Source organism: Orbicella franksi, chromosome 1 (assembly GCF_964199315.1).
Source record: "Orbicella franksi chromosome 1, jaOrbFran1.1, whole genome shotgun sequence".
NCBI lineage: Eukaryota > Metazoa > Cnidaria > Anthozoa > Scleractinia > Merulinidae > Orbicella > Orbicella franksi.
This window is the reverse complement of record NC_138145.1, coordinates 43331158-43403246: the sequence shown is the minus strand read 5'-3', so window position 1 is coordinate 43403246 and position 72089 is coordinate 43331158. Positions and strand designations below refer to the sequence as shown.

The 72089-nt window shown below is 40.0% G+C and overlaps 2 protein-coding genes and 1 pseudogene across 2 annotated transcripts; all 3 read right to left on the bottom strand.

The window, feature by feature from the left end:
• Positions 1 to 4580: 4580 nt before the first annotated feature.
• On the bottom strand, positions 4581 to 8132 carry LOC145481176 (uncharacterized; annotated as a pseudogene).
• A 12878-nt stretch (positions 8133 to 21010) lies between these two features.
• On the bottom strand, positions 21011 to 67323 carry LOC145503364 (uncharacterized). The gene is given in 8 exon segments (XM_081482855.1): positions 21011 to 23543; positions 39785 to 40740; positions 49390 to 49393; positions 52405 to 53940; positions 62027 to 62125; positions 63408 to 64141; positions 64144 to 64248; positions 64330 to 67323. Coding segments are annotated over 8 exon segments (8925 nt in total). The 5' UTR covers positions 67292 to 67323; the 3' UTR covers positions 21011 to 21014.
• Positions 30645 to 39800, bottom strand: LOC145481594 (tetratricopeptide repeat protein 28-like). Its single transcript, XM_081460109.1, has 2 exons — positions 38214 to 39800; positions 30645 to 30964 (listed from the first exon to the last, which is right to left on the bottom strand). The coding sequence occupies exon 1, from the start codon at positions 39632 to 39634 to the stop codon at positions 38216 to 38218; it is 1419 nt and encodes a 472-aa protein (XP_081316235.1). The 5' UTR covers positions 39635 to 39800; the 3' UTR covers positions 30645 to 30964; positions 38214 to 38215.
• Positions 67324 to 72089: the final 4766 nt, after the last annotated feature.

Here is a 72089-nt window from a genome sequence, read left to right as displayed (position 1 = left end):
GTTTAAAAAACCCGAATTTTTAGCAAGTCGTCTTGATGAGAGCATATAGTGCGTGTAAGCAAACAATTTATACTTACGTTTTAAGGAGATTGCGACAACACTGACAAACTCGTTGAAGGTCCCCCATTGTGGCCACCATGTTGAAGGCTTGGGCGCTAAGCATGACTCAAGTTTAGATGCAAATAAATTTTCATTAAATAGCACTGCACTAACAGCGAGCTAAGGTAGCCGAATGCTATGTTAGATGATTCGCGAGTTAATTAATCGTTTGAAATTAATCCGAAAAACAGCAAGATATTTGTTTACCTGAAATATTAGGGAGTTTAAGCAAACTACGACGACGGCGGCGAAGAGAATGTCACCAAACATAAGGTTTAATGAGCAAAACAATGGCTGTGCACGTGCGTTATAAATCTTTGTACATTTCTTTACCGTCCTCTGCACAACAACAACAACATGAAATGACCAAGTTCTGTGTAGTCTGAGGAAGGCGAACGATAACCGCTAATTTTCGTAATTCCATTTGAAATTGAACGCTGTCGTTGCATGGTTAGCCTGTGCACGTTTTCAGAGCCATTGGGGTACTGAACTGATCAAGATAATCGCGAATTTCGTTGGTAAAATAAAAATTAATTTTTGACTCGACGCAGTCCTCGGCGTCGCCGTCGTCGTTGCTTAAGCCGCCTATTTAGTCATCATGGCGCTCTCCGACTCACGCAATTGACATAAAACCCATGATGGCAATTTCTAAACAGGCCATTTCATAGATATGGCGCTGTGTTGTCCATCGAATGGGTTGATCTCCCTGTACTTCTTAATATCTACACGTTACTTCGCTGCGACTTGATTAACGCGAGCTTTTTCAAACACTGTAACAACGTAGCCCTTATTATGCAAAATCCCGGTGCAAAATCGATACATCAAACAACGGTTTTTCCTCGCCTAGTCAGGGATTCTTTATAAGCTTTCAAACACAGATAGATTACCTTATAAATGATAAAAAAAAAGCACAGTTTTGTTCTTCTGTCTTTGTTGATTTTTACTTTCAACAGTGTTTTCTCGGATCCTGAGCTTTCATAAATCAGCCTCAAACTACATCATAATACAGGTGAACTGCATAAAAATAGCAAAGCATGTAAAGTTACATGTGCGCAGTGGCGTCACAACATGGCGGCTGACATTGTTTCAAAGAAAATAATGACTTACATCCTGTTGCGCAGAACACAACCACGACATGTTTGCTTCATAAAAAATAACAAAGCATGTAAAGTTACATGTGCGCAGTGACATCACAACATGGCGGCTGACATTGTTTCAAAGAAAATAATGACTAACATCCTGTTGCGCAGAACACAACCACGACATGTTTGCTTCACTGCGCGATGGTTTCCAAGATTTATAATCTAGCTTAATCTGACATATGCGCCAGCAAATCACATTAGTAAGGGGATACCCATATAAAAAGCACGGGCTGCTCGTCGGATATTTTGATAAGAACAAAAGTGTAGCAGCTCTCGTAAGCTTGTAATTCTCTTCATAGTTAGCAGCTGTTGTTGTTTTAGTGCTAGGAGCATTGTTTCTGTTGTTTGTTCTATTCTTCTCTCAAGGGGTATCAAGCCATTCATGTGAGACCTTACGAGAGCTGCTACCTCACCCGAAAACAACCCCTAAGAGGTACCAAGATCCTGTTTTGTGGGCGTGGCTTGCAATTTCTTCTCCTCTAAGAGATACCAATTCTTACATAACTCATTAAAGCCTGTCCTATTTCTTCGGTTCAATACTCGGAAAGGTGCCGAAACAGTTCCCACTGTGGACCTTTTGAGGCTTAACACCCTAAGAGATAACAAAACCACTTTTTTAACCCCTAAAAGGTACGACAAGCACCCCCCCGTCCTTTTTATATGGGAGTCCCCTTCCGGGTGTTAATCAAGGAGAAAGCAGTGACCACAGCGTATGATGATAAAAAACATCAGCTAACTTTATTTAAAGAGGCTCGACCAGTTACGTTGGCCCCTTTACAATTGACTTTAAAAGTAAAATATAAAACTACGAAAAAGATATTACAATATATAAAAGATATAAGAAAGCAAATGTATTACAAACGTATCAATGTAAGCCGCAATCATACAAATGTCGTCGACAGCAAATTAACGATCGTGACATGGTAGCAAAAAGTGCTTTAATATATGTGTTTACTTTTCCTAAGACTACCTAAGCTAAGTCATCGTTACGTCTTGCAAATGAAAACAACATGGGATATTCCTACAGGCAGAAGAGACAAAATTTGACTTTCTACAAGCGCGGCCGAGGAACTGAACTTTATTTACACTTCTTAGTTTTTGTTTTGTTTTGTTTGTTTTTTTTTTACTACGGTTTACTAAAACATTTGATTATAACTGAAATAAGTCTATAAGGGAGATAGGACTTTGCGCGCGCTCTGATTGGTAAAAAAAGCCATTTTTTTTATCAGAATATAAAGAGAGAAAGCCTGTTTTATTGTTTTTCGCCTCATTACCTCTAGTCAAGATTTTTGTTAGAGATGGAGAAAAACATTTTCTTTGTTTCTACTCGCGACGTGTAAAATCTATATCATAAAGCAAATAAAGAAGCCTAAGCCTTGTATTACTCTGTGATAAGACACCGGACATTTGAGAACACTCGAGAAATGTAGAAAACACTCCCCTGCGACTCGTGTATTCTACATTTCCCTCGTGTTCTCAAATGCCCGTCGTGTTTTATCACAGTGTAATACACGGCATGTAAAACTTAAACACTGGGCCGTTTTACAAGGAAGAAAGCTCTGTGTGGTAGGAGGGTTTATCAATAACAGAGAACCATTTACTTAGTACACGAAAAGTCTTGGGCAGCAGGGTGCCCCTTTGTGAAACAGAACTTGTTTTGAAGGCATGGAGAATATATCACTACCCACCCCTAACTGGGATAAATATAGAGACGTGAAGAGAATGTGCAAACCCTAGGTGGCCAATGTCTGCTGCGGTCAGAATGGACAACTCTTCTGATATAAACGCTAAGTACAGGCTGGTTCGAGGAGGATGGGGGTAGCCGTTCCACCGGCGACGACTTTTTACCATGTAAACCAGCCACACGTTAATTTAGTTTATCTTAACGACCCAAAGTTTTCAAAAAAGTTCATGGAAAAACTTAAATTTGCTGAATCCTCTTGCCAGTGATCTTCAGTTCAGTCCTAAGCTCAAAATGCCGATTCTCCCTTCATGTTGCCATACATTTCCGTTGATGTTAGCTCTGAGAAATTTAAGAGTTCATCAAGACAATATCTGCTAGTTGATGATTTTCGTTCTTCTCATTACCTGTCTGTTTAAAATTTGATGGTCATGTAAGAGGAAATCAGGACTTGATCACTTATTACTGACTACTTACTTAGTTACTGATCACTTGTTACTATTTGCCTATCGCATTAAGAAGTCTTGTCACGGAGTTATTCCACTCAAAAATTAAAATGTCGCTTTGACTCAAACTTGTTCGTACTCAGGACACAAGTCGAGGGGAATATGCCTCGTGACGATCATCTTGGATTTCAGTGTCAGACCCAAGTACAAGGCTGATGCAAAACGTCTCTGTAAGAACAGGAAAATAACCAGTTACTGTGAGTAAGCAAAAGACTCACTTGCCAACTGAAATGGCTTCCTTCTTGATGTAAACAGGGTAAAGTCCCCAGGGGACTCCTCTGTAAAAAGGACGGGGGAGCTTGTCGGAAATTTTGAAAAGATTCCCTAAGAGGTACCAAGATCCTATTTTGTGGGCGCGGCTTGAAATGTTTTCACCTCTAACAGGTACCAATTCTAAATCAACGCACACACTGACACTTCCGCCGTACGACGTATGAGGTTAAACACCCTAAAAGGTACCAAAACCGCTGTTTTAACCCTAAAAGGTACGACAAGCACCCCCGTCTCCTCCGGGGGGGGGGGTTAAAGTAGCCTCAGTTAAGCCTTCATTAGAAATTAAAAACGCCACTTCCTCAGTTGTATGAAGCCAATTCTGGTTCTAAAAGATAACACCAAAAAGGTCTGGGTTTTACTTGGGGAGATCCGAAAGACTAAAACGAGTGCTTATTGGCCATGGATTAACAAACTAACGTACTTTTAATTCACTGAGAAATACGCCAGTGGTTGCTATCGACCGTTATAAAATACCAGAGATATTACGCGCGCTCTAATTGATCAATAGAGTTGACAAACAATTATTGCATTTAACGGTTAAACAACAGTTTCTGAATCTCGCAGCGTTAAAGGATAGGACGCAAAATTGACTATTACAGACGATTTTAGTATAATCACTGATGAACTATTGATTATGAAAGAATTTCAATGTATTTCATATCTTTGCATTTTTAACCGCCTTTGAAAAGGTACCACATCGCCTTCCATCATTGGCCAACCTTTTTTATTAGAATACATAGGCCTGGCTGCTAAAATTCAACCATCAGACGTTTAACCCAGTCGAGAGTTTATCACATGGTAAAAACTCCTTCCATTTACAAATAACTTTTCTGACAGTGCATTGTACACCCTCCAAATTAAATTAGTTTATATTAAAAGACATCCTCAAATAGTTGAAGCAATGTTCAAACAGAATTGGCATGATTTGCCGGGATCTTGCCACTTCTAAAGAAATGCAAGTTAAAGTATACTGGCTTCAAAACCCAAGAATGATAAAATTATTGTTATCTTATCTGAAAACTTACCCTTATTTTCCAAACTTAAATGACACGTTATCTCCAATCAACATAAATGGTGCCCACTGCCTCACTTCAGACCAGCCGTTACTCCGCATCCATTTCATGGCCTCGTGAAGAGATTCACCGGCACTCTCTCCACCAACAAGATGCTCGTAGAAGCGACTCATGAACTGCTCTGTTGCTTCGTCCTCTAGGGCCCACAGTGCCACTAACACTGAGCGTGCACCAGATCCTATGAACGCTCGAGAAATTCCAATAACTCCCTCGGCTCTGATCTTCCCACGTCCACTGTGACAACAACTAAGTACAACAAGTTTGGCTCGAAGTTGAACTTCTGAAATGTCAGACATTGTCAAAAGGTACTCTTCTTCTGTAGGAAACTTCTCAGTAGATCGCCCGGGAGAGAGGACAATTTCTCCCCTTTCGGCATCACCATGTGCGGCAAAATGTATCAGACCTGCTGAATGTAGCATTTCAAGCACCGCCTGCTTGGTTGCTTTCTCTCCTAACAAAGGCTGAACACCCAGCAGTCGCCCAATCATCTCTGCCTCCTTTCTTGCAAAGGGCAATGGTTTGAAGGTTGTACGACGACTATTATAACACACTCTACCAACCTCAGGATCACCGACTATCAGAACACCACACTGACTGTGATAGTCAGTAGGACTGTCCTGGATGCATTTGAGAGTGGTCAAGGAAGGAACAATGCGAATCCTAAACGTGTCTGATAAGTACTTTCCACTGTCATCAAGTAAAGCTGGAAATGGAACATGGCACAAGCAGGGATCAGGAACAATGATGATCTCGGACCCCTCAAGTAAGTCGGCCACAGGAGCGATGATCATATTGTAGAACAAGATTAGATTCAGTTCGGAATCATCCTCACCCCTTCCTTGTCGCAAAGCTGCGAGCTCCTCCTCATGAGAGACATCTGGTTTTGGCTCAATATCATTTAAAGATCGATCTTCGCAATCATCTTCGGATAAAATACCAAAGCTGCGGAAGCGTTTAGCAAAAAACTCTTGCAAGCTGTCAGATGATCCGGCAGCGATATCACTTTCATTTACTGTTATTGTTCGAAAATGCATGACTCCGCTTGTCTTGATAATCCACAAAAACATTGCGTTCTCATAATTAGAGAAATACAGACAAGAGCAGTTGCTTTCATGTTTCACAATATTCTCTATGCCAATCCAAGATTGCTGATCAGCAGAGATTTGCCTTTCAACAGAGTACCGAGTTGCCATCAAGTCTGCCAAGGCCCTAGCGCGTGTCAGCTCTGTAACATAAAGGGCTTTGTCAGGATTCCCCGAAAAAACAAGGAAGACAGCGAGAATCCGATGAGGAAAGCTGCGAATATCTGAAAGCGATACTTTAAATTGATCGTTGTCTCTTAGAAAAGCACGCAAACTTTCGCTTTTTTCCATGCTCAAGACCACACACTCAAAAGCTTCCTGGATCTTTTCTTGGGCTATCTTCACGACTGTAAGTTTACAAAGGCATGCAAACTCTTCGTCTAGGTGTCCAATATCTTGATTAATTGAAAGTGCCTTCTCGAGATAACCTTCAGCAACGACAGGCTCACCAATCGAACTAAACAATGATCCTAAGTTGAAGTATTCTGCTGCTTCTCCTTTTCTGTCACCAATTTCTTTACTTATCACAAGTCCTTTCTTAAAATATTCCTTAGCTTTTTCATATTCACCCAGAGATTGAAACACAGATCCTAAGTATCCGTAACAGACTGCTTCTCCTGCTCTGTCGTCAATTTCAACTGTGATTGCAAGTGCTTTGTCAAGATTTTCTTTAGCTTTCTCATATTCACCACGAAACAGAAACTTAGTTCCGAAGTGCATGTAATCTCTTGCTTCTCCTTCTCTGTCACCAATTTCATGCCTGATCGCAAGTGCTTTGGCATGATATTCTTTAGCTCTGCCATATTCCTGAGCCTGTTCAAACACAATTCCTAAGTTTCCGTAACAGCATGCTTCTCCTTCTTTGTCACCAATTTCTTTCTTGGTTGCAAGTGCTCTCTCAAGATATTCTATAGCTTTGTCATATTCACCACGAGATTGAAAAATAGTTCCTAAGCTCGCGAAATCTGATGCTTGTCCTGCTCTGTCACCAATTTCAATTTCGATCGCAAGTGCTTTCTCAAGATACTCTTTAGCTTTGTCATATTCACCACGAGATTGAAAAATGTTTCCTAAATTCGCGAAATCTGTTGCTTCTCCTTCTCTGTCACCAATTTCATTTCTGATCGCAAGTGCTTTCTCAAGATACTCTTTAGCTTTGTCATATTCACCACGAGATAGAAACACAGTTCCTAAGTTTCCGTAACAGCTTGCTTCTCCTTCTCTGTCACCAATTTCAATTTGGATCGCTAGTGCTTTCTCAAGATACTCTTTAGCTTTGTCATATTCACCACGAGATCGAAACACAGTTCCTAAGTTTCCGTAACAGCTTGCTTCTCCTTCTCTGTCACCAATTTCAATTTTGATCGCTAGTGCTTTCTCAAGATACTCTTTAGCTTTGTCATATTCACCACGAGATCGAAACACAGTTCCTAAGTTTCCGTAACAGCTTGCTTCTCCTTCTCTGTCACCAATTTCAATTTGGATCGCTAGTGCTTTCTCAAGATACTCTTTAGCTTTGTCATATTCTCCAAGAGATTTAAAGTTAGCCCCTAAGTTCCCGTAATCTGCCGCTTCTCCTTCTTTGTCACCAATTTCAATTCTGATCGCTAGTGCTTTCTCAGTATATTCTTTAGCTTTGTGATACTCTCCAAGAGACATAAACACGGTTCCTAAGTTTCCGTAACAGCTTGCTTCTCCTGCTCTGTCACCAATTTCAATCCTCATTGCAAGTGCTTTCTCAAGAAACTCATTAGCTTTGTCATATTTACCAAGAGATAGAAACACAGTTCCTAAGTTTCCGTAACAGCTTGCTTCTCCTACTCTGTCACCAATTTCAATTGTGATAGCAAGTGTTTCCCCAAGATATTCTATAGCTTTATCGTATTCACCAAGAGATTCAAACACAACTCCTAAGTTTCCGTAAGCGGCTGCTTCTCCTCTCCTGTGACCAATTTCTCTCATGATATTGATCGCTTTCTCATAAAGTTTTCCTGCCTCTACATATTTAAAATGTTTTTCATAGATCATGGCTAGTTCTAATAATAGAATGCCTTCATCTTCGCCTGTTTTTCCACGCTCTAGGTAAATGTCAAGAAGTTGCTTGCCGTATTTTATGGCATTTGTGTAATCAAAGGTGAGACAATACGCCATGAAGATTGTTTTATAGATAGCAGTGCTAACTAATTTAACAACCTGCTCCTCCTTTTCTTTCGGCATCACATTATTTACGAAAATCAAACATTCTTTACAGACCTCTATAGCTTTTGCACCCCGACCGGTGTTGAGAAGGAAAGTTGCAATAGCCAAACCAACACAGATGACTTGAAAAACGTAGTCTAGATTGTTCATTTTGTCCTCTTCTATAAGCCCTGTAAAAAGAAAATGCCACTCAAGCTCTATAGTGTAAAATAACATTATACTTTTGGACTTCTCTTCTCCTACGTGTATAAATGAGTACCGGCGAACTTAATGCTGGAGGTGAGCCTGGTATTGGCTCCTAGCTGGCCGTTTTATGCAAGATGGGACACGTTGGTTTGACTCAGACTAGGTTTTCACCTCGTGCTCAGACTTTGTCAAACCTTTCCATTACAACGAAAAATAACCTGAAAAAGTCTTCTCGAAGTCATTAATAGTTCATCAAGTTTAAACAAACGAAATCATGACCGTGACGGTGTTTGGATATCTGAACTTTATTAGCATAGATTTTCACGATTTCATTTCTCCGTTTTCTCCTTAGTTTTAGTTTTGATTGAGAAGATATATCAAACACTCAAGACAGTGTTTGACCACATATCCAAATACCTCGAAGTTCATCAAAAATACTCTGCTGCGCGTCGTATTTTCAACTCTCTTCTCGGTGTTTGAAAATGTGGTCAAACACGGTCTTTCGTGTTTGATATATTACATAAATCCCCCGTTTCTTTACTGAATGTGTTATCGACCGTGAATAGGAGGGATCAGTACTGCAAGCACACTTTAATTATCTTGACTCCTGTGCAGGCCGAAACCGGCCTTGATGAGCATTGTCCTTTGTTCCATTTCTGACGTCAACACCTTTGACCATAATCGGCATTACCTCTACTCAAGGTCTGCAACAGGAAAAGATCTTTCCAATAATGCCCAGATCAGAGCGATTGGGTTAACTGAGCTTGAAATACGCGCGAAAAGGCTTCGAAATTTGAGTGAAAAAACTTGGAGGAAAATTTGTTCGATTAAGCTTCGCTATGTGATGTTATGAATTTCCCAAAGATATATTTTTCAACTAACAAGGCAAAAAATACAAGATTAGGTTCTTACCTCAGTCAGGAGCAAATCACTATGAGCGCGCAGCTACCCTATATTCTGGTCATGGCGTTTTCACAGACCGATCTATTTTTTGTTTGAATTTATCCCGAATTCAGACCCCCATAGGAACTTCAGTGACCAATCACAAGCACGGAATTTATTGTTAAATGACGTCATCATTACACCGGTAGAAGTGATGGGCTCCTCATGTAAGGTTGGCCATTTTTTTCCTTACCGATGCGCGCCCATATTGACCGAAACTGACCTATTTTGCGGGAAAAGAAGCCTAAAAATAGACCTGTCTGTAAAACTGCCGTGATATAGGTTTAGTATGGGAGTTGCACGCTCCTAGTGATGGACTCCAGCCTCAGTAGAGTTCCCTTGGAAAAGTGCATGGCACCTACGAAACATTTGGGTGTTTCACGTAATTCCAGGAAAACCGATGATCATATAACGAATCTGTTTGGCGGTATGCGAGATGGGTTTTAAAACGCATAAAAATTGTAACGCCGAGATACTGAATGTAAACATCTTCAGGTTTAAACATGATTTGCACTCTCCGGCAAGTGGAATGAAAGACTCTTTTAAAATCAATGTCGGGATATGGAATAAAAAACAGTGAATCGCGATTCTTCTTTAATTCTCCCTCAGAAGCTAAAAGTAGCTCAAGAAGCCCGAAATACGCATCGATAGCTACAAGTCACAAAATCAACCTGTTCAGATTTATTCCTTGTTATACTCAGTGCCTCATTCCTCCCAGCAGGGTAACGTGATACGCGTAATTTGCCTAGCTTGATGCGCCATGGACACCAGTGTTATCAATCAAACAAAATCAAACCAAGTTTTACCGAACAGTTTCGAGTTTAATTTGGACTGGTTGAAATAAATGAGAGATTAGTTTTTCTTACCACAGTGAAGTTCGCACTGAAAAAAGTCGAAACTGAAACTAAACTAAAGTTGGCGAGTCTCAAAATTCCGAGAAAAAGTATCATTATAAAATCTAGAGAAGTTTTAATGGATTTAAATCAAGCTGTATAACAACGAATGAGTTCGAGTTTGATCGGTAAGTGATGTTGCTTGTACAGAACATCCCGAAACCGACTTCCGTATAGGTCGTCCAGCAAAGCCATGCAGTGCATGTACACGGTAAAGAACATTTATTTGTAGTGTCATGGTGCGATTTGAAGTTCTACTTGGTGCCGGTAGGTGGGCAGTTTCTGTGTCAACTAAATATAAAGGTGCGTTCTTGATCATTGTAGTCTATTCATAAGCTTGAACGTAGGGAATCCGAAGAAGTGGTCGGGCGGGTCATGTAGCATTTCCTGAGGCAAATCATTAATAGACTGCTAGCAGATTTGTGCTAGCAGAGGTTTTAAATCCGGGAACTCTGCGTCTTAACTCGGCCAAACATTACATCATTTGAGGAGGTTTTTGTGATATCTCGAATAATATGTTAAATGTTATCGGTGGAAGCCCAAATAATGCATTGGTTTGAACAAAATAACGACTAACTTACCGTTGCGCAGTAGCCTGTGTTCAGCCGTTCGTTCTTCCAAACAAAAACTGTAGAGGTTCGTTTGTGTGTTACTGCTTATAACTGTGTTGCTAGCATAAATTATCCATCCTAAAAACCATTTCAGTTTCGCAGCATCTGACGTGCCAAGCGGAAACAAAAGAAACGAAATGTTTGTCTGCGCGTGATCTTTGCAGAAGATCATTTGAAAACCAGAGATATGATTAATAAGGACATAATTATAGAACATGAGCGAGAACTTGGTAAGAAAGGACAACCTTTTTTCATGTAAACTATCGGTAAAAAAAATGACTCGAGGAAGAGTGGGCGGGTAAAATTCCGACCTAAAAAAAGAAACTCTTTTTCATCATGTAAACACATATTTAAACATTGACTTATTGTAGTCAGTAGATGATATTGTAAGCTTGTGGAGCTTCGGTTATTGAGTGCTTTTACCTTCATCATTTGAAACTGAAAGATTTTACATGTGATTCAATGCAGTGGCCACCAACTGGCCATGAAAACTTCACCGTATTAACGGGGTGGCCGTATGATATTAACGGGGTAGGATCAAATTTCATAACTGGTTTATTTTAAGTGACTTCTTGACAGACATCACAACTCACTTTTAAGCGACAGCTCTTTAACAAGCGTTAAACATGCAAGTTTGATTTTTAAAAAAGTTGAGAGTTCAATCAAAACCTACAATAATAACAATGGAAAGATGACCGTAACTGGTTCGAGAGGCCGTATTATATTAACGGGGTAAAATTGTAGACGATTATACAGTTAGGATTTCAGAATGTGGCTGTTGGCCGTATTAACAGAGTGGCCGGATTAACGGGGTTTTCTTATGAAAAAATGTATGGGCGTTTCGCCGGGACAGAAAAGACTGGCCGTAAAAACGAGGTGACGTAATTAACGAGGTGACCGTAAGGCGGGGTTCTACTGTATAAGCGCGCACGCGCTCGTTTTGACACAGAGGCAAAAGGCAATCGCAAATGGCCTATTAGCCTATTCAGAAAACGTCGCACAAGACTCTGTTTAGCACGCGCGTGAGTCAGTTAATGACTCTTCACGTCGATACTGGTTTGTAAACAGTCAGCATCATTATTAAGCACGCCGTGTATTTCGACAGAAGCAAATTATATGTTTCTGATTTCGATAATAGATCATTCAGTAAGATTTTTTTTTTGAAAGAAAAGAAAGTTTAAAAAACCCGAATATTTAGCTAGTCGTCTTGATGAGAGCATATAGTGCGTGTAAGCAGACAATTTATACTTACGTTTTAAGCAGATTACGACAACACTAACAAACTCAATGAAGGTGCCCCATTGTGGCCACCATGTTGAAGGCTTGGGCGCCAAGCATGACTCAAGTTTATATGCAAATTAATTTCACTGCATAGCACTTCCCTAACAGCGAGCTAAGGAAGTAGAATTCTATGTTAGATGATTCACGAGTTAAGAAATCCTTTGAAATTAATCCGAAAGCAGCAAGATATTTGTTTACTTGAAATATTAGGGAGTTTAAGGAAACCACGACGACGAAGGCAAAGAGAATCTCACCAAACATAAAGTTTAATGAGCAAAACAATGGCTGTGTACGTGCGTTATAAATCTTTGCACATTTCTATGCTGTCCTCTGCACAACAACAACATGATATGACCAAGTTCTGTGTAGTCTGAGGAACGCGAACGACAACGGCTAATTTTTCGTGTTTCCACTTGAAATTGAACGCTGTAGTTGCATGGTTAGCCTGAGCACGGTTTCACTGAACAGATCTAGATAATAGCGAATTTCGCCGGTAAAATATAAATTGATTTTTGACTCGACATGTTCCTCGGCGTCGCCGTCGTCGTTGCTAAAGCCGCCCACTTAGTTATCACGGCGCTCTCCGGCCCACGCAATTGACGTAGAACCCTCGATGGTAATTTCTAAACAGACCATTTGATAGCTATGGCGTATTATTGTCCGTGGAATCGCTTGTTCACACTGTACGTCTTAATATCTACAAGTTATTTGGAAGCGACTTGATTAACGCAAGCTTTTTCAAACACTGTAACAACGTAACCTTTATCAGTATGCAAAATCACGGTCGACTTTTTTTCATATAAATTACCGGTAAAAAATGACTCGAGGAGGAGTAGGTGGGTACAATTCTTACTAAAAAACTCTTCTTCATGATGTAAACATATATTTAAACATTAAGTAATTGTAGTCAGGAGATGACACTTTCAGTTTTTGGTTTGTCACTAACTGTTTTTAAGATGTGACTTCAAGACGTTTCAGTTAGTGCTCAGACCTTCTTCAGTTGAAACTGAAAAGTTACACGTGATTCAATATATGAGCGCTCTTGGAAGGTTACGTCTAAAACATAAAAAAAAAAAAAAACGGCGCACGTGAGTTGCGCACTACATTTCTAAGTTTCTAAGCGCGTTCGTTTAACGAGCTGTTTTTCTGAAAAGAGAAGAGAACAGAAGAGAAGACGAGAAGAGATATTTCCTATCTTAAAAGGAACTATGCATTATTTTGTTTATCATATAGACATACTAATAACGACGTTTTGGACGGTTTTCCGAAGATTACCGACCAATTTCGAAGATTTCCGATCAAAGATTTTCCTTCCGAACAATTTCCGAAAATGTGGAAGATTACTAAAGATTGCCGAAGACTTTCGAGGAAGATTCGAAGATGTTTCGATCATAAACCAACAAATTTAAGTACAGTTAAAGGTTCAAACATGATACTAGCGAAGTCATGGATATTTTCAGTAGTGAGGATATGGAAAATACGCCATCCCAGTCCCGGATGTAGTTTCGTATGAATTTTACGAGTGGTGTATTTTTTAGTAAAACACTGGTATCTATATAAAAAAAAAACTTTCAGTTTCAACTGATGAAGTTGTAAGCACTAAACGAAGCGTGTTGATAAAGAACAACTTTAAGAATAGTCAGTGGCAAACTGGTAACTTACCATGTAACCGGGGGGGAGTGTACTCCCTATAATAGCCTATACAGGGGGGTTCCGCCCGAAAGGCGTACCTTTCTCAGGCCTCAGTTATATAAATGGGTAGGGATTACAAAAGTTGAGGTATGTGAAAGGGTAGGGAAATCGGAGTATCTTTTTTTATTATTTTATTTCTTTGTTTTTTAATTAATTGCTACTTATACTGCTTACAATACAAGATTAATGTAGTTACTTACACTACTTACAAAAACTTATTACTTACGGAGTATCTTGACTCCTGCCGGAACATGAAGTGAATATAACTACTTCATTTTTGGCTAACATCTCTTCTGGTAATGCTTGATGTTTTTCCGTAATATTTTTCATAAACTTCATTCCAAGGGTTTAGAAAACGGGTGCAGTGCTCTTAAGAAGGTGGGTAAAAGGTATCCAAATAGGGTAGCTTTTCTGTCAAAATAGTATACAAAAGGGTAAGAGGTCTGACCTCCGGCCAGAGGTTCCCCGTGAAAAACGCACTAGAGTACTATTAGCCTGCAGTGCAGGAGTATTTTGACGAGCGAACGCACGCATTTTGATAAGGCAAGCGCCACTTTGGATTCAAACTCGCAAGAGACGAAAAGTGTTCCTAAGGTGTAGGAGTACCGATAACACGTGAACACACGGAAAACGCCTGCATTGCAGGCTAGAGTACCATGCAAAAGCTTTCTTATGAAAATAAGTTTGATTTGCATAAACATGAACTTATATGCAGAACTCATTTTCGTATGAATGGTATCGTGCGAAGACTCGTTTTGACACAGAGGGGAAAGGCAATCCCAAATGGCCTATTGGCCTATTCAGAAAACGTCGCGCGAGACTCTGTTTAGCACGCGCGTGAGTCCCGCGATGCGTTTCTCCAATTTTGCATGTCGCCTTGAAAGGGTGCGCGTGTAACGTGCTGCCTTTTTGAATCACGTGTAAAGCATTTCAGTTTCACTCGATAAAACTTTAAGCACTAAACGAAACGTGTAGAAGTAACATCTTAAAAACAATAAGTGACAAATTAGTAACTTACAATGTAAACATGTCTTTGCTCGCGCTTTGAACACCCACCCGGCAATCACTATCAGTCCCTCACTACCGCTGGTAGATTTGATCGAGCAGACGCAAGTTTCAAAAAAAAAATTTAGTTAACGATTCTTAACGTTGATACTGGTTTGTAAATAGTCGGCATCATTACTAAGCACGCCGTGTATTTCGACAGAAGCAAATTATACGTTTCTGATTTCGATAATTGCTCATTCAGGAAGATTTATGTTTTAAAATAAAAGAATATTTAGCAAGTCGTCTTGATGAGAGCATATAGTGCGTGTAAGCAGACAATTTATACTTACGTTTTAAGCACATTGCGACAACACTGACAAACTCGATGAGGGACCCATTGTGGCCGCCATGTTCAAGGCGTGGGCGCCAAGCATGACTAAGTTTATATGCAAATTAATTTTCATTGCTTAGCACTGCACTAACAGCGAACTAAGGAAGTAGAATTCTATGTTAGATGATTCGCGAGTTAAGAAATCCTTTGAAATTAATCCGAAAAACGGCAAGATATTTGTTTACTTGAAATATTAGGGAGTTTAAGTTAACCACGATGACGACGGCAAAGAGAATGTCACCAAACATAAGGGTTAATGAGCAAAACAATGGCTGTGCACGTGCGTTATAAATCTTTGTAGTTTTCGTTGGTGTCCTCTGCACAACCACAACAACAACATGAAATGACCAAGTTCTATGTAATCTGAGGAACGCGAACGACAACGACTAATTTTTCGTATTTCCATTTGGAATTGAACGCTGTAGTTGTATGGTTAGCCTGAGCACGTTTTCTGAGCCATTGGCATACTGAAAAAGTCTGGGTAATCGCGAATTTCGCTGGTAAAATATAAATTGATTTTTGACTGGACGCGGTCCTCGGCGTCGCCGTCGCCGTTGCTTAAGCCGCCTATTTAGTTGTCATGGCGCTCTCCGGCCCAGGCAATTGATATAAAACCCATGATGGTAATTTTTACACAGACCATTTCATAGATATGGCGCTGTGTTGTCTATGGAATTGGTTGATCTCCCTGTACGTCTTAATATCTACAAGTTATTTCGAAGCGACTTGATTAACGCAAGCTTTTTCAAATACAGTAACAACTTAACCATTATTGTACAAAATCCCGCTGCAGAATCGATACATCAAAAAACGGTTTTTTCTCGCCTAGTCAGGGATTCTTTATGAGCTTTCAAACACAGATATATTACCTTCTAAATGATAAAAAAAAGCCACATTTTTCTTCTTCTATGTCTTTGTTGATTTTTACTTTCAACAGCGTTTTTCCGGATCCTGAGCTTTCATAAATCAGCCTCAAACAACATCATAATACAGGTGTAATACAATTATCATCACAAAAAGATTTTGTTAGGTCTGTGCGAACTGCATAAAAAGTAGCAAAGCACGTAAAGTTACATGTGCGCAGTGACGTCACAACATGGCGGCTGACATGTCTTTCTTGGAATCGGTAGAAAAGCTACCCACAAATCGGTCGTTCAAATTTCGAAAATTGGCTACGGTTTTTGGCTGTTATTTCTATAATTTTGAGTCTTCGTATAAAATATGATTTCTTTTTCTTTTCGTTCTCCTGTTTATAACCTTCTCAGTGGGAGTGCTGATTTAAACTCCAGTTGAGTTCTCTTAGCATCCGTGGTTTAGATATCGCAGCCCCAATTCTCGGTATTGCCATTCTTCATTATGGACGTGAATCGAATGAGCGCAGTCGAAATAGCGAGCAATTGCAACAAGCGAGAGACTGGTACGTATTCGAAATCTATAGCTGGTGGCAAGTAATGCGAATTTCAATTCGAGATTTTTGGCCGCTAATCACCTGATATTATAGTAGTCAGTGGCAGATCTAGGGGAGGGGCCGAGGGGCCGCCCCCCTTATTTTGGGTAAAAAAAGGAAAAAATCGCAACAGGAAGAAAAGCCAGCAGGGCAAGTCCAACCCCCATCCTCCCTCCCCTTAGCCCAAGGCCTGGATTCGCCACTGGTAGTATCATAATAAGAACTGTATTATTTAATATAATACAATGCATGCGTATTGTTAGGTTTATGTTACAGTGCATGTTACGGACATACCCATTTTTTCAATTGGGATTTACATTGCTGCTTACTAATATCTTCGACTAATCCCAGCTGAACTTACACAATTTTTTTAAGAAAATAACAACTAACATCCAAGACATGTTTGCTTTACTGCGTGATGGTTTACAAGATTTATAATCTAACTTAATCTGATATATGCGCCAGCAGATCACATTAGTAAGGGAATACCTGGACTGTTAGTCCCGGGGGGGATACCCATGTAAAAAGCACGGGCTGCTCGTCGGATATTTTGATAGGAACAAAAGTGTAGCAGCTCTCGTAAGCCTGTAATTCACATATGACTGATAAATTATGTGGCTTTTGTAAAATATCCTGTAGCACTCGGCAACGTAGAGATACTGCGAGGGTAATATGTGGCCATATGGTGATTTTTGTCTTTTAGAAAACTATAGTGTACCTGGGACTTCAGTCTAGGGTTTAACCCACGAATAAAAATAGTGATTTAACATTTTAGTAGCTATCTGGTCCCCATACAATCTAAAAGCATGACAATGCGTGTAAGTTGTGATATCAATAAAGGATTAATCGGATGACTTAACTTGGTGCATTCGGCTTGTTGAGTTTTGAAGCTGTTGTCTTGATTTGATGCTCTAGGAGTTTGGTCACGGGCAGCGCTAGCTGAAGACACTTCCTCGGTTCTCTCCGTCGTTCTTGGGTAAATGAACTCATGTATAAATCAATGGTGGTTGGCGGTTTCGTTTGGCTTTCAACAACTGTTTTATGGTTTAAGCGACAACCAATCCAAATGAACAGGCAGGGCCGCTTCTTTGTTGCCCTTCCCGTGAAAAGAAAACTCGCGCATCTTCTGTAACTCCTCGAAGCAAATTCGATTTGAAACTGGCTCAATTTCGCACAAATGCCTCAGCAGGAATACCATATCTTCTAACTCAGAGGCAAATCTCGTTTTGTGTCCGTTTTCAACGACCGATGACGGGTTCATTCGAAGTCGAAGTCCTAAGTATATATGACCGCGCAATATTCACGTGTTGTGAAAATTTATTATAAAATATCAATTGTGTGGCCAGATCATATCTGAAAATAATCAGGTTACTTTTGTACACAATTAATTTCTCTCATTGAAAGCAATTATCGCAAACCACAATAGAATCGCAAAATTCTTGCGATGACAGCAACATAACAGATAAATGACGTCACCCCATAGCAACGAGAACTGGCGAATATTTGAGCTTCCGGTTAGCTCTGGCTCGTGATGCGGCGGCGGGCGGGAGTGGACCTTTTGAGGCTTAACACACTAACAGGTACCAAAACCACTTTTTTTAACCCCTAAAAGGTACGACAAGCACTCCCCGTTCTTTTTATATCGGAGTTCCCTTCCGGGTGTTAGTCAATGAGAAAGGAGAAAGCAGTGACCACAGCGTATGATAATAAAAACATCAACCAACTTTATTTAAAGAGCCTCCACCAATTACGTTGGCCCCTTTACAATTGACTTTAAAAGTAAAATATAAAACTACGGAAAAGATATTACAATATATCAAAGATATAAGAAAACAAATGTATTACAAACGTATCAATGTAAGCCGCAATCATACAAATGTCGTCGACAGCAAATTAACGATCGTGACATGGTAGCAAAAAGTGCTTTGATATATGTGTTTACTTTTCCTAAGACTACCTAAGCTAAGTCATCGTTACATCTTGCAAATGAAAATAACATGGGATATTCCCACAGGCAGAAGAGACAAAAATTGACCTTTCACAAGCGCGGCCGAGGCACTGAACTTTATTTACACTTCTTATTTTTTTTTTGTTTCTTTTTTTTTTTTTACTACGGCTTACTAAAATATTTGATTGTAACTGAAATAAGTTCATAAGGGAGATGGGACCCTGCGCGCGCACTGATTGGTAAAAAAAAGCCATGTTTTATCAGAATATAAAACAGAAAAAGCCTGTTTTATTGCTTTTGCCACATTACCTCTAGTCAACATTTTTGTTAGAGATGGAGAAAAACATTTTCTTTGTTACTACTCGCGGCGTGTAAAATCTATATCATAAAGCAAATAAAAAAACCTAAGCCGAGAATTACACTGTGATAAAACACACCGGACATCTGAAAACTCTCGAGAAATGTAGAAAACACTCGCCTGCGAGTCGTGTTTTCTACATCTCCGTGTTCTCAAATGCCCGTCGTGTTTTATCACAGTGTAATACACGGCGTGTAAAACTTAAACACTGGGCTGTTTTGACAAGGAGGAAAGCTCTGTATAGTAGGAGGGTTTATCAATAACAGAGAACCATTTACTTAGTACACGAAAAATCTTGGGCAACAGGGTGCCCCTTGGTGGAACAGACCTTGTTTTGAAGGCATGGAGAATATATCACTACCCACCCCTAGCCGGGATAAAAAGAGACATAGAGAGAATGAGCAAACTCCAGGTGGCCAATGTCTGCTGCGGTAAGGAATGGACAGCTCTTCTGATATAAACGCTAAGTACAGGCTGGTTCGAGGAGGATGAGGGTAACCGTTCCACCAGCGACGAATTTTCCCATGTAAACCAGCCACATGTTGATTTACTTTATCTTAACGACCCAAGGTTTTCAGAAAAGTTCATGGAAAAACTTAAGTTTGCTGAATCTCTTGTCAGTAATCTTCAGTTCTGTCCTAAGCTCAAAATGGCGATTCTCCCGTCTTATTGCCATACATTTCCGTTGATGTTAGCTCAGAGAATTTAAGAGTTCATCAAGACAGTATCTCCTAGTTCATGATTTTCGTGCTTCTCATCACCTGTTTGTTTAAAAATTTGATGGTCTTGTAACGGGAAATCAGGACTTCATCACTTATTGCTGACTATTTACTTAGTCACTGATCACTTGTTACTACTTTCCTATCACATAAATCAGTTTTGTCACGGAGTTATTCCACTCAAAAATTAAAATGTCACTTTGCCTCAAACTTGTTCGTACTCAGGACACAAGTCGAGGGGAAAATGCCTCGTGACGATTATCTTGGATTTCAGTGTCAGACCCAAGTACAAGGCTGATGCAAAACGTCTCTGTAAGAACAGGAAAACAACCAGTTACTGTGAGTAAGCAAAAGACTCATTCGCCAACTGAAATGGCTTCCTTCTTGATGTAAACAGGGTAAAGTCCCGCGGGGACTCCTATGTAAAAAGGACGGGGATGTTTGTGGGAAATTTTGAAAAGATTCCCTAAGAGGTACCAAGATCCTATTTTGTGGGCGCGGCTTTGTTTTCACCTCTAAGAGGTACCAATTCTAAATCAACGCATAAACTGACACTGACATGACTTTTAACAGTGTTAATGACGATTGCTTTGAATATCTTCTACTCGTATTTTTTCGGCTCAAAATCCCTAATAAGTACTGCAAAAGCTCCCGCCGTACGACGTATGAGGCTAAACACCCTAAAAGTTACCAAAACGCTTTTTCAAACCCTAAAGGGTACGACACGCACCCCCGTCCCCCCGCCCCCTTCCCCCGGGGGGGGGGGGAAAGTAGCCTCAATTAAGCCTTCATAAGATATTAAAAACGCTACTTCCTCAGTTCTATGAAGCTTATTCTGTTTCTAAAAGATAACACCAAAAAGGTTTGGGTCTTATTTGGCGCGTCCGAAAGAATAAAACGAGTGCTTATTGGCCATGGATTAACAAACTAACGTGATTTTAAAGCACTGAGAAACAACAAAGTGGTTACTATCGACTGCTATAAAATACCAGAGATATTACGCGCGCTCTGATTGGTCAATAGGGTTGACAAACAATTATTCCATTGTACCGTTAAAAAACCAGTTTCTGAAGCTGGCAGCATTAAGGGATAGGACGCAAAATTGACTATTACAGACGATTTTAGTGTAATCACTGATGAACTTTGATTATGAAAGAATTTCAATGTATTTCATATCTTTGCATTTTTAACCGACTTTGAAAAGATACCACGTCGCCTTCCATCATTGACCAACCTTTTTTACTAAAACACATAGGCCTGGCTGCTGAAATTCAACCATCAGACGTTTAACCCAGTCGAGAGTTTATCACATGGTAAAAACTGCTTTCATTTACAAAAAACTTTTCTGACAGTGTATTGTACGCTCCCCAAATTAAATTAGTTTAAATTAAAAGACATCCTCAAATAGTTGAGGCAATCTTCAAACAGAATTGGCATGATTTGATTGCTGGTTTCAAAACCCAAGAATGATAAAATTATTGTTATCTTATCTGAAAACTTACCCTTATTTTCCAAACTTAAATGACACGTTATCTCCAATCAACATAAATGGTGCCCAGTACTTCACTTCAGACCAGCCGTTACCCCGCATCCATTTCATGGCCTCGTGAAGAGATTCACTGGCACTCTCTCCGTCAACAAGATGCTCATAGAAGCGACTCATGAACTGCTCTGTTGCTTCGTCCTCTAGGGCCCACAGTGCCACTAACACTGAGCGTGCACCAGATCCTAAGAACGCTCGAGAAATTCCGATAACTCCCTCGGCTCTGATCTTCCCACGTCCACTGTGACAACAACTAAGTACAACAGGTTTGGCTCGAAGTTGAACTTCTGAAATGTCAGACATTGTCAAAAGGTACTCTTCTTCTGTAGGAAACTTCTTAGTAGACCGCCCGGGAGAGAGGACAATTTCTCCTCTTTCGGCATCACCATGTGCGACAAAATGTATCAGACCTGCTGAATGTAGCATTTCAAGCACCGCCTGCTTGGTTGCTTTCTCTCCTAATAAAGGCTGAACACCCAGCAGTCGCCCAATCATCTCTGCCTCCTTTCTTGCAAAGGGCAATGGTTTGAAGGTTGTACAATGACTATTGTAACGTACTCTACCAATCTCAGGATCACCGACTATCAGAACACCACACTGACTGTGATAGTCAGTAGGACTGTCCTGGATGCATTTGAGAGTGGTCAAGGAAGGAACAATGCGAATCCTAAACGTGTCTGATAAGTACTTTCCACTGTCATCAAGTAAAGCTGGAAATGGAAAATGGCACAAGCAGGGATCAGGAACAATGATGATCTCGGACCCCGCAAGTAAGTCGGCCACAGGAGCGATGATCATATTGTAGAACAAGATTAGATTCAGTTCGGGATCATCCTCACCCCTTCCTTGTCGCAAAGTTGCGAGCTCCTCCTCATGAGAGATATCTGGTTTTGGCTCAATATCATTTAAAGATCGATCTTCGCATTCCTCTTCGGATAAAATACCAAAGCTGCGGAAGCTTTCAGCAAAAAACTCTTCCAAGCTGTCAGATGATCCGGCAGCGTTATCGCTTTCATTTACTGTTATTGTTCGAAAATGCATGACTCCGCTTCTTTTGATAATCCACAAAAACATTGCGTTATCATAATTAGAGATATACAGACAAGAACAGTTGCTTTCTTGTTTCACAATATTCTCTATGCCAACCCAAGTTTGCGGATCAGCTGATATTTGCCTTTCAACAGAGTACCGTTTTGCCATCAGCTCTGCCAAGGCCCTAGCGCGTGCCAGCTCCACAGCATAAAGGGCTTTGTCAGGTTTGTCCCCAACAATAAGGAAGGCAGCAAGATGCCGATAAGGAAAGCTGCGAATATCTGAGAGCGATATTTTAAATTGATCGTTATCTCTTAGAAAAGCACGCAAACTTTCGCTTTTTTCCATGCTTAAGACCAGATAGTCAAATGCTTCCTGAATCTTTTCTTGGGCTATCTTCACGACTGTAAGTTGACAAAGGCATGCAAACTCTTCGTTTAGGTGTCCAATATCTTGACTAATTGAAAGTGCGTTCTCGAGATAACCTTCAGCAACGACGGGCTCACCAATCGAACTAAACAATGATCCTAAGTTGAAGTATTCTGCTGCTTCTCCTTTTCTGTCACCAATTTCTTTACTTATCACAAGTCCTTTCTTAAAATATTCTTTAGCTTTTTCATATTCACCCAGAGATTGAAACAGAGATCCTAAGTTTACGTAACAGCCTGCTTCTCCTGCTCTGTCGTCAATTTCAACTGTGATTGCAAGTGCTTTGTCAAGATTTTCTTTAGCTTTCTCATATTCACCACGAAATAGAAACTTATTTCCGAAGTTTATGTAATCTCTTGCTTCTCCTTTTCTGTCACCAATTTTACTCCTGATCGCAAGTGCTTTGGCATGATATTCTTTAGCTCTGCCATATTCCTGAGCCTGTTGAAACACAGTTCCTAAGTTTCCGTAACAGCATGCTTCTCCTTCTTTGTCACCAATTTCTTTCGTGGTTCCAAGTGCTCTCTCAAAATATGCTATAGCTTTGTCATATTCACCACGAAATTGAAAAATAGTTCCTAAGTTCGCGAAATCTGATGCTTGTCCTGCTCTGTCACCAATTTCAATTCTGATCGCAAGTGCTTTCTCAATATATTCTCTAGCTTTGTGATACTCTCCAAGAGATATAAACATGGTTCCTAAGTTTCCGTAACAGCTTGCCTCTCCTGCTCTGTCACCAATTTCAATTTTGATCGCTAGTGCTTTCTCAAGATACTCTTTAGCTTTGTCATATTCACCACGAGATCGAAACACAGTTCCTAAGTTTCCGTAACAGCTTGCTTCTCCTTCTTTGTCATCAATTTCTTTCTTGGTTGCAAGTGCTCTCTCAAGATATTCCATAGCTTTGTCATATTCACCACGAGATTGAAAAATATTTCCTAAGTTCGCGAAATCTGATGCTTCTCCTTCTCTGTCGCCAATTTCAATTCTCATTGCAAGTGCTTTCTCAAGATATTCTATAGCTTTATCCTATTCACCAAGAGATTCAAACACAACTCCTAAGTTTCCGTAAGCGGCTGCTTCTCCTCTCCTGTGACCAATTTCTCTCATGATATTGATCGCTTTCTCATAAAGTTTTCCTGCCTCTACATATTTAAATTGTTTTTCATAGATCATGGCTAGTTCTAATAATAGAATGCCTTCATCTTCGCCTGTTTTTCCACGCTCTAGGTAAATGTCAAGAAGTTGCTTGCCGTATTTTATGGCATTTGTGTAATCAAAGATAAGACAATACGCCATGAAGATTGTTTTATAGATAGCAGTGCTAACTAATTTAACAACCTGCTCCTCCTTTTCTTTCGGCATCACATTATTTACGAAAATCAAACATTCTTTACAGACCTCTATAGCTTTTACACCCCGACCGGTGTTGAGAAGGAAAGTTGCAATAGCCAAACCAACACAGATGACTTGAAAAACGTCGTCTAGATTGTTCATTTTGTCCTCCTCTATAAGCCCTGTAAAAAGAAAATAACACTCAAGCTCTATAGTGTAAAATAACATTATACTTTTGTACTTCTCTTCTCCTACGTGTATAAATGAGTACCGGCGAACTTAATGCTGGAGGTGAGCCTGGTATTGGCTCCTAGCTGGCCGTTTTATGCAAGATGGGACACGTTGGTTTGACTCAGACTAGAAGGTTTTCACCTCGTGCTCAGACTTTATCAAACCTTTCCATTACAACGAAAAATAACCTGAAAAAGTCTTCTCGAAGTCATTAATAATTCATCAAGTTTAAACAAACGAAATCATGACCGTGACGGTGTTTGGATATCTGAACTTTATTAGCATAGATTTTCACGATTTCATTTCTCCGTTTTCTCCTTAGTTTTAGTTTTGATTGAGAAGATATATCAAACACTCAAGACAATGTTTGACCACATATCCAAATACCTCGAAGTTCATCAAAAATACTCTGCTGCGCGTCGTATTTTCAACTCTCTTCTCGGTGTTTGAAAATGTGGTCAAACACGGTCTTTCGTGTTTGATATATTACATAAATCCCCCGTTTCTTTACTGAATGTGTTATCGACCGTGAATAGGAGGGATCAGTACTGCAAGCACACTTTAATTATCTTGACTCCTGTGCAGGCCGAAACCGGCCTTGATGAGCATTGTCCTTTGTTCCACTTCTGACGTCAACACCTTTGACCATAATCGGCATTACCTCTACTCAAGGTCTGCAACAGGAAAAGATCTTTCCAATAATGCCCAGATCAGAGCGATTGGGTTAACTGAGCTTGAAATACGCGCGAAAAGGCTTCGAAATTTGAGTGAAAAAACTTGGAGGAAAATTTGTTCGATTAAGCTTCACTATGTAATGTTATGAATATCCCAAAGATATATTTTTCAACTAACAAGGCAAAAAATACAAGATTAGGTTCTTACCTCAGTCAGGAGTAAATCACTAAGAGCGTGCAGCTACCCTATATTCTGGTCACGGTGTTTTCACAGACCGATCTATTTTTTGTTTGAATTTATCCCGAATTCAGACCCCCATAGGAACTTCAGTGACCAATCACAAGCACGGAATTTATTGTTAACTGACGTCATCATTACACCGGTAGAAGTGATGGGCTCCTCATGTAAGGTTGGCCATTTTTTTCATTAGCGATGCGCGCCCATATTGACCGAAACTGACCTATTTTGCGGGAAAAGAAGCCTAAAAATAGACCTGTCTGTAAAACTGCCGTGATATAGGTTTAGTATGGGAGTTGCACGCTCCTAGTGATGGACTCCAGCCTCAGTAGAGTTCCCTTGGAAAAGTGCATGGCACCTACGAAACATTTGGGTGTTTCACGTAATTCCAGGAAAACCGATGATCATATAACGAATCTGTTTGGCGGTATGCGAGATGGGTTTTAAAACGCATAAAAATTGTAACGCCGAGATACTGAATGTAAACATCTTCAGGTTTAAACATGATTTGCACTCTCCGGCAAGTGGAATGAAAGACTCTTTTAAAATCAATGTCGGGATATGGAATAAAAAACAGTGAATCGCGATTCTTCTTTAACTCTCCCTCAGAAGCTAAAAGTAGCTCAAGAAGCCCGAAATACGCATCCATAGCTACAAGTCACAAAATCAACCTGTTCAGATTTATTCCTTGTTATACTCAGTGCCTCATTCCTCCCAGCAGGGTAACGTGATACGCGTAAATTGTCTAGCTTGATGCGCCATGGATACCAGTGTTATCAATCAAACAAAATCAAACCAAGTTTTACCGAACAGTTTCGAGTTTAATTTGGACTGGTTGAAATAAATGAGAGATTAGTTTTTCTTACCACAGTGAAGTTCGCACTGAAAAAAGTCGAAACTTAAACTAAACTAAAGTTGGCGAGTCTCTCAAAATTCCGAGAAAAAGTATCATTACAAAATCTAGAGAAGTTTTAATGGATTTAAATCAAGCTGTATAACAACGAATGAGTTCGAGTTTGATCGGTAAGTGATGTTGCTTGTACAGAACATCCCGAAACTGACTTCTGTATAGGTCGTCCAGCAAAGCCATGCAGTGCATGTACACGGTAAAGAACATTTGTTTGTAGTGTCATGGTACGATTTGAAGTTCTACTTGGTGCCGGTAGGTGGGCAGTTTCTGTGTCAACTAAATATAAAGGTGCGTTCTTGATCATTGTAGTCTATTCATAAGCTTGAACGTAGGGAATCCGAAGAACTGGTCGGGCGGGTCATGTAGCATTTCCTGAGGCAAATCATTAATAGACTGCTAGCAGATTTGTGCTAGCAGAGGTTTTAAATCCGGGAACTCTGCGGCTTAACTCGGCCAAGCATTACATCATTTGAGGAGGTTTTTGTGATATCTCAAATAATATGTTAAATGTTATCGGTGGAAGCCCAAATAATGCATTGGTTTGAACAAAATAACGACTAACTTACCGTTGCGCAGTAGCCTGTGTTCAGCCGTTCGTTCTTCCAAACAAAAACTGTAGAGGTGCGTTTGTGTGTTACTGCTTATAACTGTGTTGCTAGCATAAATTATCCATCCTAAAAACCATTTCAGTTTCGCAGCATCTGACGTGACAAGCGGAAACAAAAGAAACGAAATGTTTGTCTGCGCGTGATCTTTGCAGAAGATCATTTGAAAACCAGAAAGATGATTAATAAGGACATAATTATAGAACATGAGCGAGAACTTGGTAAGAAAGGACAACCCTTTTTCCTGTAAACTATCGGTAAAAAAATGAGTCGAGGAAGAGTGGGCGGGTAAAATTCCGACCTAAAAAAAAACTCTCTTTCATCATGTAAACACATATTTAAACATTGACTTATTGTAGTCAGTAGATGATATTGTAAGCTTGCGGTTTGTCATTGACTGTTTTTAAGATGTTACTTCAAGAGTTTCGGTTATTGAGTGCTTTTACCTTCATCATTTGAAACTTAAAGATTTTACATGTGATTCAATACAGTGGCCACCAACTGGCCATGAAAATTTCACCGTATTAACGGGGTGGCTGTATGATATTAACGGGATAGGATCAAATTTCATAACTGGTCTATTTGAAGTGACTTCTTGACAGTCATCACAACTCACTTCTAAGTAACTGCTCTTTAATAAGCATTTAAACTGCAAGTTTAATTTTAAAAAAAGTTGAAAGTTCAATCAAAACCGTAACTGGTTCGAGAGGCCGTATTATATTAACGGGGTAAAATTATAGACGACTAAACAGTTGGGATTTTACAATGAGGCTGTTGGCCGTATTAACAGAGTGGCCGGATTAACGGGGTTTTCTTATGAGAAAATGGATGGGCGTTTCGCCAGGACAAAAAAGACTGGCCGTAAAAACGAGGTGACGTAATTAACGAGGTGACCGTAAGGCGGGGTTCTACTGTATAAGCGCGCGCGCGTTCGTTTTGACACAGAGGCGAAAGGCAATCGCAAATGGCCTATTGGCCTATTCAGAAAACATCGCGCGAGACTCTGTTTAGCACGCGCGTGAGTACCGTGATGCGTTTCTTGAATTTTGCATGTCCCCTTCTGAGCGTGCGCGTTTAACGTGCTGTCTTTTTGAATCACGTGCAAAGCCTTTCAGTTTCAACCCATAAAACGTTAAGCACTAAACGAAACGTGTTGAGGTAACATCTTAAAAACAGTCAGTGACAAATTAGTGACTTACAATGTAAACATGTCTTTGCTCGTGCTTTGAATACCCACCCGGCGATCAACCACCAGTCCTTCACTACCGCTTGTAGATTTGACCGAACAGACGGAAGTTTGAAAAAAAAAAATCAGTTAACGATTCTTTACGTTGATACTGGTTTGTAAACAGTCGGCATCATTACTAAGCGCGCCATGCATTTCGACAGAAGCAAATTATATGCTTCTGATTTCGATAATAGGTCATTCAGGAAGATTTGTTTTAAAAGAAAAGAAAGGTTTAAAAAAAACCCGAATTTTTAGCAAGTCGTCTTGATGAGAGTATATAGTGCGTGTTTGCAAACAATTTATACTTACATTTTAAGCAGATTGCGACAACACTGATAAACTCGATGTGGTCCTCCCATTTTGGCCGCCATGTTGAAGGCTTGCGCGCCAAGCATGACTTAATTTTATATACAAATTAGTTTTCATTGCAGAGCACTGCACTAATAGCGAGCTAAGGTAGTAGAATTCTATGTTAGACGATTCACGAGTTAAGAAATCCTTTGAAATTAATCCGAAAAACGGTAAGATACTTGTTTACTTGAAATATTAGGGTGTTTAAGCAAACCACGACGACGACGGCAAAGAGAACGTCACCAAACATAAGGTTTGATGAGCAAAACAATGGCTGTGCACGTGCGTTATAAATCTTTGTACATTTCTTTGCCGTCCTCTGCATAACAACAACAACATGAAATGACCAAGTTCTGTGTAGTCTGAGGAACGCGAACGACAACGGCTAATTTTCGTAATTCCATTTGAAATTGAACGCTGTGGTTGCATGGTTAGCCTGAGCACGTTTTCAGAGCCATTGGCGTACTGAACAGATCAAGATAATAGCGAATTTCGCTGTAAAATATAGATTGATTTTTGACTCGATGTGGTCCTCGGCGTCGCCGTCGTCGTTGCTTAAGCCGCCTATTTAGTCATCATGGCGCTATCCGACTCACGCAATTGACATAAAACCCATGATGGGAATTTCTGAACAGACCATCCGATAGCTATAGCCCAGTATTTTCCATGGAATAGGTTGATCTCCCTGTACATCTTAATATCTCCAAGTTATTTCGCTGCGACTTGACTAACGCTAGCTTTTTCAAACGCTGTAACTGCTTAACCTTTATTATGCAAAAGCCCTGTGCAGAATCGCTACATCAAACAAAGGTTTCTTCTCGCCTTGTCAGGGACTGTTTATGAGCTTTCAAACACAGATATATTATCTCCTGAATGATAAAAAAAACTTATTTACTTTCAACAGCGTCTTTTTTTCTTTTTCTTTTTCAACAGCGTCTTTATTTCTTTTCTTCAACAGCGTCTTTTTCGGATCCTGCACTATCTCTTTTGTGTTCAATTGAACCAGCCTCAAACTATGTCATATTATAGGTGTAATACAATTATCATCGCAAAAGATTTGGTTAGGTCTGCTAGAACTGCATAAAAAGTAACGAAGCATGTGAAGTTACATGTGCGCAGTGACGTCGCAACATGGCCGCTGACATTTCTTTTCTTGATGTAACCAGCAGTTATAATGAAAAATTCAACAACAAGCACTAGAGAAGTCAGCAGATTGATGTTCGGGATCATCAAACGCAAATCCAGCTGGTGGCAATTAGGAAGAATTTCAATTCAGGAATTCTGGCCTCTAACTACTCAACCGGGTAGCGCCTCTTGATATTACAGTGTTATCATAATAAGAACTGTGTCGTGTAATATCATACAGTGTAGTGCATGCGTATTGGTAGGTGTATTGTTCAGTGTTACAGACACAACCATTATCTGGATTCAGATTGCTGCTCATCCGATGCTGAATTTATACGTTGTTTTGAAGAATCATGCACAATCGAGGCATATTTGCTTCACTCTGTAATTGTTTACAAGATTTACAGGCATGCGCAGAGTGCGCCAACTCCTGAAAAATCATACATTCCTTCCCGGCATGTATTTACTGATCTGCTAGATGCGCTATGGAATGCCGGGATGCATGACTAACACAGTGAACTGGGGACTGTTGTTCAATGAAAAACGAGAAAGTGGTGATCACAGCGTCTGATAATAAAAACATTAACCCATTTTATTTAAGGAGGCTCGACCAATTATCTTGGCCCTTTTATAATTAACTTTAAAAGTAAAATATAAAACGACGAAAGAAATATTACAATAAATAGATCAATGCCTAACGATTAACCCCATTTAGAACCTTGAACTAAACTAAGTGATTGTTACATATTTCAAATGAAGACAACATGGGAAATTCAGCTCGCAAGAGAGATACTAATTGACTATTTACAAGCGCGGCCGAGAAGCTGAACTTTGTTTGCACTTCTTAGTTTATTTACTACTGTTTACTAAAACCTTTAATTGTAATTGAAATAAGTGTCAACAAATAAACTTGAACTTAAACACTGAACTTTTCTATTAGGAGAAAAGTTCTGTATGGTCGGAGGGTTTATCAATAACAGAGAACCGTTTACTTAGTACATGAGAATTCTTGAGCAACAGCGTACCCCTTTGTGGAACACAACTGATTTTAAAGGCTTGAAGCATATATCACCACCCACCCCTAGCAGGGTTAAATAGTGACATAGAGAGAATGAGCAAACTCCAGGTGGCCAATGTCTGCTGCGGTCAGAATAGTAAACTCCCCTGATATAAACACTAAGTACAGGTTGGTTTGAGGAGGATGAGGGTAGCCGTTCCTCCGGGGACGACTTTTTACCATGTAAATCAGCCACATGCTTATTAAGTTTATATTAACCACCCAAGGTTTTCAAAAAGGTTCATGGAAAAACTTAAGTTTGCTGAATCCTCTTGCCAGTGATCTTCAGTTCAGTCCTAAGCTCAAAATTTCGTTTCTCACTTCGTATTACCATACATTTCCGTTGATGTTAGCTCTGAGAATTTAAGAGTTCATCAAGACAATATCTCCTAGTTGATGATTTTCGTTCTTCTCGTCACCTGTTTGTTTTAAACTTGATGGTCTTGTGAGGGGAAATCAGGACTTGATCACTTATCACTGACTACTTACTTAGTCACTGATCACCTGTTACTACTTGCCTATCGCATTAATAAGTCTTGTCACGGAGTTATTCCACTCAAAAATTAAAATGTCGCTTTGACTCAAACTTGTTCGTACTCAGAACACAAGTCGAGGGGAACTTTTTCGAAAATGCCTCTTGGCGGCCATCTTGGATTTCAATGTCAGACCCAAGTACGAGGCTGATGCACAACGTGTCTGTAAGAACAGGAAAATAACCAGTTACTGTGAGTAAGCAATAGATTCACTCGCCAACTGAAATGGTTTCCTTCATGTAAACAGGGTAAAGTCCCGCGTGGACTCCTATATAAAAAGGACGGGGGTGCTTGTTGGAAATTTTGAAAAGAACCCCTAAGAGGTACCAAGGTCCAATTTTGTGGGCGTGGCTTGGAATGTTTTCACCTCTAAGAGGAACCCATTCTAAATCAACACATAAACTGATACTTTCATAATTTTTAAGTGTTAATGATGATTGCTTCGAATACCTTCTACTCGTATTTTTTTGGCTCAAAATCCCTAATAAGTACTGCAAAAGCTCCCGCCGTACGACGTATGAGGCTAAACACCCTAAAAGCTACCAAAACCGCTTTTTTAAACCTTGAGAGCGAATTTGTCTAATTAGCAAACATAGCGCGGCAGAAATTGAAAAATCGATTTTTCTCTCTTTTCGTCCACAAATAGCCCTTAGGTAGATATGAAACGCGATATAGCTTTTTGGAGCTCGAAGCGCTTTAAATTCGAGAAAATCGAGGAAAACGATTCTCGCCTAGACGATCACCAAAATGACCGATCGCAAAGGCTTAAAATTAGTAATCTGAACTTGATTTGCGTTCGCGTGTAAAGAAGAACCAACACTTATCGATACTTTTTCTTGAAAGACAAAGTATTCAGCTATCCAAACCCAGGTTAGAACTTGACTTGAGCGCCATTTGAGAATAAACACACAATTTTTTTAAAAAATCCCTCTCAGTTACTAGGTCGAATTCCTTATTTACAAATAAAATTCAGATATTTTTCGACATGTGCCATAACTCCAAATTCCTTGAAACTTCGCCTTTGGAGCACCTTTATGTTTTCGTAAAACATGTATTAAAATCAGCTTGGGTTATTTTTCGAGTGCTTTTTGAGGCCCGGCTGAAAAACCCCGATTTTACCTAAAAGATCACGAAAATTAAACAATGGACTTCTGGGCGTTGGTCTGAGGGCAAGCGAGTACAGGCATTCAAGTCCTTATATTATGAGTTCTTTGTAGTAATAAGCAAATTGTTTGCTTGCGCCGGTAATATAACGGTAAAACAGTGCAATCTCAACGCCAAAGTGACTTTATTTAATCCGCGTATGTTTTATCGCTTCGAATGCCAGATATTTGTGACGAGATGTCGATTTAACACCGAGGCGAAACAGGAAGTTCAAAACGTTTTACTACGCGACCTTCCAATAATTAATTTAAGATAACTAGTCGCTAAAGGAGATATTTACTGAATTAGAGCTTAAAAGAGTTGCGTTTTCTGTAACCTATCAAGTTTGTTCGCAAAAAGTTATTTCAGAGTCATTTCAGGACTGGCAATACAGGTTAAATTTGGTAAAGAAATCTTCAGTTTCATTGTTTATTTTGATTGCAAGTCACGGTATCATTCCCGGCCGTGGAATTTACTATGTCCCACAGAGTGCGTTGTTTTACAAAAAGGCAGCCGTTTATTTCCGAAGTAAAACATGTTTCCAATAGTCTTTTGTAGTTCTGTCAATATATAGTTTAGTTAAAATTGGGAAGCTACAAACAAATCGGAGTACGAATTCCAATGAAAAGTTCGGTCAGAAATATTTCCCGCCAAAGCGAAGTGTTTTTTACTAATGTTTTCACTTTGTTTCGACTTTCTACGATTGGCAATCCATGACTCACTAAAAGACCCGCTTGCAGTAGTTAGCTGGACTGCAGGATAGAATATTTAAGCACGCCAAATCCATTTACGCTAATTAATTTCATCTAGGGCAGTATAAGTTGAATTTTCCCAAGAGAATTCTATTTTAGACGTCACGCTGCATGTAAAAACGATATGTATCCCCAGTCCTCTTGTTCTTTTTTTGCTTTCTATTTTTTTCTGTTTTGTTTTGTTTTGTTTTGTTGTTTTTTTTCCGTCGTGTAAAACATACTGCAACTATATAATGATCGAAGCTCTACCCTAAATTAATTTTGAGACTTTTGCTAACACTTCGTTTGCTTTCGGAACGCGTGACGCGTCATATATATAGCCGATTGAAGGTCGGACGGCTGAAGTTCGCAAATGCGGATCTTTTTTTAAAGGTTTCTATCGTCTCTCCTTTGGTATGTTTCAAAAACACGAACTGTTCTGTTTTTGGATCAGATGAATTGCTAAGCAATGCGGGTGGACTCTGGTCAGTTATTCTTCCATTATCGGAGCATAAACTGATGAACGAGATTGTCGAGGAAAGTCAGAGGTCAGCACAGGCAGCCCAAGTTCTCTCTACGAACCACACATGTCTAGTACCCCCGCGAGTCTTGGTTTGCCAACATGACGAGGTTACCAAGCCGATTTCAACGGTCGTTGGGTCGCGGATCAAACGACACGGAGCTCTTCCATAGTTTTATCGTTTCACTGGGGACACGAAGAGCCGCCTGGCGTCGCTCGCAGGGCTGCGATTGTGTGGCTAGAGGATTGAAATGAAAGATCAACCTTTGCCCTTGAATTCTGCGGTGGATTTGTGGCCGTGGCTACATTTTAGCCTGGGATTTTTGACTTCGTTCGACAGGCTGTACCGACTGAGGTGTTTCGCCTTGTCCTCTCTTTATAAAGGGAAAAGCGGAATTCAAAAAAGTCGCTTAAATCAAGTACAATCGGTAAAATAACCACACCAGGAGTGAACAACACACGTCTGGAATAAGGTAAGCCATTTTTATTGAGAATTTTCACTTTTAACTACCTCCATGGATATCTTGTAGAAAATCCCTTATAAACCCTTATAATTCGATTCCATATTGTGTTGCTTGTGTGGTTCATAGAGAGAGCTTGGGCTGCCTGTGAGGTCAGCGGATCCTATTTGGCAGTGATATGAAAAGACAGGTTGGGTGACACCAGTTTGCCGCTATCCAACATGGTATCCGTTCCACGAAGAGGTCACGAAGGAGAGAAGAATAGCATAAAAATCCCAAGACTTATAAATGCTGCTATGTCAGGATTGCCAGCGGAAATCTTTCTTGTGATCAATGTTGTTTTTGTCGGCGCAGGTTAGTATACCTTCCGTTCTACCTTCCCAGTTTTAAATGGACACGTGTCTGCTCGCATTTACTTTGCAGACCCGTTTTCCATATTGAATTGAAGTAAATGCAACTCATCTGTAACTTCATTTATACATGTACACAGTTAACCACGTTGAATTGATTAGAATTGCGGTGCCGTGATTGTGAAATCTACACATTGTCCGTTTGTCAGTAATCTAATTAACGTAAAAGATTGAAATATTCCTTGCATGAATGAACTCCTGTTATCATTTTACTTTACTTTAACAGAAGCATATTGACCTGCAGAACGAAAATATCATGATGACAGAAGTTAAACCGCTTTACTTCAGCAGATTCTCTTGGCCTCAGAAAAACACGCAAGCATTCGATTGTTTACTTCTTACTGATGTTTTCGTTAAAATCCGGTTATATCAGCGGCGCGTTAAGGTAATTCCTCTGAAATAAAAGTGACAATAGATTTTTGTTTAAACTTTATCAACTGAATATTTGTCATATGATTTTGAAATAAAAAAGGGGGGTGCCCATGCTCATTAAGGAGCAGTGAGGCATTGAAAATGCCCCATTTTGGCATTATTTAATGCTTATTATAAAAACGCATTCCCAGTAATTGTAAGATCTTTGTGAACCCAGACTCATAAGAAAACGCATTAAACTACAGTCAATACATTGTGTCGGACACAACTAAACATTTTAAGTTTGATTCAGACAAAAAGCTAAATCGTTGATTAAAATTTGAACTAAATTTCTTGACGTGGTTACCGACTGCAAAATAGAAAAGACCACAGTGTATCTGCTATTTTTCTTATTTATTCAATTTTCAGCAATAGAATTTAGATCAGTCTTTTCTCACGCGAAGCTTATGATTAGTTGATTAAAATGACTGGAAAAAAATTGGGGCGCCCGTGCTTGTTGGTGAGGTAGAGCCATTTTTCAACTGAAAGAGCTCAATATCAAGGCAAATCCGTCATGTTTTCAATATGCGCGTGCACGAGCGCGCGCTAATGACGCCATAAATTATGCGCAGTAAGGATGCGCAATGCAAATGTGAGGAATGACCTTAAAAACCACTCGATGAATAACCCAAGCTGATTTTGATACATGTTTTACAACAACATAAAAGTGTTACGTACAAGGAACTAATAATACAAGGACTTTAAATGCCTATACCCGCTTGCCCTCAGACCAACGCCCAGAAGTCCATTGTTTACTTTTCGTGATCTTTCAGGTAAAATCAGGGTTTTTCAGCCGGGCCTCAAAAAGCACCCGAAGAATAACCCAAGCTGATTTTGATATATGTTTTACAACAACATAAAAGTGTCCTGAAGGCGAAGTTTCAAGGAATTTGGAGTTATGGCACATGTCGAAAAATATCTCTGAATTTTATTCGTAAATTAGGAATTCGACCTAGCAACCGAAAGGGATTTTTTAAAAAATTGTGTGTTTATTCTCAAATGGCGCTCAAGTTAAGTTCTAACCTGGTTTGGATAGCTGAATGCTTTGTCTTTCAAGAAAAAGTATCGATAAGTGTTGGTTTTTCTTAACACGCGAACGCAAATTGAGTTCAGATTACTAATTTTAAGCCTTTGCGATCGGTCATTTTGGTGATCGTCGAGGCGAAAATCGTTTTCCTCGATTTTCTCGAATTTAAAGCGCTTCGAGCTCCAAAAGACTATATAACGTTTCATATCTACCTAAGGGCTTTTTGCGGACGAAAAGAGAGGAAAATCGATTTTTCAACTTCTGCCGCTAAATTCAAATTTTGCTTCGTTTTCGGTGACATTTGTTCTTAAAAGGCACGACAAGCACCCTCGTCTCCCCCCCCCCCCCCCAGGGGTAAAGTAGTCTCAAGTAAGCCTGCATAGAGAATTAAAAACGCTACTTCCTCAGTTGTATGAAGCTAATAGGCCCTTTGCACGATCCGGTCACATGGTACAAAATCACACATGCTGGTGAGCAAGTTGCACAGTGGGACTTCCAAAACAAAGGCAGGTCCAGGTGGACTGTTACGAGTTGCATTGTTTTGGAAGTCCCACTGCGCAACTTGCTCACCAGCATGTGTGATTTTATACCATGTGACCGGATCGTGCAAAGGGCGTATTCTGGTCTAAAAGATACCAATAACAATAACAACATTTATTATTTGTATTGCACCTTAGTAAGTAAGACCCAAGGTTTGGGTCTTACTTGGCGCGGTCCGAGAGAATACAAAGAGTGCCTATTGGCCATGGATTAACAAACTAACGTGATTTTATAGCACTGAGAAATACGCCAATGGTTGCTATCGAATTTTGTAAAATACCAGAGATACTACGCGCGCTCTGATTGGTCAATAGAGTTGACAAACCTATATTCCATTGTACCGTTAAAAAAACAGTTTCTGAATCTGGCAGCGTTAAAGGATAGGACGCAAAATTGCCCGACTTAAGTTTCTAAGTCTTATTTTGGTCTTAATCCAACAGAATATTTCACTATTACAGACGATTTTAGTGTAAACACTGATGAACTATTGATTAAAAAAGTATTCGAATGAAGTTCATATCTTTACGTTTTTAACCGACTTTAAAAAGGTACCACGTCGCCTTCGATCATTGGCCAACCTTTTTTACTGGAATACATAGGCCTGGCTGCTGAAATCCAGCCATCAGAAGCTTGATTCAGTCGAGAGTTTATCATATGGTGAAAACTCCTTTCATCTACAAAGAACTTTCCTGACAGTGCATTGTACGCCCTCCAACTTAAATTAGTTCATATTAAGGTATCATGGTGGGTGAATTTTACGAAAAATGCGAAAAATCTGGTTTTTTTTTGTTTTTTTTTTTGCTTTTTTTTTTTTGCTGTTCAAATTGAGAAGACTGAGATAAATATTTTGTAAAAAGGAATGGGAAGAAAGCTATTTTACTTTTTAAGATAAAGAGAAAAAGCTATTTTTGAATCTCATGAACCCCTTACGGCGCATTGACACCTCTAAATAAAATTCACCGCAAGTTGTCACGTGTAAAGCGAATTGCGTCGAACAAGGTATTTGGCTCTCAGCGACCCACGGTAGCACTGTATTAAACCAAGAAAAATTGTTGCAGGAACTCGAGGACACAAGTCCCGCCAATGAAGCTGAAGGACAAACTACAACAAGTGATCGTCGCACGAAATTGCTGGAGAACGGACGCGATTCCGAAACTCCCACAATGAGAGAGTCAAGCGCAGATGTAGACCTCGAGATTTCCTCTTTTGCCTTCACGAGGCATAATACCAATGCCGCCGACGAAATCTTCTAAGTAAAAGAAATCACGGCAGTTTAAAGACAAACCTGTATAAAGCTCTTGGTAGTTTGTCGCTTCTCGGACGATTTCACTACGACGGGTTTCCGCGCCAGAATTTTAAACGTCTGTTTATTTCAAGTTGTCATAAGCCACTGTTGTGGTAAACTGACCCACGCCGACATCTGTCAGTGCGGAGGGGATTTTTAACACCTAATCATACCAATCTCATAAAAGGTTTTTCGTCTTTTTCTCGATAAAATAAACTGCATACAAGGATGAACATTTTTAGTTCGTTTACGCGCGTCTTGCTACGGATTTGGCTGAAAATCGGCAGGTATGTTCCAGGATACCTCCTTCGAAAAAGGGTTTCAAGCTTTGTTTAATTCCGCTTCCGTTTCAAAGTTATGGCCTCTTTAGTAGAAGAAAACGTCCGCGTTGAAAACATGAAACTTTAGGAGGGTGTACAAAAAAAACCCAAACGACATGTGGAAAATCGCCGACATCCTTTTTGAGGGTGATGTGTGAGAAAATATTTCCGATGTTGATCGCTTCGCTCCGATAATTCACGTGCGGAAGCGAACCAGTTTAAGCGAAGCAGTGTTTCTGGGTATTTCTTTTAATATCACTGCGACAACAAAATTTAGAAAATTTCAAAGATATGATTGTGTTCTATAACTATTACGCTTTCAGAAAATATATAGGTTGATTGGGTTTTCTCTCAAATCGCCAGCATAAGAGCGCGATTTCCAAACACTGTCTATCCACCTACTATGATACCTTAAATGACATTCTCAAATAGTTGAAGCAGTCTTCAAACAGATTTGGTAGAATTTGGCGGGATCTTGCTACTTCTAATGAAATGCAAGTTAAAGGATACTGGCTTCAAAACACAAGAATGATAAAATTATTGTTATCTTATCTGAAAACTTACCCTTATTTTCCAAACTTAAATGACACGTTATCTCCAATCAACATAAATGGTGCCCACTGCCTCACTTCAGACCAGCCGTTACTCCGCATCCATTTCATGGCCTCGTGAAGAGATTCACTGGCACTCTCTCCGCCAACAAGATGCTCGTAGAAACGACTCATGAACTGCTCTGTTGCTTTGTCATCAAGGGCCCACAATGCCACTAACACTGAGCGTGCACCGGACCCTAAGAACGCTCGAGCAATTCCGATAACTCCCTCGGCTCTGATCTTCCCACGTCCACTGTGACAACAACTAAGTACAACAAGTTTGGCTCGCAGCTGAACTTGTGAAATGTCAGACATTGTCAAAAGGTACTGTTCTTCTGTAGGAAACTTCTTAGTAGACCACCCAGGACAGAGGACAATTTCTCCTCTTTCGGCATCACCATGTGCAGCAAAATGTATCAGACCTGCTGAATGTAGCATTTCAAGCACCGCCTGCTTGGTTGCTTTCTCTCCTAACAAAGGCTGAACACCCAGCAGTCGCCCAATCATCTCTGCCTCCTTTCTTGCAAAGGGCAATGGTTTGAAAGTTGTACGACGACCATTATAACGCACTCTACCAACCTCAGGATCACCGACTATCAGAACACCACACTGACTGTGATAGTCAGTAGGACTGTCCTGGATGCATTTGAGAGTGGTCAAGGAAGGAACAATGCGAATCCTAAACGTTTCTGATAAGTACTTTCCACTGTCATCAAGTAAAGCTGGAAATGGAACATGGTACAAGCAGGGATTAGGAACAATGATGATCTCGGACCCCTCAAGTAAGTCGGTCACAGGAGCGATGATCATATTGTAGAACAAGGTTAGATTCTGTTCGGGATCATCTTCACCCCTTCTTTGTCGCAAAGTGGCAAGCTCCTCTTCCTGAGAGACATCTAGTTTTGGCTCAATATCATTTAAAGATCGATCTTCGCAATCCTCTTCGGATAAAATACCAAAGCTGCGGAGGCTTTTAGCAAAAAAATCATCCAAGCTGTCAGATGATCCGGCAGCGATATCACTTTCATTTACTGTTATTGTTCGAAAATGCATTACTCCGCTTGTATTGATAATCCACAAAAACATTTTCTTGTTATGATTAGAAATGTACAGACAAGAGCAGTTGCTTTCTTGTTTCATAATATTCTCTATGCCAATCCAAGATTGCGGATCAGCTGAGATTTGCCTTTCAACAGAGTACCAAGTTGCCATCAGGTCTGCCAAGGCGCTAGCGCGTGCCAGCTCTGCAACATAAAGGGCTTTGTTAGGACTCCCCTCAAATACAAAGAAGGCAGCAAGATGCCGATAAGGAAAGCTGCGAATATCTGAAAGCGATACTTTAAATTGATCGTTGTCTCTTAGAAAAGCACGCAGACTTTCGTTTTTTTCCATACTCAAGACCAGATAGTCAAATGCTTCCTGGATCTTTTTTTGGGTTGTCTTCACCCCTGTAAGTGCACAAAGACATGCAAACTCTGTGTCAAGGTCTCCAATATCTTGACTAATTGAAAGTGCCTTCTCGAGATAACCTTCAGCAACGACAGGTTCACCGATAGAATGAAACAATGAACCTAACTTGAAGTAATCTGCTGCTTGTCCTGCTCTGTCACCAATTTCTTTACTTATCACAAGTCCTTTCTTAAAATATTGTTTAGCTTTACCATATTCACCAAGAGATTGAAACACAGTTCCTAAGTTTCCGTAACAGCGTGCTTCTCCTGCTCTGTCATCAATTTGAACTGTGATTGCAAGTGCTTTGTCAAGATTTTCTTTAGCTTCCTCGTATTCACCACGAGATAGAAACTTAGTTCCTAAGTTTATGTACTTTGCTGCTTCTCCTTTTCTGTCACCAATTTCACTACTGATCGCAAGTGCTTTCTCATAATATTCTTTAGCTCTGCCACATTCATTAGCATGTTGAAACACAGTCCCTAAGTTTCCGTAACAGGTTGCTTGTCCTTCTCTGTCACCAATTTCAATTGTGATGGCTAGTGCTTTCTCAAGGTACTCTTTAGCTTTGTCGTATTCACCACGGCATACAAAAATAACTCCTAAGTTTCCGTAACAGCTTGCTTCTCCGGCTCTGTCACCAATTTCAATTCTGATCGCAAGTGCTTTCTCAAGATATTCTTGAGCTTTGCCAGACTCACCAAGAGAGTGGAACACAGTTCCTAAGTTTCCGTAAGAGTTCGCTTCTCCTGCTTTGCCACCAATTTCAATTCTGATAGCAAATGCTTTCTCAAAATATTCTTTAGCTTTGCCATACTCACCAAGAGAGTGGAACACAGCTCCTAAGTTTCCGTAACAGCTTGCTTCTCCTGCTTTGTCACCAAATTCAATTCTGATCGTAAGTGCTTTGTCAAGATACTGTTTAGCTTTATCGTATTCACCAAGAGATGAAAACACAGCTCCTAAGTTTCCGTAAGCGGCTGCTTCCCCTCTCCTGTTACCAGTTTCTCTCATGATCTTGATTGCTTTCTCATAAAGTTTTCCTGCCTCTAAATATTTAAATAGTTTTTCGTATATCATGGCTAGGTTTGAAAATAGAGAGCCTTCATCATCTTTTTTTCCACGTTCTTGGTAAATGAAAATAAGTTGCCTGCCGTATTTTATGGCATTTGTGTAATCAGGGATACGACAATACGCCATAAACATTGTTCTATAGATAGCAATGCTAACTAAATCAACAAATTGCTCCCTCTTTTTTTTCATCACCTCATTATTTAGGAAAATCAAACATTCTTTGCAGACCTCTATAGCTTTTACACCCCGACCGGAGTTGAGAAGGAAAGTTGCAATAGCCAAACCAACACAGATGACTTGAAAAACGTAGTCTAGATTGTTCATTTCGTCCTCCTCTATAAGCCCTGTAAAAAGAAAATACCACTCAAACTCTATAGTGTAAAATAACATTATACTTTTTTACTTCTCTTCTCCTAAGTGTATAAATGAGTACCGGCGAACTTAATGCTGGAGGTGAGCCTGGTATTGGCTCCTAGCTGGCCGTTTTATGCAAGATGGGACACGTTGGTTTGACACAGACTAGAAGGTTTTCACCTCGTGCTCAGACTTTATGAAACTTTTCCATTATAAAGAAAATAACCTGAAGAAATCTTCTCAAAGTCCTTAATAATTCATCAAGTTTAAACAAAGGAAATCATGACGGTGACGGTGTTTGGATATCTGATCTTAATTAGCATAGATTTTTACGATTTCATTTCTCCGTTTTCTCCTTAGTTTTACTTTGGGAACATCTATCAAACACTCAAGACAGTGTTTGACCACATATCCAAATACCTCGAAGTTCGTCAAAAATACTCTGCTACGCGTCGTATTTTCAACTCTCTTGTCGGTGTTTGAAAATGTGGTCAAACACGGCTTTTCATGTTTGATATATTATGTAAATCCCCCCGCCCCTTTCTCTACTGAATGTGTTATCCACCGTGAATAGGAGGGATCAGTACTGCAAGCACACTTTAATTATCTTGACTCCTGTGCCGGCCGAAAACGGCCTTGACCAACATTGTCCTTTGTTCCACTTCTGACGTCAACACCATTGACTATAATTGGCATTACTTCTACTCAAGGTCCGCAACAGGAAAAGATCTTTCCAATAATGCCCAGATCAGAGTGATTGGGTTAACTGAGCTTGAAATACGCGCGAAAAGGCTTCGAAATTTGAGTGAAAAGACTTGGCAAGAAATTTCTTCGATTAAGCTTCGCCATGTCATATTATGAATATCGCAAAGATATATTTTTTCGTCTAACAAGGCAAAAACTACAAGATGAGGTTCTTACCTCAGTCAGGAGAAAATCACCAAGAGCATGCAACTACCCTACATTTTGGTCATGGCGTTTTCACAGACCGATCTATTTTTTGTTTGAATTTACCAGGAATTCAGACCCCCACAGAAACTTCAGTGACTAATCACAAGCAGGGACTTTATTGTTAACTGACGTCATCATTACAGCGGTAGAAGTGATGGGCTCCTGATGTGAGGTCGGCCATTTTTTCCCTTACCGATGCGCGCCCATGTAGACCGAAACCGACCTATCTCGCGGGAAAAAAAAAAAAAACTAAAAATAGACCGGTCTGTAAAAATGCTATGACCTAGGTTTACTATGGGAGTTGCACACTCCTAGTGATGGATTCCAGCCTCAGTAGAGTTCCCTTTGAAAAGTGCATGGCACCTACGAAACATTTGGGTGTTTCACGCAATTCCAGGAAAACTGATGATCATATAACGTATCTGTTTGGCGGTATGCGAGATGGGTTTTTAAACCCATAAAAACTATAACGCCGAGATACCGAATGTAAGCATCTTCAGGTTTAAACATGATTTGCGCTCTTCGGCAAGTGGAGTGAAAGACTTTTTTTTCAAATCAATGTCGGGATATGGAATGGAAAACAGTGAATCGCGATTCCTCTTTAACTCTCCCTCAGAAGCTAAAAGTAGCTCAAGAAGCCCGAAATACGCATCCATAGCTACAGGTCACAAAATCAGCCCGTTCAGATTTATTCCTTGTTATACTCAGTGCCTCATTCCCCCCAGCAGGGTAACGTAATACGCGTAAATTGTCTAGCTTGATGCGCTATGGACACCAGTGTTATCAATCAAACAAAATCAAACCAAGTTTTACCGAACAGTCTCGAGTTTATTTTGGACTGGTTGAAATAAATGAGAGATTAGTTTTTCTCACCACAGTGAAGTTCGCACTGGAAAAAGTCGAAACTCAAACAATAGGCGAGTCTCTCAAAATTCCGAGAAAAAGTTTCATTATAAAATCGAGAGAAGTTTTAACGGATTTAAATCAAGCTGTATAACAACGAATACGTTCGAGTTTGATCGGTAAGTGATGTTGCTTGTACAGAACATCCCAAAACTGACTTCCTTATAGGTCGTACAGCAAAGCCATGCTGTACATGTACACGGTAAAGAACATTTGTTTGTAGTGTCATGGTACGATTTAAAGTTCTACTTGGTGTCGGTATTTGGGCAGTTTCTTTGTCAACTAAATATAAAGGTGCGTTCTTGATCATTGTAGTCTATTCATAGGCTTGAAGGGAGGGAATCGAAGAACTGGTCGGGCGGGTCATGTAGCATTTCCTAAGGCAAATCACTAATAGACTGCTAGCAGGGAACTCCGCGTCTTAACTCGGCCAAGCATTACATCATTTGAGGAGGTTTTTGTGATACCTCGAATAATATGTTAAATGTTATCGGTGGAAGCCCAAATAATGCATTGTTTTAAACAAAATAACGACTAACTTACCGTTGCGCAGTAGCCTGTATTCAGTCGTTCGTTCTTCCAAACAAAAACTGTAGAGGTGCGTCTGTGTTTTACTGCTTATAACTGTGTTGCTCGCATAAATTATCCATCCTTAGAACCATTTCAGTTTTGCAGCATCTGACGTGCCAAGCGGAGAAAAAAGAAACGAAATGTTTGTCTGCGCGTGATCTTTGCGGAAGATCATTTAAAAACCAGAAATATGATTAATAAGGACATAATTATAGAGCATGAGCAAGAACTTGGTAAGAGAGGAAAACTTTTTTTCAGATAAATTACCGGTAAAAAATGACTCGAGGAGGAGTGGGCGGGTACAATTCTTACTAAAAAAACTCTTCTTCATGATGTAAACACGTATTTAAACATTAAGTAATTGTAGTCAGGAGATGACACTTTAAGTTTCTGGTTTGTCACTGACTGTTTTTAAGATGTGACTTCAAGACGTTTCAGTTAGTGCTTAGACCTTCTTCAGATGAAACTGAAAAGTTTTACACGTGATTCAATATACGAGCACCCTTGGAAGGTCACGTCTAAAACGTAAAAAAAAAAACATAGAGCACGTGAGTCGCGCACTACATTTCTAAGTTTCTAAGCGCGTTCGTTTAACGAGCTGTCTTTTTGAGAAGAAAAGAGAGAAGAAGAAGAGAAGACGAGAAGAGATATTCCATATCTAAAAAGGAACTATGCATTATTTTGTTTATCATATAGACATACTAATGACGACGTTTTGGACGATTTTCCGAAGATTTCCGACCAATTTCTGAAGATTTCCGATCAAAGATTCTCCTTCCGAACAATTTCCGAAAATGTGGAAGATTACTGAAGATTGCTGAAGACTTTCGAGGAAGATTCGAAGATTTTTCGATCATACACCAACAAATTTAAGTACAGTTTAAGGTTCAAACATGATATCAGTGAAGTCATCAATATCTTCACAAGGATATGGAAAATACGCCATCCGAGTCCCGGATGTAGTTTCGTATGAATTTTACGAGTGGTGTATTTTCCAGTAAAACACTCGTGTCTATATAATAAAAAAAACTTTCAGTTTCAACTGATGAAGTTGTAAGCACTAAACGAAGCGTGTTGATAAACAACAACTTTAAGAACAGTCAGTGGCAAACTGGTAACTTACCATGTACCCGTGGGGGGGGGTAGTGTACTCCCTATAATATCCTATACGGGGGGGGTCCGCCCAAAAGGAGTACCTTTCTCAGGACTCAGGGATATAAAAGGGTAGGGATTACACAAGTTGAGGTATATGAAAGGGTAGGGAAATGGGAGTATCTTGACTCCTGCCGGAACATGAACTGAATATAAATACTTGATTTTTGGTTAACATCTCTTCTGGTAATGCTTGATGTTTTTCCGCAATAGTTTTCATTAACTTCATTCCAAGGGTTTAGAAAACGGATACAGTGTTCTTAAGAAGGTGTGTGAAAGGGATGCCTTGTTCAATAATAGGTATCCAAATAGGGTAGCTTTTCTGTCAAAATGGTATACAAAAGGGTAAGAGGCTGGACCTCCGGCCAGAGCTTCCCCGTTAAAAACGTACTAGAGTAACATAAGTTTGATTTGGATTACACAAGTTGAGGTATATGAAAGGGTGGGGAAATGGGAGTATCTTGACTCCTGCCGTAACATAAACTGAATATAAATACTTGATTTTTGGTTAACATCTCTTCTGGTAATGCTTGATGTTCTCCCGTAATATTTTTCATTAACTTTATTCCAAATGTTCAGAAAACGGATGCAGTATTTTTAAGAAGGTGTGTGAAAAATGGTATACAAGAGGGTAAGGGGTTGGACCTCCGGCCAGAGCTTCCCCGTTAAAAACGTAGTAGAGTACCATTAGCCTGCAGTGCAGGAGTATTTTGTCCAGCGAGCGCACGCATTTTGATAAGGCAAGCGCCACCTTGGATTCAAACTCGCAAGAGACGAAAAGTGGTCCTAAGGTGTAGGAGTACCGATAGCACGTGAACAGATGGAAAACACCTGAACTGCAGGCTAGAGTACCATGCAAAACCTTTCTTATAAAAATAAGTTTGATTTGGATGAAAATGAATTTGTATGCAGAACTCATTTTCCTACGAATGGTTTCGTACGAAGACTCGTTTTACACAGAGGCGAAAGGCAATCGCAAATGGCCTATTGGCCTGTTCAGAAAATATCGCGCCAGACTATGTTTAGCACGCGCGTGAGTCCCGCGATGCGTTTCTCCAATTTTGCATGTCGCCCTCTAACAGTGCGCGTTTAACGTGCTGCCTTTGTGAATCACGTGTAAAGCCTCCCCGATTCAACCCATAAACCGTCAAGCACTAAACGAAACGTGTTGAGGTAACATCTTAAAAACAGTCAGTGATAAATTAGTAACTTATAATGTAAACAGGTCTTTGCTCGCGCTTTGAACACCCACCCGGCGATCAACCACCAGTCCCTCATTACCGCTTGTAGATTTGATCGAGGAGACGCAAATTTTTTTTTTTTTTTTTAAATTCAGTTAACGATTCTTCACGTTGATACTGGTTTGGAAACAGTCGCCATCATTACTAAGGACGCCGTGTATTTCGATAGAAACAAATAATATGCTTCTGATTTTGATAGTAGATCAATCAGTATGATTTATGTTTTAAAAGAAAAGAAAGTTTAAAAAACCCGAATTTTTAGCAAGTCGTCATGATGAGAGCATATAGTGCGTGTAAGCAAACAATTTATACTTACGTTTTAAGGAGATTGCGACAACACTGACAAACTCGTTGAAGGTCCCCCATTGTGGCCGCCATGTTGAAGGCTTGGGCGCCATGCATGACTCAAGTTTAGATGCAAATAAATTTTCATTAAATAGCACCGCCCTAACAGCGAGCTAAGGTAGCCGAATGCTATGTTAGATGATTCGCGAGTTAATTAATCGTTTGAAATTAATCCGAAAAACGGCAAGATATTTGTTTACCTGAAATATTAGGGAGTTTAAGCAAACTACGACGACGGCGGCAAAGAGAATGTCACCAAACATAAGGTTGAATGAGCAAAACAATGGCTGTGCACGTGCGTTATAAATCTTTGTACATTTCTTTGCCGTCCTCTGCACAACAACAACAACATGAAATGAACAAGTTCTGTGTAGTCTGAGGAACGCGAACGACAACGGCTAATTTTCGTAATTCCATTTGAAATGGAACGCTCTGGTTGCATGGTTAGCCTGAGCACGTTTTCAGAGCCATTGGGGTACTGAACAGATCAAGATAATCGCGAATTTCGCTGGTAAAATAAAAATTGATTTTTGACTCGACGCAGTCCTCGGCGTCGCCGTCGTCGTTGCTTAAGCCGCCTATTTAGTCATCATGGCGCTCACGCCCGCCCACGCAATTGACATAAAACTCATGATGGCAATTTCTAAACAGGCCATTTCATAGATATGGCGCTGTGTTGTCCATCGAATAGGTTGATCTCCCTGTACTTCTTAATATCTACAAATTACTTCGCTGCGACTTGATTAACGCGAGCTTTTTCAAACACGGTAACAACGTAACCCTTATTATGCAAAATCCCGGTGCAAAATCGATACATCAAACAATGGTTTTTTCTCGCCTAGTCAGGGATTCTTTATAAGCTTTCAAACACAGATAGATTACCTTATAAATGATAAAAAAAAACACAGTTTTCTTCTTCTACCTTTGTTGATTTTTACTTTCAACAGTGTTTTCTCGGATCCTGAGCTTTCATAAATCAGCCTCAAACTACATCATAATACAGGTGAACTGCATAGAAATAACAAAGCATGTAAAGTTACATGTGCGCAGTGACGTCACAACATGGCGGCTGACATTGTTTCAAAGAAAATAATGACTAACATCCTGTTGCACAGAACACAACCAAGACATGTTTGCTTCACTGCGCGATGGTTTCCAAGATTTATAATCTACCTTAATCTGACATATGCGCCAGCAGATCACATTAGTAAGGGGATACCCATAGAAAAAGCACGGGCTGCTCGTCGGATATTTTGATAAGAACAAAAGTGTAGCAGCTCTCGTAATCTTGTAATTCTCTTCATAGTTAGCAGCTGTTGTTGTTTTTGAAGGGGTATCAAGCCATTCACGTGAGACCTTACGAGAGCTGCTACCTCACCCGAACACAACCCCTAAGAGGTACCAAGATCCTGTTTTGTGGGCGTGGCTTGCAATTTATTTCTCCTCTAAGAGATACCAATTCTTACATAACTCATTAAAGCTTGTTCTATTTCTTCGGTTCAATACTCGGAAAGGTGCCGAAACAATTCCCACTGTGGACCTTTTGAGGCTTAACACCCTAAGAGGCACGAAAACTACTTTTTTAACCCCTAAAAGGTGCGACAAGCACCCCCCCCGTCCTTTTTATATGGGAGTCCCCCTCCGGGTGTTAGTCAATGAGAAAGCAGTGACCACAGCGTATGATAATAAAAACATCAACCAACTTTATTTAAAGAGGCTCGACCAATTACGTTGGTTCTTTTACAGTTGACTTTAAAAGTAAAATATAAAACTACGAAAAAGATATTACAATATATCAAAGATATAAGAAAGCAAATGTATTACAAACGTATCAATGTAAGCCGCAATCATACAAATGTCGCCGACAGCAAATTAACGATCGTGACATGGTAGCAAAAAGTGTTTTAATATATGTGTTTACTTTTCCTAAGACTACCTAAGCTAAGTCATCGTTACATCTTGCAAATGAAAATAACATGGGATATTCCTACAGGCAGAAGAGACAAAAATTGACTTTTTACAAGCGCGCCCGAGGAACTGAACTTTATTTACAGATCTTAGTTTTTTTTGGTTTTTTTTACTACGGTTTACTAAAACATTTTATTGTAATTAAAATAAGTTTATAAGGGAGATAGGACCCTGCGCGCGCTCTGATTGGTCGAAAAGCCATGTTTTATCACAATACAAAACAGAAAAAGCGTGTTTTATTGTTTTTCGCCACATTACCTCTATTCAGCATTTTTGTTAGAGATGGAGAGAAACATTTTCTTTGCTTCTACTTGCGGCATGTAAAATCTACATCATGAAGCAAATAAAGAAACCTAAGCCGAGTATTACATTGTGATGAAACACACCGGACATTTGAGAACACTCAAGAAATGTAGAAAGAACTCCCCTGCGAGTCGTGTTTTCTACATCTCCCTCGTGTTCTCAAATAACTGTCGTGTTTTATCACAGTGTAATACACGGCGTGTAAAACTTAAACACTGCGCCGTTTTACAAGGAGGAAAGCTCTGTATAGTAAGTGGGTTTATCAATAACAGAGAACCATTTACTTAGTACATGAGAAATCTTGGGCAACAGGGTGCCCCTTGGTGGAGCAGAACTTAATTTGAAGGCATGGAAAATATATCACTACCCATCCCTAGCCGGGATAAATAGAGACGTAGAGAGAAAGAGCAAACTCTAGGTGGCCAATGTCTGCTGTGGTCAGACTGGACAACTCTTCTGATATAAACGCTAAGTACAGGCTGGTTCGAGGAGGATGGGGGTAACCGTTCAACCAGCGACGACTTTTTACCATGTAAACCAGCCAAATGTTGATTTAGTTTATCTTAACGACCCAAGGTTTTCAAGTTTGCTGAATCCTCTTGCCAGTGATCTTCAGTTCTGTCCTAAGCTCAAAATGCCGATCCTCCCTTCTTATTGCCATACATTTCCGTTGATATTAGCTCTGAGAATTTAAGAGTTCATCAAGACAATATCTCCTAGTTGATGACTTTCGTTCTTCTCATCTTCTGTTTGTTTAAAATTTCATGGTCTTATAAGGGGAAATCAGGATTTGATCACTTATTACTGACTACTTAGTCACTGATTACTTGTTACTACTTTCCTATCACATCAATCAGTCTTGTCACGGAGTTATTCACACAAAAATTGAAATGTCGCTTTGGCTCAAACTTGTTCGTACTCAGGACAAAAGCCGAGGGGAAAATACCTCGTGGTGGCCATCTTGTATTTCAATGTCAGACCCAAGTACGAGGCTGATGCACAACGTTTCTGTAAGAACATAAAAATAACCAGTTACTGTGAGTAAGCAATAGATTCACTCGCCACCTGAAATGGTTTCCTTCTTCATGTAAACAGGGTAAAGTCCCTCGGAGACTCCTATGTAAAAAGGACGGGAGTGCTTGTGGGAAATTTTGAAAAGAGCCCCTAAGAGGTTCCAAGATCCTATTTTGTGGGCGTGGCTTGAATTTTTTTCACCACTAAAAGGTACCAATTTTAAAACAACAAATTAACTGACACTTTCATAATTTTTAATAGCGTTAAAGACGATTGCTCCAAATACCTTCTACTCGTAAAGTTGAAAATCAACTATACCCGGTCATATTTTTTTTTTGGCTCAAAACCCTATAACGTACCCCGGAAGCTCCCACCGAGCGAGATACCGAAACCTTTTCTTAAACCCTAAAAGGTACGACAAGCACCCCCGTCGCCCCCGCAGGTAAAGTAGCTTCAAGTAAGCCTTCATAGAATATTAAAAACGCTACTTCCTTAGTTGTATTAAGCTAATTCTGATCTAAAAGATACCACCAACAACGTTTGGGTCTTACTTGGCGCGATCCGAGAGATTAAAACGAGTGCTCATTGGCCATGGATTAACAACTAACGTGATTTTACAGCACTGAGAAATATGCCAGCGGTTGCTATGGCTGTTATATAATACCAGAGATACTACGCGCGCTCTGATTGGTCAATAGAGTTTACAAACCTATATTCTATTGTACCGTTAAAAACCCAGTTTCTGAATCTGGCAGCACTAAAGGATAGGACGCAAATTGCCCGACTTAAGTTTGTAAGTCGTATTTTGGTCATAATCCAAAAGAATATTTCACTATTACAGACGATTTTAGTGTAAACACTGATGAATTATTGATTAAAAAAGAATTTGAATGAAGTCCATATCTTTGCATTTTTAACCGACTTTGAAAAGGTACCACGTCGCCTTCGATCATTGGCCAACCTTTTTTACTGAAATACATAGGCCTGGCTGCTGAAATCCAACCATCAGAAGATTAACCCAGTCGAGAGTTGATCACATGGTAAAAACTCCTTTCATTTACAAAGAACTTTTCTGACAGTGCATTGTACGCCCTCCAAATTAAATTAGTTCATATTAAAAGACATCCTCAAATAGTTGAAGCAATCTTGAAACAGAATTGGCATGATTTGCCGGGATCTTGCTACTTGTAATGAAATGCAAGTTAAAGGATACTGGCTTCAAAACACAAGAATGATAAAATTATTGTTATCTTATCTGAAAACTTATCCTTATTTTCCAAATTTAAATGACACGTTATCTCCAATTAACATAAACGGTGCCCACTGCCTCACTTCAGGCCAGCCGTTACTCCGCATCCATTTCATGGCCTCGTGAAGAGATTCACTGGCACTCTGTCCACCTAGAAGATGCTCGTAAAAGCGACTCATGAACTGCTCTGTTGCTTCGTCCTCTAGAGCCCACAGTGCCACTAACACTGAGCGTGCACCAGATCCTAAGAACGCTCGAGAAATTCCGATAACTCCCTCGGCTCTGATCTTCCCACGTCCACTGTGACAACAACTAAGTACAACAAGTTTAGCTCGAAGTTGAACTTCTGAAATGTCAGACATTGTCAAAAGGTACTCTTCTTCTGTAGGAAACTTCTTAGTAGACCGCCCAGGAGAGAGGACAATTTCTCCTCTTTCGGCATCACCATGTGCGGCAAAATGTATCAGACCTGCTGAATGTAGCATTTCAAGCACCGCCTGCTTGGTTGCTTTCTCTCCTAACAAAGGCTGAACACCTAGCAGTCGCCCAATCATCTCTGCCTCCTTTCTTGCAAAGGGCAATGGTTTGAAGGTTGTACGACGACTATTGTAACGCACTCTACCAACCTCAGGATCACCGACTATCAGAACACCACACTGACTGTGATAGTCAGTAGGACTGTCCTGGATGCATTTGAGAGTGGTCAAGGAAGGAACAATGCGAATCCTAAACGTGTCTGATAGGTACTTTCCACTGTCATCAAGTAAAGCTGGAAATGGAACATGGCACAAGCAGGGATCAGGAACAATGATGATCTCGGACCCCTCAAGTAAGTCGGCCACAGGAGCGATGATCATATTGTAGAACAAGATTAGATTCAGTTCGGGATCATCCTCACCCCTTCCTTGTCGCAAAGCTGCGAGCTCCTCCTCATGAGAGATATCTGGTTTTGGCTCAATATCATTTAAAGATCGATCTTCGCAATCCTCTTCGGATAAAATACCAAAGCTGCGGAAGCGTTTAGCAAAAAACTCTTCCAAGCTGTCAGATGATCCGGCAGCGATATCACTTTCATTTACTGTTATTGTTCGAAAATGCATGACTCCGCTTGTTTTGATAATCCACAAAAACATTTTCTTGTTATGATTAGAAATGTACAGACAAGAGCAGTTGCTTTCATGTTTCACAATATTCTCTATGCCAATCCAAGATTGCGGATCAGCAGAGATTTGCCTTTCAACAGAGTACCGAGTTGCCATCAAGTCTGCCAAGGCCCTAGCGCGTGCCAGCTCTGTAACATAAAGGGCTTTGTTAGGATTCCCCGAGACAACAAGGAAGAGAGCGAAAATCCGATGAGGAAAGCTGTGAATATCTGAAAGCGATACTTTAAATTGATCGTTGTCTCTTAGAAAAGCACGCAAACTTTCGCTTTTTTCCATGCTCAAGACCAGACACTCAAAAGCTTCCTGGATCTTTTCTTGGGCTATCTTCACGACTGTAAGTTCACGAAGGCATGCAAACTCTTTGTCTAGGTGTCCAATATCTTGATTAATTGAAAGTGCCTTCTCGAGATAACCTTCAGCAACGACGGGCTCACCAATCGAACTAAACAATGATCCTAAGTTGAAGTATTCTGCTGCTTCTCCTTTTCTGTCACCAATTTCTTTACTTATCACAAGTCCTTTCTTAAAATATTCCTTAGCTTTTTCATATTCACCCAGAGATTGAAACACAGATCCTAAGTTTCCGTAACAGCCTGCTTCTCCTGCTCTGTCGTCAATTTCAACTGTGATTGCAAGTGCTTTGTCAAGATTTTCTTTAGCTTTCTCATATTCACCACGAAATAGAAACTTAGTTCCGAAGTTTATATAATCTCTTGCTTCTCCTTCTCTGTCACCAATTTCACACCTGATCGCAAGTGCTTTGGCATGATATTCTTTAGCTCTGCCATATTCCTGAGCCTGTTGAAACACAGTTCCTAAGTTTCCGTAACAGCATGCCTCTCCTTCTTTGTCACCAATTTCAATTTTGATCGCAAGTGCTTTCTCAAGATACTCTTTAGCTTTGTCATATTCTCCAAGAGATTCAAAGTTAGCCGCTAAGTTCCCGTAATCTGCCGCTTCTCCTTCTCTGTCACCAATTTCAATTCTGATCGCAAGTGCTTTCTCAGTATATTCTTTAGATTTGCGATGCTCTCCAAGAGACATAAACACGGTTCCTAAGTTTCCGTAACAGGTTGCTTCTCCTGCTCTGTCACCAATTTCAATTTGGATCGCTAGTGCTTTCTCAAGATACTCTTTAGCTTTGTTATATTCACCACGAGATCGAAACACAGTTCCTAAGTTTCCGTAACAGGTTGCTTCTCCTGCTCTGTCACCAATTTCAATTTGGATCGCCAGTGCTTTCTCAAGATACTCTTTAGCTTTGTCATATGCACCACGAGATAGAAACACAGTTCCTAAGTTTCCGTAACAGCTCGCTTCTCCCGCTCTGTCACCAGTTTCAATTGTGATAGCAAGTGCTTCCCCAAGATATTCTATAGCTTTATCGTGTTCACCAAGAGATTCAAACACAACTCCTAAGTTTCCGTAAGCGACTGCTTCTCCTCTCCTGTCACCAATTTCTCTCATGATATTGATCGCTTTCTCATAAAGTTTTCCTGCCTCTACATATTTAAATTGTTTTTCATAGATCATGGCTAGTTCTAATAATAGAATGCCTTCATCCTCGCCTGTTTTTCCACGCTCTAGGTAAATGTCAAGAAGTTGCTTGCCGTATTTTATGGCATTTGTGTAATCAAAGATAAGACAATACGCCATAAAGATTGTTTTATAGATAGCAGTGCTAACTAATTTAACAACCTGCTCCTCCTTTTCTTTCGGCATCACATTATTTACGAAAATCAAACATTCTTTACAGACCTCTATAGCTTTTACACCCCGACCGGTGTTGAGAAGGAAAGTTGCAATAGCCAAACCAACACAGATGACTTGAAAAACGTAGTCTAGATTGTTCATTTTGTCCTCCTCTATAAGCCCTGTAAAAAGAAAATACCACTCAAGCTCTATAGTGTAAAATAACATTATACTTTTGTACTTCTCTTCTCCTAAGTGTATAAATGAGTACTGGCGAACTTAATGCTGGAGGTGAGCCTGGTATTGGCTCCTAGCTGTTCGTTTTATGCAAGATGGGACACGTTGGTTTGACACAGACTAGAAGGTTTTCACCTCGTGCTCAGACTTTATGAAACTTTTCCATTATAAAGAAAATAACCTGAAGAAATCTTCTCAAAGTCCTTAATAATTCATCTAGTTTAAACAAAGGAAATCATGACCGTGACGGTGTTTGGATATCTGATCTTAATTAGTATAGATTTTTACGATTTCATTTCTCCGTTTTCTTCTTAGTTTTACTTTCCATTGAGAACATCTATCAAACACTCAAGACAGTGTTTGACCACATATCCAAATACCTCGAAGTTCGTCAAAAATACTCTGCTGCGCGTCGTATTTTCAACTCTCTTCTCGGTGCTTGAAAATGTGGTCAAACACGGCTTTTCATGTTTGATATATTATGTAAATCCCCCGCCCCTTTCTCTACTGAATGTATTATCCACCGTGAATAGGAGGGATCAGTACTGCAAGCACACTTTAATTATCTTGACTCCTGTGCCGGCCGAAAACGGCCTTGACCAACATTGTCTTTTGTTCCACTTCTGACGTCAACACCATTGACTATAATTGGCATTACTTCTACTCAAGGTCCGCAACAGGAAAAGATCTTTCCAATAATGCCCAGATCAGAGTGATTGGGTTAACTGAGCTTGAAATACGCGCGAAAAGGCTTCGAAATTTGAGTGAAAAAACTTGGAAAGAAATTTCTTCGATTAAGCTTCGCCATGTCATATTATGAATATCGCAAAGATATATTTTTTCGACTAACAAGGCAAAAACTACAAGATGAGGTTCTTACCTCAGTCAGGAGAAAATCACCAAGAGCATGCAACTACCCTACATTCCGGTCATGGCGTTTTGACAGACCGATCTATTTTTTGTTTGAATTTACCAGGAATTCAGACCCCCACAGAAACTTCAGTGACTAATCACAAGCAGGGACTTTATTCTTAACTGACGTCATCATTACAGCGGTAGAAGTGATGGGCTCCTGATGTGAGGTCGGCCATTTTTTCCCTTACCGATGCGCGCCCATGTAGACCGAAACCGACCTATCTCGCGGGAAAAAAAAAAAAAACTAAAAATAGACCGGTCTGTAAAAATGCTATGACCTAGGTTTACTATGGGAGTTGCACACTCCTAGTGATGGATTCCAGCCTCAGTAGAGTTCCCTTGGAAACGTGCATGGCACCTACGAAACATTTGGGTGTTTCACGCAATTCCAGGAAAACTGATGATCATATAACGTATCTGTTTGGCGATATGCGAGATGGGTTTTTAAACCCATAAAAACTATAACGCCGAGATACCGAATGTAAGCATCTTCAGATTTAAACATGATTTGCACTCTTCGGTAAGTGGAGTGAAAGACTTTTTTTTCAAATCAATGTCGGGATATGGAATGGAAAACAGTGAATCGCGATTCCTCTTTAACTCTCCCTCAGAAGCTAAAAGTAGCTCAAGAAGCCCGAAATACGCATCGATAGTTACAGGTCACAAAATCAGCCCGTTCAGATTTATTCCTTGTTATACTCAGTGCCTCATTCCCCCCAGCAGGGTAACGTAATACGCGTAAATTGTCTAGCTTGATGCGCTATGGACACCCATGTTATCAATCAAACAAAATCAAACCAAGTTTTACCGAACAGTCTCGAGTTTATTTTGGACTGGTTGAAATAAATGAGAGATTAGTTTTTCTCACCACAGTGAAGTTCGTACTGGAAAAATTCGAAACTGAAACAGTAGGCGAGTCTCTCAAAATTCCGAGAAAAAGTATCATTATAAAATCGAGAGAAGTTTTAACGGATTTAAATCAAGCTGTATAACAACGAATACGTTCGAGTTTGATCGGTAAGTGATGTTGCTTGTACAGAACATCCCAAAACAGACTTCCTTATAGGTCGTACAGCAAAGCCATGCTGTACATGTACACGGTAAAGAACATTTGTTTGTAGTGTCATGGTACGATTTAAAGTTCTACTTGATGTCGGTATTTGGGCAGTTTCTTTGTCAACTAAATATAAAGGTGCGTTCTTGATCATTGTAGTCTATTCATAGGCTTGAAGGTAGGGAATCGAAGAACTGGTCGGGCGGGTCATGTAGCATTTCCTAAGGCAAATCACTAATAGACTGCTAGCAGGGAACTCCGCGTCTTAACTCGGCCAAGCATTACATCATTTGAGGAGGTTTTTGTGATATCTCGAATAATATGTTAAATGTTATCAGTGGAAGCCCAAATAATGCATTGTTTTAAACAAAATAACGAATAACTTACCGTTGCGCAGTAGTCTGTGTTCAGTCTTTCGTTCTTCCAAACAAAAACTGTAGAGGTGCGTCTGTGTTTTACTGCTTATAACTGTGTTGCTCGCATAAATTATCCATCCTTAGAACCATTTCAGTTTTGCAGCATCTGACGTGCCAAGCGGAAACAAAAGAAACGAAATGTTTGTCTGCGCGTGATCTTTGCAGAAGATCATTTAAAAACCAGAAATATGATTAATAAGGACATAATTATAGAGCATGAGCAAGAACTTGGTAAGAAAGGAAAACTTTTTTTCAGATAAATTACCGGTAAAAAATGACTCGAGGAGGAGTGGGCGGGTACAATTCTTACTAAAAAACTCTTCTTCATGATGTAAACACGTATTGAAACATTAAGTAATTGTAGTCAGGAGATGACACTTTAAGTTTCTGGTTTGTCACTGACTGTTTTTAAGATGTGACTTCAAGACGTTTCAGTTAGTGCTTAGACCTTCTTCAGATGAAACTGAAAAGTTTTACACGTGATTCAATATACGAGCGCCCTTGGAAGGTTACGTCTAAAACATAAAAAAAACATAGCGCACGTGAGTCGCGCACTACATTTCTAAGTTTCTAAGCGCGTTCGTTTAACGAGCTGTCTTTTTGAGAAGAAAAGAGAAGAGAAGACGAGAAGAGATATTCCATATCGAAAAAGGAACTATGCATTATTTTGTTTATCATATAGACATACTAATGACGACGTTTTGGACGATTTTCCGAAGATTTCCGACCTATGTCTGAAGATTTCCGATCAAAGATTCTCCTTCCGAACAATTTCCGAAAATGTGGAAGATTACTGAAGATTGCCGAAGACTTTCGAGGAAGATTCGAAGATGTTTCGATCATGCACCAACAAATTTAAGTACAGTTTAAGGTTCAAACATGATATCAGTGAAGTCATCAATATCTTCACTAGTGAGGATATGGAAAATACGCCATCCGAGTCCCGGGTGTAGTTTCGTATGAATTTTACGAGTGGTGTATTTTCCAGTAAAACACTCGTGTCTATATAATAAAAAAACTTTCAGTTTCAACTGATGAAGTTGTAAGCGCTAAACGAAGCGTGTTGATGAAGAACAACTTTGAGAACAGTCAGTGGCAAATTGTTACCTTACGATGTACCCGGGGGGGAGTGTACTCCCTATAATAGCCTATACGGGGGGTTCCGCCCGAAAGGAGTACCTTTCTCAGGCCTCAGGGATATAAAAGGGTAGGGATTACACAAGTTGAGGTATATGAAAGGGTAGGGAAATGGGAGTATCTTGACTCCTGCCGGAACAACTGAATACAAATACTTGATTTTTGGTTAACATCTCTTCTGGTAATGCTTGATGTTCTCCCGTAATATTTTTCATTAACTTCATTCCAAATGTTCAGAAAACGGATGCAGTGTTTTTAAGAAAGTGTGTGAAAAATGGTATACAAAAGGGTAAGAGGCTGGACCTCCGGCCAGAGCTTCCCCGTTAAAAACGTACTAGAGTAACATAAGCCTGCAGTGCAGGAGTATTTTGACGAGCGAGCGCACGCATTTTGATAAGGCAAGCGCCACCTTGGATTCAAACTCGCAAGAGACGAAAAGTGGTCCTAAGGTGTAGGAGTACCGATAACACGTAAACATACGGAAAACGCCTGAACTGCAGGCTAGAGTACCATGCAAAACCTTTCTTATAAAAATAAGTTTGATTTGGATGAAAATGAATTTGTATGCAGAACTCATTTTCCTACGAATGGTTTCGTACGAAGACTCGTTTTACACAGAGGCGAAAGGCAATCGCAAATGGCCTATTGGCCTGTTCAGAAAATATCGCGCCAGACTATGTTTAGCACGCGCGTGAGTCCCGCGATGCGTTTCTCCAATTTTGCATGTCGCCCTCTAACAGTGCGCGTTTAACGTGCTGCCTTTTTGAATCACGTGTAAAGCCTTTCAGATTCAACCCATAAACCGTTAAGCACTAAACGAAACGTGTTCAGGTAACATCTTAAAAACAGTCAGTGACAAATTAGTAACTTATAATGTAAACAGGTCTTTGCTCGCGCTTTGAACGCCCACCCGGCGACCAACCACCAGTCCCTCATTACCGCTTGTAGATTTGATCGAGGAGACGCAAATTTAAAAAAAAAAAAAAAAAAGTTCAGTTAACGATTCTTCACGTTGATACTGGTTTGGAAATAGTCGGCATCATTACTAAGGACGCCGTGTATTTCGATAGAAGCAAATAATATGCTTCTGATTTTGATAGTAGATCAATCAGTATGATTTATGTTTTAAAAGAAAAGAAAGTTTAAAAAACCCGAATTTTTAGCAAGTCGTCTTGATGAGAGTATGTAGTGCGTGTAAGCAAACGATTTATACTTACGTTTTAAGGAGATTGCGACAACACTGACAAACTCGTTGAAGGTCCCCCATTGTGGCCGCCATGTTGAAGGCTTGGGCGCCAAGCATGACTCAAGTTTAGATGCAAATAAATTTTCATTAAATAGCACTGCACTAATAGCGAGCTAAGGTAGCCGAATGTTATGTTAGATGATTCGCGAGTTAATTAATCGTTTGAAATTAATCCGAAAAACGGCAAGATATTTGTTTACCTGAAATATAAGGGAGTTTAAGCAAACTACGACGACGGCGGCGAAGAGAATGTCACCAAACATAAGGTTTAATGAGCAAAACAATGGCTGTGCACGTGCGTAATAAATCTTTGTACATTTCTTTGCCGTCCTCTGCACAACAACAACAACATGAAATGAACAAGTTCTGTGTAGTCTGAGGAAGGCGAACGACAACGGCTAATTTTCGTAATTCCATTTGAAATTGAACGCTGTCGTTGCATGGTTAGCCTGTGCACGTTTTCAGAGCCATTGGGGTACTGAACAGATCAAGATAATCGCGAATTTCGCTGGTAAAATAAAAATTGATTTTTGACTCGACGCAGTCCTCGGCGTCGCCGTCGTCGTTGCTTAAGTCGCCTATTTAGTTATCATGGCGCTCTCCGACCCACGCAATTGACATAAAACCCATGATGGCAATTTCTAAACAGGCCATTTCATAGATATGGCGCTGTGTTGTCCATCGAATGGGTTGATCTCCCTGTACTTCTTAATATCTACACGTTACTTCGCTGCGACTTGATTAACGCGAGCTTTTTCAAACACTGTAACAACGTAGCTCTTATTATGCAAAATCCCGGTGCAAAATCGATACATCAAACAACGGTTTTTTCTCGCCTAGTCAGGGATTCTTTATATGCTTTCAAACACAGATAGATTACCTTATAAATGATAAAAAAACACAGTTTTCTTCTTCTGTCTTTGTTGATTTTTACTTTCAACAGTGTTTTCTCGGATCCTGAGCTTTCATAAATCAGCCTCAAACTACATCATAATACAGGTGAACCGCATAAAAATAACAAAGCATGTAAAGTTAAATGTGAGCAGTGATGTCACAACATGGCGGCTGACATTGTTTCAAAGAAAATAATGACTAACATCCTGTTGCGCAGAACACAACCAAGACATGTTTGCTTCATAAAAAATAACAAAGCATGTAAAGTTACATGTGCGCAGTGGCGTCACAACATGGCGGCTAACATTGTTTCAAAGAAAATAATGAGTAACATCCTGTTGCGCAGAACACAACCAAGACATGTTTGCTTCACTACGCAATGGTTTCCAAGATTTATAATCTAGCTTAATCTGACATATGCGCCAGCAAATCACATTAGTAAGGGGATACCCATATAAAAAGCACGGGCTGCTCGTCGGATATTTTGATAAGAACAAAAGTGTAGCAACTCTCGTGAGCTGGTAATTCTCTTCAAAGTTAGCAGCTGTTATTGTTTTAGTGCTAGGGGCATTGTTTCTGTTGTTTGTTCTATTCTTCTCTCAAGGGGTATCAAGCAATTCATGTGAGACCTTACGAGAGCTGCTACCTCACCCGAGAAAAACCCCTAAGAGGTACCAAGATCCTGTTTTGTGGGCGTGGCTTGCAATTTTTTTCTCCTCTAAGAGGTACCAATTCTTGCATAACTCATTAAAGCCTGTCCTATTTCTTCGGTTCAATACTCGGAAAGGTGCCGGAACAGTTCCCACTGTGGACCTTTTGAGGCTTAACACCCTAAGAGGCACCAAAACTACTTTTTTAACCCCTAAAAGGTACGACAAGCACCCCCCCGTCCTTTTTATATGGGAGGCCCTCTCCGGGTGTTAGTCAATGAGAAAGGAGAAAGCAGTGACCACAGCGCATGATAATAAAAAACATCAACCAACTTTATTTAAAGAGGCTCGACCAATTACGTTGGCTCTTTTACAATTGACTTTGAAAGTAAAATATAAAACTACGAAAAAGATATTACAATATATCAAAGATATAAGAAAACAAAAGTATTACAAACGCATCAATGTAAGCCGCAATCATCCAAATGTCGTCGACAGCAAATTAACGATCATGACATGGTAGCAAAAAGTGCTTTAATATATGTGTTTACTTTTCCTAAGACTACCTAAGCTAAGTCATCGTTACATCTTGCAAATGAAAACAACATGGGATATTGCTACAGGCAGAAGAGACAAAAATTGACTTTTTACAAGCGCGCCCGAGGAACTGAACTTTATTTATACATCTTAGTTTTATTTGTTTTTTTTTACTACGGTTTACTAAAACATTTTATTGTAATTAAAATAAGTTTATAAGGGAGATAGGACCCTGCGCGCGCTCTGATTGGTCGAAAAAACAGAAAAAGCGTGTTTTATTGTTTTTCGCCACATTACCTCTATTTAGCATTTTTGTTAGAGATGGAGAGAAACATTTTCTTTGTTTCTACTAGCGGCATGTAAAATCTACATCATGAAGCAATTAAAGAAACCTAAGCCTAAACCTAATCCTTTCATTGTGATGAAACACACCGGACATTTGAGAACACTCGAGACATGTAGAAAGAACTCCCCTGCGAGTCGTGTTTTCTACATCTCCCTCGTGTTCTCAAATACCCGTCGTGTTTTATCACAGTGTAATACACGGCGTGTAAAACTTAAACACTGCGCCGTTTTACAAGGAGGAAAGCTGTGTATGGCAAATGGGTTTATCAATAACAGAGAACCATTTACTTAGAACACGAAAAATCTTGGGCAACAGGGTGCCCCTTGGTGAAACAGAACTTGTTTTGAAGGCATGGAGAATATATCACTACCCACCCCTAGCCGGGATAAATAGTGACATAGAGAGAGTGAGCAAACTCCAGGTGGCCAATGTCTGCTGCAGTCAGAATGGACAACTCTTCTGATACAAACGCTAAGTACAGGCTGGTTCGAGGAGGATAGGGGTAGCCGTTCCACCAGCGACGAATTTTTACCATGTAAACCAGCCACATGTTGATTTAGTTTATCTTAACGACCCAAGGTTTTCAAAAAAGTTAATGGAAAAACTTTAAAGTTTGCTGAATCCTCCTGCCAGTGATCTTCAGTTTTGTCCTAAGCTCAAAATGCCGATTCTCCCTTCTTATTGCAATACATTTTCGTTGATGCTAGCTCTGAGAATTTAAGAGTTCATCAAGATAATATATCCTAGTTAATGCTTTTCGTTCTTCTCATCACCTGTTTGTTGAAAATGTAATGGTCTTGTAAGGGGAAATATTACTGACTACTTACTTAGTCACTAATCACTTGTTACTACTTTCCTATCACATCAATCAGTCTTGTCACGGAGTTATTCACACAAAAATTGAAATGTCGCTTTGGCTCAAACTTGTTCGTACTCAGGGCACAAGTCGAGGGGAAAATGCCTCGTAGCGGCCATCTTGGATTTCAATGTCAGACCCAAGTACGAGGCTGATGCACAACGTCTCTGTAAGAACAGGAAAATAATCAGTTACTGTGAGTAAGCAATAGATTCACTCACCACCTGAAATGGTTTCCTTCTTCATGTAAACAGGGTAAAGTCCCTCGGAGACTCCTATGTAAAAAGGACGGGGAAGCTTGTGGGAAATTTTGAAAAGAGCCCCTAAGAGATTCCAAGATCCTATTTTGTGGGCGTGGCTTGAATTTTTTTCACCACTAAAAGGTACCAATTTTAAAACAACAAATTAACTGACACTTTCATAATTTTTAATAGCGTTAAAGACGATTGCTCCAAATACCTTCTACTCGTAAAGTTGAAAATCAACTATACCCGGTCATATTTTTTTTTTGGCTCAAAACCCTATAACGTACCGCGGAAGCTCCCACCGAACGAGGTGCCGAAACCTTTTCTTAAACCCTAAAAGGGACAACAAGCATCCCCGTCGCCCCCGCAGGTAAAGTAGCTTCAAGTAAGCCTTCATAGAATATTAAAAACGCTACTTCCTTAGTTGTATTAAGCTAATTCTGGTCCAAAAGATATCACCAACAACGTTTCGGTCTTACTTGGCGCGATCCGGGAGATTAAAACGAGTGCTCATTGGCCATGGATTAACGACTAACGTGATTTTACAGCACTGAGAAATATATACGCCAGCGGTTGCTATGGCTGTTATAAAATACCAGAGATACTACGCGCGCTCTGATTGGTCAATAGAGTTGACAAACCTATACTCTATTGTACCTTCAAAAACCCAGTTTCTGAATCTGGCAGCACTTAAGGATAGGACGCAAATTGCCCGACTTAAGTTTGTTACTCTTATTTTGGTCATAATCCAAAAGAATATTTCACTATTACAGACGATTTTAGTGTAAACACTGATGAACTATTGATTAAAAAAGAATTTGAATGAAGTCCATATCTTTGCATTTTTAACCGACTTTGAAAAGGTACCACGTCGCCTTCGATCATTGGCCAACCTTTTTTACTGAAATACATAGGCCTGGCCGCTGAAATCCAACCATCAGAAGCTTAACCCAGTCGAGAGTTGATCACATGGTAAAAACTCCTTTCATTTACAAAGAACTTTTCTGACAGTGCATTCTACACCCTCCAAATTAAATTAGTTCATATTAAAAGACATTCTCAAATAGTTGAAGCAATCTTGAAACAGAATTGGCATGATTTGCCGGGATCTTGCTACTTGTAATGAAATGCAAGTTAAAGGATACTGGCTTCAAAACACAAAAATGATAAAATTATTGTTATCTTATCTGAAAACTTACCCTTATTTTCCAAATTTAAATGACACGTTATCTCCAATTAACATAAACGGTGCCCACTGCCTCACTTCAGGCCAGCCGTTACTCCGCATCCATTTCATGGCCTCGTGAAGAGATTCACTGGCACTCTCTTCACCTAGAAGATGCTCGTAAAAGCGACTCATGAACTACTCTGTTGCTTCGTCCTCTAGAGCCCACAGTGCCACTAACACTGAGCGTGCACCAGATCCTAAGAACGCTCGAGAAATTCCGATAACTCCCTCGGCTCTGATCTTCCCACGTCCACTGTGACAACAACTAAGTACAACAAGTTTGGCTCGAAGTTGAACTTCTGAAATGTCAGACATTGTCAAAAGGTACTCTTCTTCTGTAGGAAACTTCTTAGTAGACCGCCCGGGAGAGAGGACAATTTCTCCTCTTTCGGCATCACCATGTGCGGCAAAATGTATCAGACCTGCTGAATGTAGCATTTCAAGCACCGCCTGCTTGGTTGCTTTCTCTCCTAATAAAGGCTGAACACCTAGCAGTCGCCCAATCATCTCTGCCTCCTTTCTTGCAAAGGGCAATGGTTTGAAGGTTGTACGACGACTATTGTAACGCACTCTACCAACCTCAGGATCACCGACTATCAGAACACCACACTGACTGTGATAGTCAGTAGGACTGTCCTGGATGCATTTGAGAGTGGTCAACGAAGGAACAATGCGAATCCTAAACGTGTCTGATAAGTACTTTCCACTGGAAATGGAACATGGCACAAGCAGGGATCAGGAACAATGATGATCTCGGACCCCTCAAGTAAGTTGGCCACAGGACCGATGATCATATTGTAGAACAAGATTGGATTCAGTTCGGGATCATCCTCACCCCTTCCTTGTCGCAAAGTTGCGAGCTCCTCCTCATGAGAGACATTTGGTTTTGGCTCAATATCATTTAAAGATCGATCTTCGCAATCCTCTTCGGATAAAATGCCAAAGCTGCGGAAGCTTTCAGCAAAAAACTCATCCAAGCTGTCAGATGATCCTGCAGCGTTATCGCTTTCATTTACTGTTATTGTTCGAAAATGCATGACTCCGCTTGTTTTGATAATCCACAAAAACATTGCGTTATCATAATTAGAGATATACAGACAAGAACAGTTGCTTTCTTGTTTCACAATATTCTCTATGCCAACCCAAGTTTGCGGATCAGTAGAGATTTGCCTTTCAACAGAGTACCGTTTTGCCATCAGGTCTGCCAAGGCCCTAGCGCGTGCCAGCTCCACAACATAAAGGGCTTTGTCAGGTTTGTCCCCAACAATAAGGAAGGCAGCAAGATGCCGATAAGGAAAGCTGCGAATATCTGAGAGCGATATTTTAAATTGATCGTTATCTCTTAGAAAAGCACGCAAACTTTCGCTTTTTTCCATGCTCAAGACCAGATAGTGAAATGCTTCCTGGATCTTTTCTTGGGGTATCTTCACGACTGCAAGTTTACAAAGGCATGCAAACTCTTCGTCTAGGTGTCCAATATCTTGATTAATTGAAAGTGCCTTCTCGAGATAACCTTCAGCAACGACGGGCTCACAAATCGAACTAAACAATGATCCTAACTTGCGGTATTCTGCTGCTTCTCCTTTCCTGTCACCAATTTCTTTACTTATCACAAGTCCTTTCTTAAAATATTCTTTAGCTTTTTCATATTCACCCAGAGATCGAAACACAGATCCTAAGTTTCCGTAACATCTTGCTTCTCCTGCTCTGTCGTCAATTTCAACTGTGATTGCAAGTGCTTTGTCAAGATTTTCTTTAGCTTTCTCATATTCACCACGAAATAGAAACTTAGTTCCGAAGTTTATGTAATCTCTTGCTTCTCCTTGTCTGTCACCAATTTCACGCCTGATTGCAAGTGCTTTGGCATGATATTCTTTAGCTCTGCCATATTCCTGAGCCTGTTGAAACACAGTTCCTAAGTTTCCGTAACAGCATGCTTCTCCTTCTTTGTCACCAATTTCAATTTGGATCGCTAGTGCTTTCTCAAGATACTCTTTAGCTTTGTCATATTCAGCACGAGATAGAAACACAGTTCCTAAGTTTCCGTAACAGCTTGCTTCTCCTTCTCTGTCACCAATTTCAATTTGGATCGCTAGTGCTTTCTCAAGATACTCTTTAGCTTTGTCATATTCACCACGAGATCGAAACACAGTTCCTAAGTTTCCGTAACAGCTTGCTTCTCCTTCTCTGTCGCCAATTTCAATTTTGATCGCTAGTGCTTTCTCAAGATACTCTTTAGCTTTGTCATATTCACCACGAGATCGAAACACAGTTCCTAAGTTTCCGTAACAGCTTGCTTCTCCTTCTCTGTCACCAATTTCAATTTGCATCGCTAGTGCTTTCTCAAGATACTCTTTAGCTTTGTCATATTCACCACGAAATCGAAACACAGTTCCTAAGTTTCCGTAACAGCTTGCTTCTCCTTCTCTGTCACCAATTTCAATTTGGATCGCTAATGCTTTCTCAAGATACTCTTTAGCTTTGTCATATTCACCACGAAATCGAAACACAGTTCCTAAGTTTCCGTAACAGCTTGCTTCTCCTTCTCTGTCACCAATTTCAATTTGCATCGCTAGTGCTTTCTCAAGATACTCTTTAGCTTTGTCATATTCACCACGAGATCGAAACACAGTTCCTAAGTTTCCGTAACAGCTTGCTTCTCCTTCTCTGTCACCAATTTCAATTTGGATCGCTAATGCTTTCTCAAGATACTCTTTAGCTTTGTCATATTCACCACGAAATCGAAACACAGTTCCTAAGTTTCCGTAACAGCTTGCTTCTCCTGCTCTGTCACCAATTTCAATTTGCATCGCTAGTGCTTTCTCAAGATACTCTTTAGCTTTGTCATATTCACCACGAGATCGAAACACAGTTCCTAAGTTTCCGTAACAGCTTGCTTCTCCTTCTCTGTCACCAATTTCAATTTGGATCGCTAGTGCTTTCTCAAGATACTCTTTAGCTTTGTCATATTCTCTAAGAGATTTAAAGTTAGCCCCTAAGTTCCCGTAATCTGCCGCTTGTCCTTCTTTGTCACCAATTTCAATTCTGATCGCTAGTGCTTTCTCAGTATATTCTTTAGCATTATGATACTCTCCAAGAGACATAAACACGGTTCCTAAGTTTCCGTAACAGCTTGCTTCTCCTGCTCTGTCACCAATTTCAATTCTCATTGCAAGTGCTTTCTCAAGAAACTCATTAGCTTTGTCATATTTACCAAGAGATAGAAACACAGTTCCTAGGTTTCCGTAAGAGCTCGCTTCTTCTGCTCTGTCACCAATTTCAATTGTGATACCAAGTGCTTCGCCAAGATATTCTATAGCTTTATCGTATTCACCAAGAGATTCAAACACAACCCCTAAGTTTCCGTAAGCTGCTGCTTCTCCTCTCCTGTGACCAATTTCTCTCATGATATTGATCGCTTTCTCATAAAGTTTTCCTGCCTCTACATATTTAAATTGTTTTTCATAGATCATGGCTAGTTCTAATAATAGAATGCCTTCATCTTCGCCTGTTTTTCCACGCTCTAGGTAAATGTCAAGAAGTTGCTTGCCGTATTTTATGGCATTTGTGTAATCAAAGATAAGACAATACGCCATGAAGATTGTTTTATAGACAGCAGAGCTAACTAATTTAACAACCTGCTCCTCCTTTTCTTTCGGCATCACATTATTTACGAAAATCAAACATTCTTTACAGACCTCTATAGCTTTTACACCCCGACCGGTGTTGAGAAGGAAAGTTGCAATAGCCAAACCAACACAGATGACTTGAAAAACGTAGTCTAGATTGTTCATTTCGTCCTCCTCTATAAGCCCTGTAAAAAGAAAATACCACTCAAGCTCTATAGTGTAAAATAACATTATACTTTTGTACCTCTCTTCTCCTACGTGTATAAATGAGTACTGGCGAACTTAATGCTGGAGGTGAGCTTGGTATTGGCTCCTAGCTGTTCGTTTTATGCAAGATAGGACACTTTGGTTTGACACAGACTAGAAGGTTTTCACCTCGTGCTCAGACTTTATGAAACTCTTCCATTATAAAGAAAATAACCTGAAGAAATCTTCTCAAAGTCCTTAATAATTTATCAAGTTTAAACAAAGGAAATCATGACCGTGACGGTGTTTGGATATCTGATCTTAATTAGCATAGATTTTTACGATTTCATTTCTTTGTTTTCTTCTTAGTTTTACTTTCTATTGAGAACATCTATCAAATACTCAAGACAGTGTTTGACCACATATCCAAATACCTCGAAGTTCGTCAAAAATACTCTGCTGCGCGTCGTATTTTCAACTCTCTTCTCGGTGTTTGAAAATGTGGTCAAACACGGCTTTTCATGTTTGATATATTATGTAAATCCCCCCGCCCCTTTCTCTACTGAATGAGTTATCCACCGTGAATAGGAAGGATCAGTACTGCGAGCACACTTTAATTATCTTGACTCCTGTGCCGGCCGAAAACGGCCTTGACCAACATTGTCCTTTGTTCCACTTCTGACGTCAACACCATTGACTATAATTGGCATTACTTCTACTCAAGGTCCGCAACAGGAAAAGATCTTTCCAATAATGCCCAGATCAGAGTGATTGGGTTAACTGAGCTTGAAATACGCGCGAAAAGGCTTGGAAATTTGAGTGAAAAAACTTGGAAAAAAATTTCTTCGATTAAGCTTCGCCATGTCATATTATAAATATCGCAAAGATATATTTTTTCGTCTAACAAGGCAAAAACTACAAGATGAGGTTCTTACCTCAGTCAGGAGCAAATCACTAAGAGCATGCAACTACCCTACATTCTGGTCATGGCGTTTTCACAGACCGATCTATTTTTTGTTTGAATTTACCAGGAATTCAGACCCCCACAGAAACTTCAGTGACTAATCACAAGCAGGGACTTTATTCTTAACTGACGTCATCATTACACCGGTAGAAGTGATGGGCTCCTGATGTGAGGTCGGCCATTTTTTCTCTTACCGATGCGCGCCCATGTAGACCGAAACCGACCTATCTCGCGGGAAAAGAAGCCTAAAAATAGACCGGTCTGTAAAAATGCTATGACCTAGGTTTACTATGGGAGTTGCACACTCCTAGTGATGGATTCCAGCCTCAGTAGAGTTCCTTTTGAAAAGTGCATGGCACCTACGGAACATTTGGGTGTTTCACGCAATTCCAGGAAAACTGATGATCATATAACGTATCTGTTTGGCGGTATGCGAGATGGGTTTTTTAACCCATAAAAACTATAACGCCGAGATACCGAATGTAAGCATCTTCAGGTTTAAACATGATTTGCACTCTTCGGCAAGTGGAGTGAAAGACTTTTTTTTCAAATCAATGTCGGGATATGGAATAAAAAACAGTGAATCGCGATTCCTCTTTAACTCTCCCTCAGAAGCCAAAAGTAGCTCAAGAAGCCCGAAATACGCAGCGATAGCTACAGGTCACAAAATCAGCCCGTTCAGATTTATTCCTTGTTATACTCAGTGCCTCATTCCCCCCAGCAGGGTAACGTAATACGCGTAAATTGTCTAGCTTGATGCGCTATGGACACCCATGTTATCAATCAAACAAAATCAAACCAAGTTTTACCGAACAGTCTCGAGTTTATTTTGGACTGGTTGAAATAAATGAGAGATTAGTTTTTCTCACCACAGTGAAGTTCGCACTGGAAAAAGTCGAAACTGAAACAGTAGGCGAGTCTCTCAAAATTCCGAGAAAAAGTATCATTATAAAATCGAGAGAAGTTTTAACGGATTTAAATCAAGCTGTATAACAACGAATGAGTTCGAGTTTGATCGGTAAGTGATGTTGCTTGTACAGAACATCCCAAAACTGACTTCCTTATAGGTCGTACAGCAAAGCCATGCAGTACATGTACACGGTAAAGAACATTTGTTTGTAGTGTCATGGTACGATTTAAAGTTCTACTTGGTGTCGGTAGGTGGGCAGTTTCTTTGTCAACTAAATATAAAGGTGCGTTCTTGATCATTGTAGCCTATTCATAGGCTTGAAGGTAGGGAATCGAAGAACTGGTGGGGCGGGTCATGTAGCATTTCCTAAGGCAAATCACTAATAGACTGCTTGCAAGGAACTCCGCGTCTTAACTCGGCCAAGCATTACATCATTTGAGGAGGTTTTTGTGATATCTCGAATAATATGTTAAATGTTATCATTGGAAGCCCAAATAATACATTGTTTTAAACAAAATAACGAATAACTTACCGTTGCGCAGTAGTCTGTGTTCAGCCGTTCGTTCTTCCAAACAAAAACTGTAGAGGTACGTCTGTGTTTTACTGCTTATAACTGTGTTGCTCGTATAAATTATCCATCCTTAGAACCATTTCAGTTTTGCAGCATTTGACGTGCCAAGCGGAAACAAAAGAAACGAAGTGTTTGTCTGCCCGTGATCTTTGCAGAAGATCATTTAAAAACCAGAAATATGATTAATAAGGACATAAGTATAGAGCATGAGGAAGAACTTGGTAAGAAAGGAAAACTTTTTTTCAGATAAATTACCGGTAAAAAATGACTCGAGGAGGAGTGGGCGGGTACAATTCTTACTAAAAAAAACTCTTCTTCATGATGTAAACACGTATTTAAACATTAAGTAATTGTAGTCAGGAGATGACACTTTAAGTTTCTGGTTTGTCACTGACTGTTTTTAAGATGTGACTTCAAGACGTTTCAGTTAGTGCTTAGACCTTCTTCAGATGAAACTGAAAAGTTTTACACGTGATTCAATATACGAGCGCCCTTGGAAGGTTACGTCTAAAACATAAAAAGAAAACATAGCGCACGTGAGTCGCGCACAACATTTCTAAGTTTCTAAGCGCGTTCGTTTAACGAGCTGTCTTTTTGAGAAGAAAAGAGAAGAGAAGACGAGAAGAGATATTCCATATCTAAAAAGGAACTATGCATTATTTTGTTTATCATATAGACATACTAATGACGACGTTTTGGACGATTTTCCGAAGATTTCCGACCTATGTCTGAAGATTTCCGATCAAAGATTCTCCTTCCGAACAATTTCCGAAAATGTGGAAGATTACTGAAGATATCCGAAGACTTTCGAGGAAGATTCGAAGATGTTTCGATCATACACCAACAAATTTAAGTACAGTTTAAGGTTCAAACATGGTATCAGTGAAGTCATCAATATCTTCACAAGGATATGGAAAATACGCCATCCGAGTCCCGGATGTAGTTTCGTATGAATTTTACGAGTGGTGTATTTTCCAGTAAAACACTCGTGTCTATATAATAAAAAAACTTTCAGTTTCAACTGATGAAGTTGTAAGCACTAAACGAAGCGTGTTGATAAAGAACAACTTTAAGAACAGTCAGTGGCAAACTGGTAACTTACCATGTAACCGGGGGGGGAGTGTACTCCCTATAATAGCCTATACGGGGGGGTTCCGCCCGAAAGGAGTACGTTTCTCAGGCCACAGGGATATAAAAGGGTAGGGATTACACAAGTTGAGGTATATGAAAGGGTGGGGAAATGGGAGTATCTTGACTCCTGCCGTAACATGAAGTGAATATAAATACTTGATTTTTGGTTAACATCTCTTCTGGTAATGCTTGATGTTCTCCCGTAATATTTTTCATTAACTTCATTCCAAACGTTTAGAAAACGGATGCAGTGTTTTTAAGAAGGTGTGTGAAAAATGGTATACAAAAGGGTAAGGGGTTGGACCTCCGGCCAGAGCTTCCCCGTTGAAAACGTACTAGAGTAACATAAGCCTGCAGTGCAGACGTATTTTGACGAGTTGGCGCACGCATTTTGATAAGACAAGCGCCGCCTTGGATTCAAACTCGCAAGAGACAAAAAGAGGTCCTAGGGTGTAGGAGTACCGATAACACGTGAGCACATGGAAAACGCCTGAACTGCACGCTAGAGTGCCATGCAAAACCTTTCTTATAAAAATAAGTTTGATTTGGATGAAAATGAACTTGTATGCAGAACTGATTTTCCTATGAATGGTTTCGTACGAAGACTCGTTTTACACAGAGGCGAAAGGCAATCGCAAATGGCCTATTGGCCTGTTCAGAAAATATCGCGCGAGACTATGTTTAGCACGCGCGTGAGTCCCGCGATGCGTTTCTCCAATTTTGCATGTCGCCCTCTAACAGTGCGCGTTTAACGTGCTGCCTCTTTGAATCACGTGTAAAGCCTTTCAGATTCAACCCATAAACCGTTAAGCACTAAACGAAACGTGTTCAGGTAACATCTTAAAAACAGTCAGTGACAAATTAGTGACTTATAATGTAAACAGTCCCTCATTACCGCTTGTAGATTTGATCGAGGAGACGCAAATTTAAAAAAAAAAATTCAGTTAACGATTCTTCACGTTGATACTGGTTTGGAAACAGTCGGCATCATTACTAAGGACGCCGTGCATTTCGATAGAAGCAAATAATATGCTTCTGATTTTGATAGTAGATCAATCAGTATGATTTATGTTTTAAGAGAAAAGAAAGTTTAAAAAACCCGAATTTTTAGCAAGTCGTCTTGATGAGAACATATAGTGCGTGTAAGCAAACGATTTATACTTACGTTTTAAGGAGATTGCGACAACATTGACAAACTCGTTGAAGGTCCCCCATTGTGGCTGCCATGTTGAAGGCTTGGGCGCCAAGCATGACTCAAGTTTAGATG

Coding starts and splice junctions, on each gene's coding strand:
- LOC145481594 (XM_081460109.1), bottom strand. CDS start 39,634: ATGGAAAAAAACGAAAGTCTGCGTGCTTTTCTAAGAGACAACGATCAA.